Source organism: Leucoraja erinacea, chromosome 16 (assembly GCF_028641065.1).
Source record: "Leucoraja erinacea ecotype New England chromosome 16, Leri_hhj_1, whole genome shotgun sequence".
Lineage (NCBI taxonomy): Eukaryota > Metazoa > Chordata > Chondrichthyes > Rajiformes > Rajidae > Leucoraja > Leucoraja erinaceus.
In genome coordinates this window covers 36,579,935-36,652,023 of record NC_073392.1, presented here as the reverse complement: position 1 = coordinate 36,652,023, position 72,089 = coordinate 36,579,935, and the positions used below count along the sequence as shown (strand labels likewise).

General features: G+C 42.7%; 1 protein-coding gene across 3 annotated transcripts; it reads right to left on the bottom strand.

Moving 5' to 3' along the window:
- Positions 1–18,677: 18,677 nt before the first annotated feature.
- Positions 18,678–56,982, bottom strand: wnt7aa (wingless-type MMTV integration site family, member 7Aa). 3 transcript variants are annotated; one of them, XM_055648188.1, is made up of 4 exons: positions 56,491–56,981; positions 54,818–55,044; positions 51,933–52,204; positions 18,678–18,828 (listed from the first exon to the last, which is right to left on the bottom strand). In XM_055648188.1, exons 1-4 carry the CDS (start codon positions 56,559–56,561, stop codon positions 18,757–18,759), a joined length of 642 nt encoding a protein of 213 aa, XP_055504163.1. In that variant the 5' UTR covers positions 56,562–56,981; the 3' UTR covers positions 18,678–18,756. The 3 variants fall into 3 exon arrangements, with proteins under 3 accessions (XP_055504163.1, XP_055504161.1, XP_055504162.1); XM_055648186.1 differs by lacking the exon at positions 18,678–18,828 and adding an exon at positions 20,149–22,742 and having other exon boundaries at positions 56,491–56,957; XM_055648187.1 differs by lacking the exon at positions 18,678–18,828 and adding an exon at positions 30,847–31,506 and having other exon boundaries at positions 56,491–56,982.
- Between the last annotated feature and the right edge of the window lie 15,107 nt (positions 56,983–72,089).

Here is a 72,089-nt window from a genome sequence, read left to right as displayed (position 1 = left end):
CAGGGAGCAATCGTCCACTACATGAACATATTAACTTGTTGGTCTGCAGATTCTGAGGAGGCCATTTCAAGGCATAGGACTGTCCGAACAAATACAACACAGTTCGGATAACGGATGTCTTGGAGTTCCTATCAACTCTGTACTATAACTATAAACAAAGTTATAGTGCAATCTATAGTACCAGAGGCACACGCTCCTCCTATCTGGAAAATGCTGGAAGCAGGGCACGGGTCGATAGGAACGCACCCCTTTACAACAAAATTCATGAAGGAAATTTACAATTTAATACCTATAAGGCCAAGGTACACGGACACATGGGATGTGAGCGTGGTACTAACCCTACTTTGACAGTGGGGACCGCCTATAACTACCCTGAAGGTGGTATGCTGACAAAGAGTCCAGCCACTGCAAAGGCTACGGTTGGACTACATGACCACCAATATGAACAACATAACATTCGTAATCAGGAACCTGATAAAACAGAGCAGGCCAGGAATGCCAGGGATGAAGATCCAGTTCTTGGCATATCCAGAGGACCAACGATTGTGTGTGTGGTAACATACTAACACCACTATCTGAGAGTTACGGAGAACCTCAGAGGTTCAGAACAATCGGTCCTCATCAGCCATAAAAAACCACACCAGAAGGTGTCAACTCCAACCATCTCCAGATGATCAAAGGAGGTAATGGCGGTAGCAGGAGTGAACATTTATATCATTAAATCTCACTCCAGCAGGGCTGCATGTACGTCGGCAGCAAGAGCTATGGACGTGCCCCTTGACGACATCCTAGTGGTTGCAGGATGGATGAATGAAATAACGGTCCACCGGTTTTATAACAAACCCATAACCGGACTGGGGGTGTTTGCACATACCATTTTAAGTTCTGTCCCCTAGTTCCCCCCAAGGTTGGGAGGGGTAACTATTTAAAAAAAACTTTTCTTTCATTTAAAGCATCAGTGTCTTTACTTAACTACGTAATGTCTGAATGCTTTAATGATTACACTCATCCATGGTCAATCCATTCAGTGTGTGACGCCTGGATTCGTAACCGGCGTAAAATTACAGAGCTTTGAAATCTTCACGTAGTCACTCACGTGACTCCGAAGTAAAATAGTAAGATTAAATGAGAACTTACCAGTTTGAAGTTTGATCTTGATTTTATGAGGAGTTACGATGAGCGATTACGTGCCCACCGCTCCCACCCTCATACTATCAAGGTCATATGGAAGTTCTAGTTTCTTCACAATCTTACTATTCTCAGGTCTTCTTTTTATCTGTAATTTAACACCGCTGCTTTGAAGATTGACGTGCACGCAGACGGACGGCCCTTCTTCACGTAATCGCTCATCGTAACTCCTCATAAAATCAAGATCAAACTTCAAACTGGTAAGTTCTCGTTGAATCTTACTATATCAGTTGGCGGGGATCCCATAGTATTTGGCTTCTCAATTACAATGTGAAGATTCCCCAATGTTACTTATTTACTGACATTGAATGTACAAGGATGTAAATTTAAACTTAACCAGATTTAATTCATAAAATAATAATAATAATAATAATAATAATAATAATAATAATAATAATAATAATAATAATAATAATAATAATAATATCACCTCCCGACTTATCAAAGCCTTCATTCTGGGGAATTTAAATTTGTCAGCTGCCTTGAATAAATTCAAACTCACGTCTCTGATCAGTCATCAGAAATGTAGTCAAGTAATTTAATCACTAAACCACAGATTATGTCTAATGCACGTTATAACTTGTTCAGTGTACCACAGTTCGTAAAGATTACAACTTCTTTTATTTTCCTTGTAAAAGACATGGCAATTCCCCTTCATTCTAAGACACATGGAACTGCAAATGCTGGAATCTGGTAGCAAAAATCACAAAGTGCTGGAGTAACTCATCGGGTCAGGCAGCATCTCTCGAGAACATGGATAGGTGGCGTTTTGGGACAGGTACTCATTCAGACCGATTGTGGTCGTGGGGGGCGGTGGGGAGAAAGGTTCCAGCAAGGGTCACCTCCCGAAACATCACCGATCCATGTTTTCCTGAGGTGCTGCCTGACCTGCTGAGTTACGTCAGCATTTTGTGTCTTTTTTTGTAAACCAGCATCTGCAGTTCCTTGTGTCTACATCTCTGGAGAACATGGATGGATGACGTTTCGGGTTCTGACCCAACCTAAGTGTTGGTATCAATGTGCTCCAGAGATGCTGCCTGACCGGCTGAGTTACTCCAGCACTTTGTCTTTTTTGCTTTCTTCACACTCTGGCTCGTATTCCTTCAGCTGCTGTTATTTCTAGGACTTGCTTCAAGTCATTGCTAATGAGGCAAGAGCCTCATTTTGTAGCTGGGTAAAATGGATACATTTCTGGTGCGGTCAGGGTGATACATATTGGCTCCTGCAGTTAATCAAAAAGGACCAGAGTCTCAATGTCAGATCGCTTTGAGATAAAGTCATTATGATTATGCCACCTAAAATTGGACATTGGCAATTAAATGAGTGAATTAAATAAAAAAGAGTTCAAGCCTTATTCACGGAAGGATTGGGATTTTGGTATAAAGAGATGGATCTTTTTTGAAGAGCTAGTAAGAGATTAATTGCCATGCTAACTTTTCTGGAGATGAAGAGGAACTCATTTCTTATGCATTTGTAGGATATTGGTGTTTCAATCAAGACCAAGGTTTATTACTCGTAGAAACAGAAACTAGGTGCAGGAGTAAGACATTAGGCCCCTCGTGCCAGCACCGTGATTCAATATGACAAGGCTGATGTTCCAAAATCAATACCCCGCTCCTGCTTTTTCCCCATATCCCTTGATTCTATTAGCCCTAAGAGCTATAACTAATTATCTCTTGAAAACATCCACTGCCTTCTGTGGAAGAGAATCCCTGAGATTCACTGCTCACTGGGTGAAAAAGTTTTCCCTCATCTCAGACCTAGATGGCCTACCCCTTATTCTTACACTGTGACCACTGGTTCTGAACTCCCTCAACATCGGAAACATTTTTCCTGCATCTAGCCTGTCCAATCCATTAAGAATTGTATATGTTTCTATAAGATATCCCCACTGACTATTGAGAAGTGTTGGTGAGATGGCTTTCTGAATCATTTGCAATCCTTTGTTGGGTGTGGAGTTCAAATACATTGGCCCAGAGACACCAAAGTGTTGATGATGTACTTCCAAGTCAGAATGCTCTGCACTTTGATAGATGCCTTGGGAATGCTGGTATGACCATATGGCTGGTGGATTTGCTCCTGTGAACAGCAGAGGTTCTGGTCTTGGAGATGCTGTCAAAATATATGCTGAACAATGTGAATCGACCAATATTTGAGGACATCAGTAGGACAAAGCATGCAATGTCCAAGTGATGACGTAAGGTATGAATGCTTGGGCACATCGCATTTTTGAATTGAATGTGCTTGGACGAGTAAAAGTAAAACATTTTGAATAGATAATCGAGGGCATGGGTTTGATCAGTTCAATTTAAAGCAAACTAATAATTGCAAATGAAATGTGTAGGAAGAAATTGCAGATGCTGGTTTAAACTGAAGATAGACACAAAATGCTGGAGTAACTCAGCGGGACAGGCAGCATCTCTGGATAGACGGATTGGGTGAAGTTTTGGGTCAAGAAGGTCTGAAGGAGGGTGTTGACCCGAAACGTCACCCATTCCTTCTCTTCAGAGATGCTGTCTTTCTGAGTTACTCCAGCATTTGTGTCTATCTAAAAATTTAAGATGTTCTACTTCAGATGAATAATCAGTTATATTTGTGCATTTGCAATGTAAATGGATTTTTGCATTAAAATATTGGAAAGTTTAATGATTGCACATAGTATCCCATTAGGGACTGTAAAGATAAATTAGAAAATCAGTTGAGAATTGCAGACCGGTTCTGTTATAAGCAGAATTGATTGAACTGTGCAGTAACAGACACTGAGTTATGGCAATTCTCCAGCAACTCAGTTCATGAGTGTTCATCGTAAATCACATGTGCTGTCTCATTCCAGGTGTGCGCAGGTGTTATTAGAAATATGCAATAAAATTTATGTTTGTAAATACAACTCCATCAAGAAATTCACTGCTTCAGGCTATCCAACAGGAGAGCAGAAACCAGGTTTGGTTCAGTCAAATCTACAAAACCCTCAGGGTAAAAATTCCACCTGCACTTTGCCAGCCCACAGTTTTCCACCTTTTATCCTTAAAACCAAAATAAAAACATTCAAAAACATTCTCTTTTCTGTTTAGAAATCATTGAAGTAAAATTTGTCCGTGACACTCGTTGAGTAGCTCAGTGGGTCAATACACTTGCTTCCAGACCAGAATGTTGTGGGTTCAAGTCCCTATGGGTTTCTTTGTGGGTGGCGCGGTGGCGTAGTGTTAGAGTTGCTGCCTTACAGCGCCAGAAACCCGGGTTCAATCCTGACTACGGGTGCCGTCTGTACGGAGTTTGTACGTTCTCTCCGTGGCCTGCGTGGGTTTTTTTCAGGAGCTCTGATTTCCTCCCACACTTCAAAGACGTGCAGGTTTGTAGGTTAATTGGCTTGGTAAAATTATAAATTGTCCCTAGTGTGTGTAGGATAGGGTTAATGTGCGGGGATCGCTGGCAGCGTGGACTTAGTGGGCCGAAGGGCCTGTTTCCACGTTGTATCTCTAAGCGAAACAAAACTAAATATAACAAATATTGTACTTATTATTGCCTGCTTTGAGTCTGAGTGGTGTATGTTGTTTCTCTGTTCAGAGACTTGAACACCTACTCCAGTCAGATATTTTAATGCAGTGGTTTTGTTTAGTTTGGAGATACAGCGCGGGAACAGGCCCTTCGACCCACCGGTTCCGAGCTGACCAGCAATCCCCGCACATTAACACCATCCTACACACACTAGGGACAATTTTTCCATTTACCAAGAAAAAATGTACCACCATACCTGTACGCCTTTGGAGCGTGGGAGGAAACCCAAGGTCTCTGAGAAAACCCACGTGGTCTCGGGGAGAACTCCATACAGACAGCACTCGTAGTCGGGATTGAACCCGGGTCTCCGGTGCTACAAGCACTGTAAGGCAGCTACTCTACCGCTGTGCCACCCTGCCGCCCTTGTGATACCAAGGCTGTCCACCCTCTGATGTCAAGATACTGTCGAACATTCCATGGCAATTTTGTAAAGAACAGGATTCTCCTCGTTACTGGTGCTAATACTGAGAATAGTTATCTGGTCATCACCATGTTGATGTTTGTAGGACATTCAAGTACACACATTGGCAGTCATTTCTCCTGCATTACACTAACGATTATATTTCACAAGAACCTGGTTGGTTGCGAAGTGCTTTCTGAGATGATGAAGTTATGAAAGGCTCCTCATATACATCCAGTTCTTCCTGGGCAAGAGAATGGGGCTAGGAGGGAGAGATGGGCCCAATTGCCTCATTCTGCTCCTATCACTTATGACCTTATGAACTCTCTTTACTAGTCAACCATGTTCATTGTGCTGTCTTTACATGAAGCAGTTTGATCAGATTCATATAATACTGCCTATTGTCTGTCATTGTAAATGTATCCTCTGTTCTAATTTGCATAAGAACAGAAGAAAATATGAGACAGAGGCTGGAATGCATCAATTGGACTTCCAGGCCGACTCTTCTCGTCATCAAGATCATTGTTAGTCTATCATCTTAACACCATTTGTCCCATGCTAAGCCCCCACCCCTTGATCGCCTTTATCTCTGGAAATCCGATCAATCTCAAGTGGAATGATATAGTGACTGAGCTTCAATGGCCTAAGTTGGGCCACCAGGAAGAAACCTGTACCATTAGCACCTCCTCTCAAGGCAAGGGTGAACTGCAGGAAGCATAAGAATGCCACGCCTCCTCCTTCAAAGACCAAGACCATGCTGCCGGGATACGCCCGAGATCTTCAACTTCATCGTACATGTGCTCTGATTGCGTGGGTCAGCACCCCCTTTGCAGTCCTGGACTTTTTTACCACTGTTAAGTAGAATAAATCATGTGAGTTCACCCTAGTGTGAATATCTAGGAAGGAACTAGTTTAAACCGAAGATAGACACAATTAATATTGATTTCTCTAACTTCAAGTAACCCCAGTCATCCCTCTCTCTCCATCCCGCCTCCACCCAAGTCGTGCCAGCTTCTCATTTTCACCCAACAAACAGCTAACAATGGCCTCTTTCCTTTATCATCGTTACTTTTTTGCATATCTTTTATTTATTGTGCTATATCTCTCTAAATTACCGTCTATATCTCTTGTTTCCCTTTCCTCTGACTAGTCTGGAGAAGGGTCTCAACCCAAAACATCACCTATTTCTTATCCCCAGAGATGCTGCCTGTCCCGCTGAGTTACTCCAGCTTTTTGTGCCTTTCTTGTGTGAATGTTGATGTGGTCACTGTTGAATTGCAGCAGCCTCCACAACACCATTGTCCTCAGTTCTGGTCCAGCAGACTTCTCCAAGAGAAATCCCAAAAGCATTTCTGGTGGAAATCAAGGCCATATGATGCACCATTTCCCTAGAGACAGACTATGGTAATTTTCCAGGACAGTCCCTCCCACATTGAGAAGCACTGATCCAATTGTTTGGATTGTCCATTGTAATGTCAAAGACTGAAAACTGAAAGCAGAGACATTTTGAAGCAAGACTTTTACTTTAATACTTTTACAGTTCCTACAGAAAACCCAAAACACACCAAATAATATCATGCTCCACCATCACTATTCAAAAATCTAACCTCAAGGATGTATCTCAGAACATAACAACTTGATTTTTCTCTGGCAGTTTTGGACCAATTGAAGGAAAATCCCTTTGAGACATGCTGCTATTGATTGGTACGGGTGTCAGGGGTTGTGGGGAGAAGCAGGAGAATGGGGTTGAGGGGGAGAGTAAGATCAGCCATGATTGAATGGCGGAGGAGACATGATGAGCCAATGGCCCAATTCTGCTCCTATCAGAACTTAGAGTGATACAGTGTGGAAACAGTGTTGCACTTTGGCCCAACTTGCCCACACTGGCCAACATGCCCCAGTTACACTAATCCCACCTGCCTGTGTTTGGTCCATATCCCTCCAAACTTGTCTTATCCAAGTAACTGTTATCACTTATGAACTTATAGTGAAATTGTGTTAGACTCTATTGCCTTTTGACTTCAAGCAAGGAGTCAATTGATGGTGGGGGAAATAATTAAGTGAAATATTGTCACTAAGGCATCGTGTAATTGAATACCTTCTTACATCTATAAGTACAGTTCCTGCATGAAGCACAATATCCTGGACAAGGCAAACCTAATGACTGGCACACCATTCAGGTCCTTAACCAAACATTCCCGCCTCACTAATGATTCAATAATGGAGCATGGACTTTCTGCAATATGAACTGCAGCAGCTTGTCAATGCTTCTGTCGAATTACATGGAGGACAAGATCAGCAGGATTACAGCATCACCTGTACCAAGTTGCTGCCTTACAGCGCTCGCAGCGCAGGAGACCCGGGTGTTGTCTGTACGGAGTTTATACCTTCTCCCTGTGTCCTGCGTGGGTTTTCTCCGAGAACTTTGGTTTCCTCCCACACTCCAAACACGTACAGGTTTGTAGGTTAATTGGCTTGGAATAAATGTAAAACATTTCCCAGTGTCGGGTAGTGTTAATGCACGGGGATCGCTGGTCGCCTGGACTTGGTGGGCCAAAGCGCCTGGTTCCACGCTGTACCTATCCATTTTCTCCAAAGATGCTGCCTGACCTACTGAGTTACTCCAGCATTTTCAGTCTATCTTTAGTATAAACCAGCCCCTGCAGTTCCTCTTTATTTAAAATTTAAAAATAGTATCCATTCGCTTCAAATCAGATTTAGTTGATAAGTTTCTTTGAGGATTTACAGAAATCACTTACTGCTACTTTCACTTTTCTACAGGTATTTTGTTGAATTACAGCTGATGATTGGGAGAGTCACTGTGGAAGTTCAACCCAAAGGACTTTCAGTTCCTAAAGTGTAAAAAGGTGTGAATTTGTGGCTGTGCAGTCTCCAGTGAAATTGCTTGTCGGACGGATCGATGTAAAGACAAGTGGAGCCACACAACACAGTCAACCGTTTTACATCACTTGGTCTCGGGCATCTATGGATTGGTGATTCAAGGCCTTATCAAATGCTTTTAAATATTATGAAAGTCTTATCCTCCACCACCTCATTAGGCAGCGTGTTCTAGATTCCAAACTCCCTCTGGGGAAAAGAAAATCTTCCTCAGATCCTTTCTAAATGTCCTACCCTTTAGCTTAAACCTATGCCCCAAGCTTTAGATACCTCTGCTATGGGAAGAAAAGTTACTCTGTTCCTCAATACTGTCTACAGCACTACTAGTCATTTTATATGTCCCAGTCTGATTGATCTTCCAAAAATGCATCACTTCACGCATTTCAGGATTAAATGTAATTTGTCATTGCTGTTTCCATATTTTCAATTCAGAAATATTACCCATCCTCGTCACATCCAATCACTCCACAATTCTCTGTGGCGTCTGTGAATTTATTAATCACACTTCCTACATTTAGATCCAAATCATTCATGTATATAAAAAACCAGAGGGGGTCCCACTTGGGCAACCTAATCTGTGCGTTTAGAAGAATGTCTTCGAACTTCAAGCTCACAGCATTGGCGACACGTGGTCCTAGGAGGTCCTACGAGGTAGCTGGAACTCTCCTTCATGCTCGAGGGAAGTTCCCGAATACTCGCGGCCTCAGTTAGGTCGCGGAAGATTTTTCAGCATGTTGAAAAAGTTTCCGCAAGTAAAATCTTGTCAGCACGGTTCTTTTTGACTCGTAGCGCAGTGGAATGGGGTCGCTATTTAGTTACAGGCAGTCGAGGGCAGACGTAGGCAATCTCCTTCGCTGACCGGGCATTTTAATTGGCTCATTGGAGTTTTCAGGACCAGGGAAAACCGACCGGTAGGTAAAATGCCCGCTAAACTGTATTATACTTCTTAAAAGTGTCTCCACTCCTTCTCCTCCCCCCCCCCTCTCTCTCTCCCCCCTCCTCCTCCCCCCCCTTCTCTCTCCCCCCCCCTTCTCTCTCCCCCCCTTCTCCCCCCCCCCCCCCTTCTCCCCCCCCCTTCTCCCCCCCCCTTCTCCCCCCCTTTTCCCCCCCCTTTCTCTCTCCCCCCCTTTTCTAATGGACTTACCGTACACTGTGGCAGCCTTTTACCTTCCTCTTCATCGCGGGTGTGAATTTCAGACAGCGCTCCCCCACGTACCCTGGTCCCCGCCTTCGCTGTGTGTGTGTGTGTGGGTTGGTGGGTGTGTGTGTGTGTGTGTGTGTGGGCGTGTGGGCGTGTGTGTGTGGGTGTGTGTGTGTGTGTGTGTGTGTGTGTGTGTGTGTGTGTGTGTGTGTGTGTGTGTGTGTGTGTGTGTGTGTGTGTGTGTGTGTGTGTGTGTGTGTGTGTCGGTCGATCCCAGCTCACGGTTTCAATGCGGACGTTCGAACCAGCTCGAGGCTTTCCAGGCGAATGCCCTCGAGCTTGAAGGTCGAAGACACTCTTCTTAACTCGCGGATTAGGTTGCCCAAGTGGGACAGCCCCTATTCTGAAATCTATGTGGACTGCATCATGAGCTCTTTCTTCATTCATATATTTTATCCTTTTAAAATAATTCATTCTGCATCGCTGTGCATTAATTTTGTCACTCAGAATTTTTTCAGAATTTTTTCCAACAATTTCTGTGGGATTGATGTTGGATTCACTGAGCTGTAATTACCTGGCTTATTCATGCTGCCTTTGTTGAATAAAGATTCCACCTTTGTTGGCATCTCACCGGTGGCAAAGATCTATATTCTTCTGTTAGAGTCCCAACTTCCTGTATCAACTTGGGTGTTAGTACTTCAAGTCTGGGGATTTATCCATCCTCATGCCCGCTGTGATATCTCCTCCCTCCTCTTTTTTAATGGTAATATATTCTAAAATTTTACTTAGCCCTTTTATGAATTCTCCTCCGTGAATACAGATGAGAAGTATTCATTTAAGTTCTCGCCTCCACCCCCTGGCTGCAAGCACAGATTACCCTCTGGCCCCTAATGGCCCTTTCTTTTGCTGGTTATCCTCTTGCACTTAATGTACTTATACATCGCATTGTGTCTGTCCGTGACATCATCAGACTTCATCACCGCGAAGAAGGGTCCTGAACAGAAAAGTCACCTACCGATGTCCTCCAGAGATGCTGCTTGATCCACTGAGTTACTCCAGCACTTTGTGTCCTTTTTGTTTCCCAGCATTTGCAATTCCACGTGACTATATGTTGTGCCCCACTCTTTATGCTTTTAATTTCATTTATAAATATCATTCCCCTCACCCGACATTCTATACTCCTGTTATGCCTAGTAGGGAACTGCAGGTTTAAACCGAAGATAGACACAAAATGCTGGATTAACTCAGCGGGGCAGGCAGCGTCTCTGGAGAGAAGGAATAGATGATGTTTCGGGTTGAGACCCTTCTTCTGACAGTGTTGGTGATAATGACCAGAAGATGTATATTTGAGCGGTGGTAGATGAGGGATAGATATTGACGTGAATACAGGACAATCACTGGTATTCTTCAGAACAGTCTAACAGATATTTTGAGTGCGTTTGAGAGGATTGAAGGAGCATTGCTTTAGTACCTCATCATAGCGTTGCCGCAGAGAAAACTGCCGTACCCTATCAGTACTACACTGGATAATTTGTACAGATTCATTTGCTCAAATCTGCTGAGTGGGACTAAGCCAACAAACTGCTGACTCTGCACCAATAACAGAAGCACATTTGAAATATATTCCTTAGCCACGAATAACCTAACTGATGTCAGGTCATTCTTGTAGATGGGATAATCGTACAGAGTTTCTGCGAATACATCAATGATAGTATTCTCGGGACAGGCAGCAACACAAACATACACAAGTGAGCATAATGTAACGTAAATGGTAAATATCTGGAGATAGTACTTTGTACTTGTTTACTTATTAGAGAATGAACATATGCATATTGGTCTTTCTTTCAAGAAGTGCACCTGTTAAATAACACTAGATTCTTTGGCAGCACTAAGGATAAGCAAGCAATGCCAATACGTTATATGCTGGGGATACGGTCCTTTCTTGCTATCTACATATCTCCTTCTTAACATTATTTTGAATCTAGCAAGAAAGCTAATGACAATTAGTAAAACATTATAATAATAATTAGAATGTCGTGGAATTTGAAAGTTGCTTATACCTTCAGGAACTCAAATTCAAGTTGACTTTTTATGGATAGCAAGCCATTGTTTAAAAACTGTTTGTAAATATATTCAGGCCATGTTAAGGAGTAAAACAATGGAATGAGAAGCTGACTTTTAGAACAAATTATAGTTAAACATTAGTTATTTTTCTCAAAATTATACATCGAACTATGTGGTTGCAACAATACATATTCAAATTACCGTTTAAAATTTGTAATTAATTTTCATAGGTTTAATTTCAAGTACTTAAAACATCTTTACAATCCATTTTCATCGATCCAATTTATGATTAGATTAGTTTTTGATATTAATTGGAGCATTAGATTTGAATTATGAATATTTGATTTGGTAAAATGTGACACTACAGGACTTGCCTACTATTTTCTTTTCAAATGCAGTCACAGTTTTAGTTTAGTTTAGAGTTTACAGATACAGCGTGGAAATGGACCCTTCAGCCCACCAAGTCCAAGCCTACCAGTGATCACCATACACTAATTTTACTTCGGAGTCACGTGAGTGATTCCGTGAAGAACCCGCTCAGCACGCATGCGCGGCATTAATGCCAGCAGTGCAACAGCGGCAGGCGGGAGTCAGGCGCTCCCGCTACGAGCCTGAAGGAAAGGAACGTTAGGTAAGTACTTACCTTCAGAGTAAAGTCGGTCTTTGCGTTTGTTTTTGCTCCATGGGGAGCAAAGCAGCAGAGGGAAGCGGCCCCCGTTCGACTCCAGGGAGGAGCCGACAGTGGAGGGGGGAGAGGCGGCAACGGGACCGCACACGCTGCGGTCCACAGACACGGGTGCTGCGCTGATGCCCAGTCCGCTAAACAGCTGTCTGACCAACAGCAGCGGACTGGAGGGAAATTTAAAAACCGGCCGGCACCCCTGCAGACTCCCGACAAGGAGACTCGCCGCCCGAGAACCGCTGAAATGCCGCCCGAAAACGGCAGACAGCCTCTAACAGCAAGGTCAGGACCAACCTCAGGCTGGAGACAGACACGGAAGATGGGATCAGCACTTCAAACAAGAAACAAGAGTGTCTGTTTCTCCAAGCCAGGGGAAGGTCATGGAGCTAAAAACTCCAGCGAGACATGCCTCAGGAGCAGGGGCAAGTCCGCCAAGGGAGCTAACACTCCCACTCCAGTGCCTACAGCACTGGCCATCTCCCTTGTCGAGGGATTGATGGGAACCAGGGCTGGGCTGGTCAAGAAGAGGGGTCACTGGCTGAACAACATCGGGAGTGTGCTTGAGGTACAGGATCAGGAAGAGCTGCTGGGTGTGGCCGTTATGTGGCTCCACCACTAGCGAGATGGCTTTTCAGTCTCAACTGACGGCCAGCTTACTACCTGTTCTTTTCAAAAAAACCTCTGCAAGACAGGTAGTCATGAGGTGTTGGATATCATCACGCCTCCCCTAAATTGCATTTACTCAAAGTGCCCACCGTTATTGGGGGATACATTGAGCATCGCTTTTAAAAACCCAAATATCTTAAAATGAATTTGATATCCCTGACGTCGGTTATCATTTTCGCATGCTCTGTCCAGAGGGTCAGGGTAGTATGGCAAAACACCTGACCCTACTGTTCACAGTGCTCCGCAACTTCTCAGGAAGTTATAAAACCTGCCCTCAACTCAAAAAATTTTACAGGACTGTGAGAACGCCGACCTCACAACCACAGATCCTGCTGTCTGGCTAAGTTACCAAACCAAGCCTAAAAACTGGACGAAGTGTCCAAAATATCGGCCCAAGATGGCAGGGTCTGGAATGAGCACCACACGTAAACCAGTCAGCAGTACCTCTAACGCATCCACCAGGAGGGTCTACGTCATGGTACTGGTGAAAGCTCGGGGCCTGCATGCCCATAAGCCTTTCAGGCCAGGGCCCAGAGCAGGCCCCTTGGAAAATGCACCATCCCCCAACATCACCGCCACGTCAGACAACGTGCAAGACTCGTTGGACCGGCAGGAAACAGAAGAATACCCATAACCATGGAGGTAGGTGGGACTGGTTCCTACCAACGTATAGAAAATAGGGGCTTAATACTAACAGGGGGAAGATTACACCCGTTTTAAGAAGCACGGGAGTCTATCACGAGTGATCAGTATATATACTCAATGGCTTTAGTGGATACAAAATACAATTCATACTAGAAAAATTGCCACCAGTTCAACATTTACCCCAGAGGGTATTTTCCCTCTCCGTTAAAGAAACGAGAGGGACAAGCTGAACTGGTGAGACTAATTACAAAGGGTATCATGGGAAACATGAACCCTTGGAATTCGTATCAAATATTCGTCACTAAACCCAAAAAGATGGTGGATGTCGCATCATCATTGACTTAAGTTCACTAAACATGTTTAAGTATATACATTTCAAAATGGAAACGGTTGTTACTGCCAAACAACTAATTTCCAAAGGATACTTCATGGCAAGCATTGATCTTAAAGATGTTTACTATTTAGTACCATTCACGAGGATCATCGCAGATACCTGAAATGTACCTGGATGGGGCAGCTATGGCAATTTAAAGCGTTACCCAATGGGTCACATCAGCCCAAGAATATTCGCCAAGATACTAAAACCAGCTCTGGCAATATTCACAAGACAAAAACATATTGTCATGGCATATCTTGATGATATCTTAAAAAAAATAGGCAAGACCATGGAATTGACTATGTTAGCTGTATCAGCTACCAAACAGTTATTCGAAACCCTGGGATTGTCTTACATCCAGATAAATCTAAGTTGAAGCCATCCACAATCATGGACTACTTGGGCTTCACAATTAATTCAGTCTACGTGACTGTAACATTGCCAAGAGACAAAACAGTTGAATTGGCACAATCATGCAACAATTTAATGGTCCACGTACTCCCAACTATTCGACAAGTAACAGAGTAATTGGGAAAATGGTAGCAGCATTTCCGGCTACACAATTCGGACCTTTGCACTGTCAAAACTTACAAAGAGCAAAGGTACAGGCACCAAAACGACATACAGGTCATTATGATCGTGTCATGAAGTTACCCACTGAAGCAATATCATAACTACAGTGGTGGGCAAAAAACGTTTGGCATAATTTCAACCTATTATCATCACTAACAAGTAGTAGATGGACTAACCCAGAGTCATCGTTACCACTTACACTGGGCATTAATTATCTACAGATGTTGGGTGACTTTTATGGTTTAAAAGGATATGCACAAATATGCATCACTTGCATGTACGGTTACAAATAGATAATACTACGGTGGTGGCCTACATTAACCATATGGGCGGCATAAAATCGGTATCATGCGACAAGTTGGTCAACACAATTTGGCAATGGTGTGTCGAAAGACATATTTGGCTATCAGTAACTTACCTGCCAGGTAAGCTAAATACAGTGGCAGACACCAGGTCACGTAAATTTAATGACAACATCGAATGGATGTTAAACCCCAAAATATTTGCTAAAGTTATCAAGCAATATGGCATGCCAGATATCGATTTATTTGCATCAAGGCTAAATCACCAGGTACCTATGTATGTCGCTTGGGAACCAGACCCTGAGTTCGCGCTGGATTGGGGAAATTCTTCTTCTATGCATTTCCTCCCTTCTGCCTCATCAGTTGGGGGCTACGCACAATACAAATGGACTCTGCTTCATGTATTTTGATAGTACCCGACTGGCCTACACAGCCATGGTTCCCAAAACTCCATGACATGGTTGTTGAAACTCCGATGGTATTCCCCAATGACCCAGAGTTATTAACACCCAGTGTCGGGCACAAGCCACCCATGCCATGGGAAAAAAAACTCAAACTCCTGGGTTGCAGATTCTGCACAAACCACTTCTGGGACTGGGATTATAAGAACAAACCGTCGACACCATGTCAGCATCCCTCCGAACATCCGCTAAAAAACAGCACTTGTCCAGCATCAAGAAATGGGAGAAGTACTGCTTGGATACAGGGGCCACCTACTCAACCGCCACAGTTACCAACGTACTGGAATTCCTGGCGAACCTTCACCACGATGAAGGACTCAGCTACAGAGCCATCAACACAACTAGAAGTGCCCTGCCTGATCCCTCAACCTGGAACAATCTATGCTCAAAACACTCATGTTGATGGCACTTGTATCTGCACAGAGGGTCCAGTCACTACACCTATTGCGACTGGACAGCATGCTCACAGCTCCAGACCAGATCTCTGTCGTTATCCAAGGACTGATCAAACAGAGCAGACCAGGAACACCTAATCCAGTCGTGGAATTCCGGGCTTACCCACCAGAACCACGGTTATGTGCCAAGACCCACCTACTATCCTACATAGACACAACCAAAATATTCGAGGGAGATGAAAAGCCTTGTGGGTCAGTCATAAAAAACCTTATGGTCGGGTGACGAGCCAAACCATTGCGAGATGGCTCAAGCAGGTGCTAAAAACTGCTGGGATAAACACTAACATGTACAAATTTTATTCCACCAGGGCAGCATCCACGTCGACGGCTAAAAGAATGGACGTGCCTATAGACCACGTCCCGACTACAGCAGGATGGTCGAGGGAAAGACCGTTCAGAAATGTTATAATAAGCCGGTGGCAACACCTGTTTTATTGGCAGGAAAGATTTACGGACTGCAAATATTTAATTTAAGCCCAGGGGAGCAATTTAATTTCTTTGTTGTTATTGTTAAAAAAACACCATTGTATTTTTCTACAAACAGATTCAATGGTTGATTATGATAACACACTTCCTCCCTCAAAGACTTCGGCAGTGCGTGAAGTAATAACTGTTACACGGTTTGAAATCACAGAGCTTTGAAGTCTTCACGGAATCACTCACGTGATTCCGAAGTAAAATAGTAAGATTAAACGAGAACTTACCAGTTTGAAGTTTGATCTGTATTTTATGAGGAGTTACGATGAGGGATTACGTGCCCTCCGCTCCCACCCTCAATAATATGGGTCAAACTGATAAACTGATGTCTCCTTGTCTTTACTATGTTTACTTCAATAACTGTGTCTACCTGTGATTCCACACCGCTGCTTTGAAGTATGCCGCGCATGCGTGCTGAGTGGGTTCTTCACGTAATCCCTCATCGTAACTCCTCATAAAATACAGATCAAACTTCAAATTGGTAAGTTCTCGTTTAATCTTACAATTCTATCCTAAGCACTAAGGACAATTTACAGAAACCAATTAACCTACAAACCTGTTTAAGAAGGAACTGTAGGCTCCATAGATGCTGCCTCACCCGCTGAATTTCTCCAGCATTTTGTCAACCTACAAACTTGCTCGTCTTTGGAATGTGGGAGGAAACCGGAGCGCCCAGAGAAAACCACACGGTCACAGGGAGAACACACAAACTCCATGCAGGCAGCACCCATGGTCAGGATCGAACTCAGTTCTCCAGCATTGCAAGGTGTTGCAACTCTACTGCTGTGCCACTGTGTTGCCCCTAAATCCCTGTTTGCTCACGATTTCTGCCCAGAAAAGGTTTAATCCGATTGGAGCGTTATTAAATTAATTTTCTTCTATAAATGTCGATTCAAAGTTTAATATTTGGAGTATTGTAATTTTAATGCTGCTAGATGCTTAAACAGGGAACTAGATTTCTTGAAGGAATTTTTGTGTAGATTATCCCTGGAAAATATATTCCACAGTTCAGGATCATCTTCTCCACAGAAGAGGAGCACCGCACCGAGCCAGCACCGCCATTCATTCAGCCATGATCACAATGAATGGTGGTGCTGGCTCGAAGGGCCGAATGGCCTCCTCCTGCCACTATTTTCTATGTTTTCTATGAAATAGGATGGATACTACATAGTACAAAAAATAAATCGATCAGGGATATGGTTTGGAGTGATGGAGTAATGCAGTATGGAAACAGACCCTTTGGCTCAACTTGTCCGTACCAACCAAGATGCCCAAATACGATATTCCCATTTGGCATTTATCCCTTTCCTATTGCTGTATCTTTCCAACTGTATTTTCAATGTTGTTATGTAGGAAAGAACTGCAGATTCTGGTTTAACAATAATAAATGTTCTTGTTTCTGCCTGAACAACATTCCCTGGCAGCTCGTTCCATATCTGCACCATCCTATGAGTAAAGAATTTGTCCCTTGGGCACTTTTTAAACCTTTCAATTCTCACCTTAAATTAATGGCATCATTAAGAATTAAGAATCTCCTTTCTTGGGGATAAAAATCTCTGTGCATTCACCTTATCTGCGGTGAATATAATTAAGTCGAGATGTCTAAATTAAATGCGCTGTGCACCTTTTCTCTATTTAGTAATTAAATTAATAATATTTAATTATTAATAATTATTAATTCATATTTAAATGCGCTGCGCACCTTTTCTCCATTGAATAATTTCAAGGCGCTAATAATTGGCCTAAATCCCTCTTTGCACCGAGAGTTGCTTTTGGTTTGGGATATTGTTGTGATTTTAAAGTAACAAAATATGAAATGAGTTTTTAAAAAGTAAAACAGGTTGTTAATAAATATGGAAATAATGAATTTGCTTAATAATCATTATTGCTAATAACTAAGGGTGGCATAGTGGTGCAGCGGTAGAGTTGCTGCCTTACCAGTAGAGCCAGGTTCAATCCTTACTACGGGTGCTGTCTGTACAGAGTTTGTACGTTCTCCCCGTGACTGTGTGGGTTCTCCCAGATCTTCGATTTCCTCCCACACTCCAAAGACCTACGGATTTGTAGGCTAATTGGCTTGGTATAAATGTAAAATTTGTCCCTAGTGTTAATGTGTGGAGATCGCAGGTACAGCTTTGTAGGTAAATTAGCTTGGTATAAGTGTAAATTGTATCTAGTGTATGTCGGATACTGAAATTGTGTAGGGATCGCTGGTCGGTGCGGACTCGGTGGGCCAATGGGCCTATTTCCACGCTGTATCTTCTGCGCAGTAATCTATCATTTGCTTAAGCTATATTTTTTAATGGATGTTACTTTCCTGCATATTAACGTGTGATTTTTAAGGCCGTTGGCTTCAATTCAAAATTGGAATGTGAAAAATCGTTTTGGTTGTGTATTCAATCATTCTCAATAGTTGGTGTAATAAACGAGTAACACATTTTAATACCTAAACATTTTGAGAATATCCTTTGCAAAATGTCAATTCAAGTGCTGATGTCTCGCTCAGAAAATAGATGGAGTGACAAAATCGAGGACTAAAATCATGCTGAAATATATTTGATCACATTTATGACAGAACTATGCAAGTATTTGATGATCGTGGTAAGGCCTCAAAACACTGTAGCTCTGCTTTTTGTCAGTCGGTGATCCATATGGTTTGGTTTTCAGTATATGTATGATATTTGTGAATTGAATGGTTTCAGAATTCCTTTGGCCTTGTGCATTTCTTACAGAAATCACTAGCATCAGTGGTATACATTTACCTTCCTCTCCAACCCCTTTGCCATATTAATCACTACATTACTTTTGAGTTTCAGTCACAGGGTTACCAATGTTATTTAGTTTTGCATGGTTAGCATTTCAGTGATGGGTAGTCAAGGTTCTCTCGGCAACTGCACAGCATTCTCTAAAGCAATTTGCCGTTGTCGTAGCAACTTGTGGTAGAGCTGTGAATAAAACAGATGTCACTCTGGCAGTCTGATGCAAAAGCAATCTATCACTAAGTTGATACCACTCCTCCTGTCCAAGCAAGTCATCAGAATGGCAATTTCAGCTGCATAATTATCACCATAAATTGTTAGCAAAGCCTTCCTTCATCCTGTTATTGAATAGTCACACATTGCAATATTACTGTGGACAATTTATTAGGTCGGCATTATAGATACTTGTGATGAGTTTAAACTAATGAAACATAGGGCATTTGCCGGCTATCATTCCCATTTTGCCTTGTTAGAGGTAGTATTCCAATCATCTCTTTCTTAAGTAAATATGATGTATGCCATCAAGATTTTTAGAATTGTAGAATTGGAAGTATTTTATGATTCATCTAAAATGATATCTAGATTTAAAGCCATGATGTATTTATAGGTGTTATTTGGGAATACAAACTGATTCAGGGAATACGTTGAAATGTTTTGATTGATCTGGGATTTTTCAACTCGAGGATAACTTTTTTAAAAGCAATATTTAAAAATTATACATAAATAGATCACGGGCTAAAGAAGTAAAATTATTCTTCCTGCTTTCTCGCATCTATGTCTACGTCTGGAAATATTTTTGAAATTGCATAACTTTCAATGCCATGCAAAGGGGGGGTTACAAAACGTGAAATGCTAGAAAACGGTTAATAAAGCAGCATTTCAATGTCTCACAATCATTCAGAACAAAGTTCCACAGTAGGCTCTGACAAGGTTTAGAAATGCGTAATAAACATCACATGGGTTTGGGGTCCACAGGAAGGGCGATTCATGAACTTCTATGAGGCAGACGAGAATATTATGGTCAAATCTAGGATGAATTATATGTTATCAAACTGCAGTGTGTATTTCTTATCCTTGCCTGATCAACAGGTCTATATATTTGAGAATTTAGTTTAGTTTAGTTTAGAGATACAGCGTGGAAACAGGCCCTTTGGCCCACCGAGTCCGCGCCGACCAGCGATACCCGCACAGTAACACTATCCTACACACACCAAGGTCAATTTTACATTTATACCAAGCCAATTAACTTACAAACCTGTACGTCTTTGGAGTGCGGGAGGAAACCGAAGATCTCGGAGAAAATCCACGCGGTCACGGGGAGAACGTACAAACTCCGTACAGACAGCACCCGTCGTCGGGTTCAAATACTACAAGTGCTGTAAGGCAGTAACTCTGCCATTGCGCCACTGTGCCGCCCTTTTTAATTTTCTAATTATGAATTTTTGATCGACGTGCAATAGTACTGACTTTCCCTTTGCAGAAAGAGACAGCTATCAAAATTGAACATTAGGCTGCAGTAAGTTTATTACATATACCTAAAATCCCTAGGAAACAATATAAATATTGGACATTAAAAAACCTTGCAAATATTTGTGAAGCAGGCAGGTTATAAGTGGACACTGTGTTCTGGTTTGGAGAACGTGGACATTTTATAACATCTGATGTGCGTGTCCTCTGTTTTGAGCTGCGGAATGTGCAGTGACTTTTATGCCATTTTGTTTAAAATGATATAGCTTTAAAGTTTAATGACCATTTAGCAACAGTACGCATGCAAATAAATATACACGATTTACCTGTGCTGTAAAGTACTACAAACATTGAATGTATTCTTGTGAAACTTTCTTGAACTCTCAGCATTCTTTGTGAAAGAAATAGACCACTTTTCATTGTTGTTATAGATAACAGCTCTGTCTGTTATGTGTGTGCATCAGACAGTGTGCATAGTTCCAGTTTGTACAGTCACAGTCTGAAGCAATGCTAATGACAAAATCATTCTGACACATCCACAATATGGAGCTTAATCTCAGAGCACACACAGCACATTTACTAGTCATAACCCCACATTTTAATGACTGAAGCATGCGGGAAGCAATTTATTTTTTCCCCTCTGAAAGGGAGAAATGAGTATCCAGTTAATACCAATCATGAATTCAAGCCAACTAACAAAGTTGATGCTACATACCCTGTTCTTGTTTTGCATATGAAGCAGTTTGAAATGCAATAATGAGCCAGTTTGTACACACACACCCTGACAGAGCTAATCTAAGGAAGTTTGTTTGTGCATTTTGATGCATCTACTATTTGAATCTGAATTTCTCCGGGCGACTGCTGTTCTATCCAAAATCTAATCAGTCTTAATGCTGTTAAATTCTCTCATATCTATTACAAATAATCACAGCTTTTATGCATGGTTTAAGAAAAGTACTGGTTATAGAGTTATACAAGCAGAAACAGTATAAATAAAATATTCATATAAAAATAGTCTTTTACAAAATATATTCTCTTAACCTATGGTTCCTTTCCATATGATGGGGTTTGTCTGGAGTATCAAATTTGCTTGAGTTCAAATGGTTTATATTAATTGATAATTCAAAGTGGAAAATAACCAAATTTTTTTTTCTGTATGTTTAAAATGATCATCTTCACTTTGATGGTCCAGACAACCAGCAGGCAAACAGGAGAAGATTTACAAAAGATGCCTGCTTCTGTCAGTAAGAATCAATGGCGCAGAACACAGAACAGTCCTGCACTCACAACTATTAGAAATATCTGAGCAAAATCTAATATATACAGCCAAACAAATCCAATTCTTGCTGCATCTAACAAAATCATTTCACAAAATTTATTTGTAGAAGTGTCCCATGTTAAGTAGAGTTCTTTTAAAATAAATTAATATTAGGTTTTTTTTTTCTTTTCTCTAAATATATTGTTAAATATTGTCATTACTCTTTACTTAATGGTGTAGTCGGTAATTCTGTCCAAGTCACCCTACCCCCACCCCACCCTCAGTCCGCCATGGTGTTCTTAATGGCTGTGAAAAAATGTGCCAGGAAAGAAAAAGCTGATAAGTCAGGGTCAATGGGAAACTGAAAACAGTAATACTTGCTGTAGCCAACCCTGTGAGATCCAGACAGGCAAGACAAGCAGAAGCTTTTCACAAATGCAGAAGCCTAAATCTGCATAATCCACACTCTCAGCAGAGGTTCTCACAGGGGCATTGTCACTCGCTTCTATTTATTGTCAATATTTAAAGGTTTATGTTGAAGCCAAGCTACTACTGATTTCACTGTGGCCCTTCACTTTGTGCCATTTTCATTCCAGATCTGGATTTATTTCAATAGACTATTAGATTCGTTTCAATTGACTAATTGAAATAAGTTTTTTTTTTGTGTATTTAAATTCTGTCTGATATATTTATGGAGATAATGCTTTACAGCTTTGTAATCCAGATGGGCTTTTGGATGTGGCTTTGTTATTGGACTGGGATCCTCAAGCATTTTGCATTCTATAAGACAGCGTGACAATTTTTGCAAACTCACAGCCACCAGATTGAGATGATGTGCAAACGTAGGAATATTTCCTTTGGAGGTGTAGCTGTCCTCCCTATAAAAGATTCAATTTCATTTACACGTATAGACTTCTGTTCTTTCACTGCAGGTGTTGCACTTAACATAACAGCACCAGTGGAATTTGCAATTGCATTGCCAGACTCTGGAATACTGGTGGGTATTGTAACCCCGTCCACAGCACATCAAGTCACAACTGTTATTTTGTGAGGATGTCTTGTTGCACATTCTCCCCTGTGTGCCAACACTCCCGGTGATCGGATCTTCCTCGCAGTAGTTGGGAGACTTTTCAATATAGACTAAGTCTGTAACCATAGGTTTTCGATACGAAAGTGGCTTTTTAATCTTCAAGAAGACCGGCCGCTTGTTTCGATGCGTCCTTACTGGTTCAACCTGAACTGCTTCATTATACTTCTCCTTCAGGAGGTAGCCCAGTTCTCTGAACTTGGGAAGCATTGTCCAACATGTTTTAGTTGTACAGGATCCTGACACACCATGGCATTTGCATTCCAGTTTCATATTCTCTCCAAGGATCTGGAATGAAGGAAATGCAATACATATAATCAGACCCACGATAAAAATATCAGTCATTTTTATAATTGATCCAATTTTATAAGAACTCTACATGTACCCATTATGTGATGGGATTATATAAGCTTATTTTTAGTTTAGAGATACAGTGTGGAAAGAGGCCCTTCAGACCACAGAGTTCGTGCCGACCAGCGATTCCCATACACTAACACCATCCTACACACTCGGGACAATTTACAATTTTTGCAGAATCCAATTAGCCTATAAACCTGCACATCTTTGGAGTTTGGGAGGAAACCAGAGAACCTGGGGATATGGGGAGAATGTACAAACTCCGTACAGGCAGTACCCATGGTCCGGATCAAACCCGGGTCTATGGCGCTATTGAGGCAGCAACTCTACCGCTGCACCACCGTGCCGCTCAAGTGATAGAGAGCAAATAGTTGCAGGAAACCATACATTACAATCAATTGAACGTCAAGGACACAACTCAGCTGGATTATCACAAAATGCTGAGTTACCCACACCATTCAGGATGACAGCATGTGCATTCACAAAGAGACTTGTGATGAAAGGTTCCTGGGCAATGCTTAATTATCTGTTGACAACATTAGTACAGTTTCTAGTACTACGACAATGTTGATATTTGATTTGTTTGTTCTATCCAGGATGAAATGAATTCCTAATCAAACTACTGCCAGGCATATATTCCAAGATGAATGTAAATATATTTGAGTGATGAATTAGTAAACAGATTTTTTGTATGATGACTTTGATCAGCCTTTACCAGCTGCAACATCATAACCTCAATTTAGAAGCCAGCATGGATTATGCAAAGATCACCTCAACATAGGTCCAGTGTATGTCTGAGGAGCATTTAAAATATATTCATTCAATAATGTGCAGAAGACTGGAAATTCAAATTGCTGTTCAAATTGTTAGATGCTGTCCACTACAGCAAAAAACACTTTTGGAAATAGCACCAGAGTCCCTTAACCCCATCATATGCTTCTGTCTGGAGCTTGGTGTGCCTTACACATTGATGTTAATCAATGTACAATACATAATTCATGATGCTTATGTGATGTATGAATAGCATGTAATTTATAAATATTAAACACGTGGGTGTTGTATATATTATTAATGTTTTATTATTAATGTTTAATGTTGTATGTTTCATTCTTAATTGTCACTGTATATCATGTTGTCACTTGCGAGTGGAGCACCAAGGCAAATTCCTTGTATGTGAACATACTTGGAAAATTCATTCATTGATAGAGAGTGTATCTATACCTGAGATGCTGCAAAGTTACCAATCCCTTACTCTGTGCAATTCCCAGCCACAGAAGTCAGTGGAGGCCAATTCACTGGATGTTTTCAAGTGAGAGTTAGATTTAGCTCTTAGGGCTAAAGGAATCAAGGGATATGGGGAAACAGCAAGAACGGGGTACTGATTTCAGATGATCAGCCATGATCATATTGAATGGTGGTGCTGGCTCGAAGGGGCCAAATGGCCTACTCCTGCACCTATTTTTCTATGTTTCTACTCCAGGATTGTTTAGACATTGTTTACCTTTGTTAAATGTTTCTGCTTGCTACATGGTGAAAGTAACAATGGCAGTCACTTCTGTAAATTCCCAAGTTAATGGTTGATCTATTGTTGAAGCTTTTGAAATGCCAACCACATCATTCTCATAAGGTACTCATTTCCACTTCCAACACATATTCCATATTTATGATGTTACTTGACCAAGTCACTCTGCTTATATGTGTGATTCCCATTCGGGGATGTCTGATATAGAAACATAGAAACATAGAAAATAGGTGCACGAGTAGGCCATTCGGCCCTTCGAGCCTGCACCCCCATTCAATATGATCATGGCTGATCATCCAACTCAGTATCCTGTACCTGCCTTCTCTCCATACCCCCTGATCCCTTTAGCCACAAGGGCCACATCGAACTCCCTCTTAAATATAGCCAACAAACTGGCCTCAACTACCTTCTGTGGCAGAGAATTCCAGAGATTCACCACTCTCTGTGTGAAAAATGTTTTTCTCATCTCGGTCCAAAAAGATTTCACCCTTATCCTTAAACTGTGACCCGTATGCCGAATGGTTATCCTTAAACTGTATGGTTTAACTTATCCTTAAACTGTATGGCGAATGGTTCATTGATATTGGTCCTAGCTTTGATTTAAGTGGAGGGGAGTAGCTGCAAAGGGCTAACATAAATATTAGTTATTTTTAATATTTAATATTTTTCAGAGCCAAAATTGTTTTTTTATAATTGAATTATGCTTATGAGAGCTTTGCAGTCTCAAATGTTTTGTTCCAGGTTGTGGGTGGAACTGATTCCTACCAACACTTCACTGTTAAAACACAGGAGGAAATTCCTGCAACTGCAGCAAATTGCAGCAATGGATGGAACCTTGAATTTCCCACTTAGGAAACCACATATAATAACTATTTTGTCAGAAAACTTGTATCAGAGCCCATAAGTGAGTGTGGGCAACTCATCACACAGACTGTGAATTGTGGATCACGTTAAGGGAGCAGATCTTCATGGCCGTCACCGACAGATCGTGTTAGAATTATTGATGTTCAGCCGTTCCAATAGCGGGAAATTCCAGACTTCAACAAACCTGCCGTAAGCCTGAGACTTGATCGATGGAACAACCCACTCCGATTTGTCAGTGAAGCCCATACAGCTTTCATAAGGTCATAAATGATGGAGCAGATTTAGGCCATTCGGTCCATCAAGTCTACTACGCCATTCAATCATGGCTGATCTATCTCTCCCTCCAAACCCCATTCACCGGCCTTCTCCCCATAGCCCCTGGCACCCTTACCAATCAAAAATCTATCTATCTCTACCTTAAAAATATCTATTGACTTGGCCTCCACAGCCTTCTGTGGCAATGAAGTCAACAGATTCACCACCCTCTGACTAAACAAATTTCTTCTCATCTTCAGTTTCAAGCAAATGTCCTTTTATTCTGCGGCTACTAACCTCTGGTCTCAGACTCTCCCACTAATGGAAGCACCATCTCCATATCCACTCTATCCAAGTCTTTCACTATTTGGTGAGTTTCAATGAGGTTTCTCCTCATCCTTCTAAACTCCAGCGAGTACTGTCCCAGTGCCACCAAAGTACGTGATGAATACCTGTCTTCTTTGGATTTCCCAGCATTACACTAAAGGGCCTGTCCCACGTGCATGCGACTGCATGCGGCAAGTGCGACCTAATGTGGTCGCTTGAGCCGTACGGCCTCGCGGGGCCAGTCCCACTTCGATCACCGGAGAAGTACGCACCACCTCGACGCCGTACGCACCGCCTCGATGGGCATACGCAGCGTCTTGACGCTGTATGCAGCGTCTTGACGGCGTACGCAGCGTCTTGACTCCGTACGTCACGTGCGAACTTCCCGCGGACTTCGCTCGAACTTCATGTCACTCACTCGACCTCCACGTGGCCCCCGCTTCCGGTTTGGTCGTGCTCGCCGCATGCAGTCGCATGCTCGTGGGACCGGCCCTGTACGGGGATCACTCGACCTCCGCGCGACCCCCGCACGGCCGCCGCTTCCGGTTTGGTCGCGCTTGCCGCATACAGTCGCGTGCTCGTGGAACAGGCCCTTGAGGTATTGCCTCTACAATCCTACATCGGGTTGGACCTAATGTTAGAACAGATTTATTCAAGTGGCGAGGATTAGAATTATTTTACCGTAGTATAATGTTCTGAGTTGTTTTCAATGTTTGAAAGTGTTCTTGATGAATTTCAAAAATTTAATTTGTTTGATATTTTTTACTTATTTACTTCAATTTTAAAACTAAATGTCTTGGATTTTCACAGGCATTTAAAAACTGCTGAAAATCAAGTAAAGGCTTTGACATAAGGTGATGTTCCACCCTAATTCTGCAGACTGACAAAACTTGTCTGAGCCTGAACTTTAATCAGCACTTGCTTTAAGCTCTCTGCGGATTGAGGGGTTGAAAGGAACTGAGATTGCACCCTCATGCATATTAGAATGGCTAAATGCGAGTGGGTAAGGATAGTGGACAGATTCCGAACAACAGATTGGATCTAGCATGACATCTCCATACTATTTAATTCAGAGAAACAGTGCGGAAACAGGCCCTTCAGCCCATCGAGTCATAGAAACATAGAAACATAAAAATATAGGTGCAGAAGTAGGCCATTCGGCCTCTTCAAGCCAACACCGCCATTCAATATGATCATGGCTAATCATCCAAAATCAGTACCCTGTTCCTGCTTTCTCCCTATATCCCTTGATTCCATTAGCCCTAAGAGCTATGTCTAACTCTCTCTTGAATACATCCAGTGAATTGGCCTCCACTGCCTTCTGTGGCAGAGAATTCCACAGATTCACAACTCTCTGGGTGAATACGTTTTTTTTGTCATCTCAGTCCTAAATAGATTACCCCTTATTCTGAACAGAGTCTGCACCGACCAGTGATCCCGGCACATTAGCACTATCCTACATCCACTAAGGACAGTTTTACATTTATACCAAGCTAATTAACCTACAAATGCTGTACGTCTTTGGAGTGCGGGAGGAAACTGAAGATCTCAGAGAAAACCCACGCGGTCACGGGGAGAACGTACAAACTCCGTACAGACAGCACCCGTGGTCAGGATTGAACCCGGGTCTCTGGCGCTGTATTTCTATTTCTATTGCTCTGTCTTTGCCATGGATTTCATACTTCCTGTAACTTGTTTTCTGCGCTGTAAATAGTATGGACTAAATGAGATTATGATAAAGGCAACAGGAGCGATACATCTGGTAGAGTCGCTGCCTCACGGCACCAGCGATCCGGGTTTGGTTCTGACCTCAGGTGCTGTCTGTGTGGAGTTTGCACGTTCTCCCTGCAACTGTGTGGGTTCTCCAGTTTCCTCACACATCACAAAGACATGTGGGTTTGGTGATTAATTGACCTCAGTTAAAAATGTGCCTAGAATATAGGGAGCGGATGTGAAAGTGGGATTACATAGAGCCAGTTTGAATCGATGATCGGTGTGGACTTGTTGGGCCGAATGTCGTGTTTCCATACTGTATCATCAAAACTAAACTAAAAAACAAAGACTATTTTCTCTAATTGGACACTATACCCTCAATCACCATTCAGCCCCATCATCCTCCTTTCCCCTTACTCATCACCAGCTAGCTACTCAAACATTACCTCTTGGATATTGAAGGTGTTCTATTCCTCAGCATCATACACACCCACCAATGAATGGGTCATCCTCTTTACAGGCTTGGACAGAAGCTGGCAACTCTGACCATAATTCCATTTACATTCAAGATATCCTTAAAACCTAAGGAGTCATTGCCAGCTATTGAACCAGAGTAGGTTAGATTACCTCCAAAAGGTACGGAGGAATATGTGGCTGCAAAGATTCTAATTGCAATTTACAAATTAATTAATGGAAACGTGATTAAGTGATTTTTGGACCTTCAGCTCAATTTCTCTTTATGCTGTGTCCAAGTTAATCAAATGCACCCAAACTCACTCATCTCAGGTTAACCACAAGTTCACAAATTATTGGAATAGAATTAGGCCATTTGGCCCATCAAGTCCACTCCGCCATTCAGCCATGGTTGATCTCTGCCTCCTAATCCCATTTTCCTGTCTTCTCCCCATAACCCTTAACACCGGTTCTAATTAAGAATTTGTCTTTCTCTGCCTTATAAATATCCACTGACGATGGTGTCCCAGTGTTAGAGTTGCTGCCTTACAGCAAATGCAACGCCGGAGACCCGGATCCCGACTGCCGGTGCTGTCTGTACGGAGTTTGTACGTCCTCCCCGTGACCCCGTGACCTGCGTGGGTTTTCTCCGAGATCTTTGGTTTCCTCCCACACTCCAAAGACGTACAAGTTTGTAGGTTAATTGTATAAATTGTCACTTGCGTGTGTGGGAAAGTGTTAAAGTGAGGGGGTCGCTGGTCGGCACGGACCCGGTGGGCCGAAGGGCTTGTTTCCGTGCTGTATTTCGAAAATAAACTAAACAAACCTAGACTTGGCCTCCACAGCTATCTGTGACAATGCGTTCCAATTTAGTGAGATAAAACCGTTGCCATCTTTTTCTGCACCATTATCAAATTAATGAAATGCTTCCACACAAAGATTCACCGCCTCATGAGAGGAGAAATTGCTTTTTATCTCAACCTTAAGTAGTCCCAAGTACAATTTAAATTCAATTTGTAAATTTTCAGACGACACCACGTTCTGGTCCGGATGTCAAATAATGATGAGACGGAGTACAGGGAGAAGATCGAGAACCTCGTGTCCTGGTGTCGTGACAACAACCTTTCTCTTAGTGTCAGCATGACAAAGGAGATGGTGATCGACTTCAGGAAGTGAATCAGCACACATACCCCAGTTTGCATTGACGGTGCCGAAGTGGAGATCGACCAAGAAAGCACACTTCCTTACAGGCTTCCTTAGAAGGAAGTCTCTACTTCCTTAGAAGGCATAGGAAGTTTGGCATGTCCCCACCAACTCTCACCAACTTCTACAGATGCACCATAGACAGCAATTTATCAGAATATATCGACTTCGAAAAAAAAAAAAAAAAGAATATATCACAGCTTGGTTTGGGAACAGCTCCACCCAAGAAATTGCAGAGACTTGTGGACACAGCCCAGACCATCAACCTCCCTTCCATTGATTTCATTTACACCTCACGCTGCCTCGGCAAGGCCAGCAGCATAATCAAAGATGGATTGCACCCTGGCCACTCCCTCTTCTCCCCTCTCCCATCAGGCAAAAGGTATAGAAGTGTGAAAACACACAACTCCAGATTCAGGGACAGTTTCTTCCCAGCTGTTAATAGGCCACTGAACCATCCTACCAACTACTAGGGAGCTAGTCCTGAACTACTGTCTACATCATTGGAGACCCACAGTCTATCTGTAATTGGACTTTACTGGACTTTATGTTGCACTAAACATTATTCCCTTTATCATGTAAATGTACACAAGTACAGACAGACAAGTGCTTGATTAGAACGGGTGTCAAGAGGTATGGGGAGGAAGCATAAAAATGGGATTAGGTGGCAGAGATCAGCCATGATTGAATGGCGGAGTGGACTCAATGGGCCAAATGGTCTAATTCCACTCCAATAACTTGTGAACTTGTACACCGTGGACTGCTGCTCGATTGTAATCACATAGTGTCTTGCCACACAACAAAAGCTTTTCACTGCACCTCAGTCCACGTGACAGCTTAAACTACACTAAGCGAAACCATATGTCCCGCAGTTCCTGAATCCAAACAGGGGACATATCCTCTCATCAGCTACCTTGCCAGTTCCCCTCAGAAACTTCAATTTCCAAAGACATCATCTCAATGTCGTTCCTATAAACCAAGACGATATGGGCCTATTCTGTAAACTCACTTATTGCAGGAATCCATCTCGTGATCTTACACTGCAGGGGACCCTAAATGCTCTTGTCCCACTTAGGAAACCTGAACGGAAACCTCTGGAGACTTTGCGCCCCACCCAAGGTTTCCGTGCGGTTTCCGGAGGTTTTTGTCAATCTCCCTACCTGCTTCCACTACCTGCAACCTCCGGCAACCACCTGCAACCTCTGGTGCAGTCAAAGGGACCTAGACGTAATCAGAGGGTGGTGAATCTGTAGAATGCTTTGCCACAGAAGGCTATGGAGGCAAAGTCAATGGTTATATAAGTAAGTAAGTAAGTAAGTAAGTAAGTAAGTAAGTAAGTAAGTAAGTAAGTAAGTAAGTAAGTAAGTAAGTAAGTAAGTAAGTAAGTAAGTAAGTAAGTAAGTAAGTAAGTACGTTTATTGGCCAAGTATTCACATACAAGGAATTTGCCTTGGTGCTCCACCACAAGTAACAACATGACATACAGTGACAGTTACGAATGACTCAGAAAACACTAAACATTCATAATAATAAAACATTATAAAACACCATTGATCAAATATGTGAACCAACAAATTACCAGATCAAAGGGAGGCTACAGATGTTTTTATGTCTGGCTGTGGCAGCTTTGACAATCCGGAGACGCCTTCCAGAGGGAAGTGATTCAAAGATTCAAAGGGTGAGAGGGGTCAGAGATGATCTTGCCCGCTCGCTTCCTGGCCCTTGCAGTTTACAGTTCATCAATGGAGGGAAGGTTGCAGCCAATAACCTTCTCAGCTGATCGGACGATTCGCTGCAGCCTCCGGATGTCGTGCTTGGTGGCTGAGCCAAACCAGACCATGATGGAGAAGGTGAGAACAAACTCTATGATGGCCGTGTAGAATTGGACCATCAATGCCTGTGGCAGATTGTGCTTCCTCAGCTGCCGTAGGAAATACATCCTCTGTTGTGCCTTTTTGACTGTGGAGTCGATGGTAGCCCCCCACTTAAGGAGAAAAGATGGTTTCCAGGAACTTAAAAGACTCCACAGATGTGACTGTGGTGTTGTTGATGGTGAGTGGGGTGAGGGGAGGGGGAGCTCTCCTAAAGTCTTCAATCAATTCCACTGTCTTAAGAGCATTGAGCTATAGGTTGTTGCAATGGCACCAGGATGCCAGCTGTGACACTTCCTGTCTGTAGGCAGATTCCTCCCCATCCTGGATCAGTCCAATCAAGGTTGTGTCGTCCGCAAACTTGACAAGCTTGACAGAGGTGTCTGTGGAGGTGCAGTCATTGGTGCAGAGAGAGTAGAGGAGAGGAGAGAGTACGCAGCCTTGCGGTGCTCCTATGCTGAGCGTTTACGACAGCAATCATTGGATTCTTGATTAGTACAGGTGTCAGAGGTTATGGAGAGAAAGCAGGAGAATGGGGTTAGGAGGGAGAGATAGATTAGCCATGATTAAATGGTGTAGTAGACTTAATGGGCCGAATGGCCTAATTCTACTCCTATCACTTATGACCTTATGATCTTAAGCTTGGTATTGGAGGAGCAATGCCTGTAAAAGGTGGACAAAAATGCTGGAGAAACTCTGTGGGTGAGGCAGCATCTATGGAGCGAAGGAAATAGGCAACGTTTCGAGTCGAGACCCTTCTTCAGACTGAAGTGAGGGTGGGGGGGAAGAATAAAGGAAGAGGCGGAGACAGTGGGCTTAGGGAGAGCTGGGAAGGGGACGAGAAAGCTGGGACTACCTGTAAAAGGTGTGTTGTTTGTGTAAGGGAGACTGTCTAGGGATAGAGCCACACACTCCAGTCAACATTGCCAGAGAGCGCTAAGGATTACTCCGTGAGGGTTATCTCTGGATGCCTGCTGTTTGAGGACATCTGCAATGCTGGCAAATTCTTGTGCCCATGGTACTTGCTTCTGTCGTCTGCAGGAAAAGTAAATGAAGTCTTCCCTCCTTAAGCAGGGAGCTTGGATGACAACTGTAACACGGCAGTGCCCAGCAAATGTTGAGATGTGACAGAGATCAGCAGCAAACTGGACTGATACTGGAGCTGGGAATCTGATAGTGACCATGGCCTTGAACTCCACTGGCGACATCATCCAGGTTACTTTGTGACTACGTTCAAAACTGCAGAAGATCACCAATCTCGCTGGAGTCAAAGTTTGAATGTTCACTTTTTAAATTGCAAAGTTTCAGGGAAAATAATCAGGTTGGTAAAAGTTGTAACTATCAACATTCAGCCCTGTGAAATGTTAGATGTTGCACTGCTTTTGCTACCATGTGTTAAGTTTTTCATCAGAGAAAAGGTCTGGAGAGGCACATATCTCTACAAGGACAAATGTACCAGATATGGGTGCCATAGAACCCTGATCTGGAGTTAAACCATTTCCAAATGGTTGACTCCAATTTATGGGGCTTTGCAAAGTAATTTTCATCAACTGTACTCTGGTAGGTTTAAAGTTCCTGATTATCTTGATTATGTTGGATCCATTTGCTGAGTTCCTGACTTTGGTATTAAATAAACCATGGTGTATCTGAACACCAACACATTCATGTTCAAGAAGGAACTGCAGATGCTGGAAAATCGAAGGTCGACAAAAATGCTGGAGAAACTCAGCGGGTGAGGCTGCTGAGTCTGAAGAAGGGTCTCGACCCGAAACGTTGCCTATTTCCTTCGCTCCATAGATGCTGCCTCAACCGCTGAGTGTCTCCAGCATTTTTGTCTACCAACACATGAATAGTCTTGTATCATTTAAGTATCTACATCTCTAATCTTACTTCCAATATAAATAATATTGAATTTACTTTGACTATTGTGCATCAGTCATATTTTGCCCACACACCTAGGCTGTGTATATTCACCTTCAATCACTATGGCCTAGCAAGTTGTCTGCTCTGAATTACAAGCATTAAGAGTGTGCTAGACTAATGTTGTTTCAATATGTCGCAGTAGGGTGGTATTTTGGGTCAACGACACTGTTGCTTAATGACTGCAAGTGAATACTCGGTGTCACTTGTCCCATGTTCACAGAAAGCAAAGTAGTAGAAACAAGGAACTGCAGATGCCGGTTTACAAAAAATGACACAAAGTGATGGAGTAATTCAGCATGTCAGGAAGCTTCTCTGGAGAATATGGAAAGGTGACCTTCAGGTCGAGTCCCTTCTTCAAACTGAGGTGATGTTTCAGCTGTGGATCCTTCTTCACTCTGAAGAGGGGTCCCAACCCGAAACGACACCTTTCCATGTTCTTCAGTGATGCTGTCTGACATGCTGAAATACTCAAGCACTTTGTGTCCTTCAAAGAAACAGAGACTAGTTTGGTAGACAGCGACAGAGACTTTGGTAGACAAGATCATTGGAAGAAGAGAAGCCCTACGTATCAAGAGGATGCAAAGGCTATCCAGAGCAACAGGCAGTAATGACTGGCAGAAGGTTGAAAGAGAGATCTTCCCAGAGTGAGATAGCAAGAACAACATACATAGATATATAGACAATAGACAATAGGTGCAGGAGCAGGCCATTCGGCCTTTCGAGCCAGCACTGCCATTCAATGTGATCATGGCTGATCATCCACAATCAGTACCCCATCCCTGCCTTCTCCCCATGTCCCTTGATTCTGCTAGCCCTAAGAGCTCTATCTAATTCTCTTTTGAATGCATCCAGTGAATCGACCTCCACTGCCTCCTGAGGCAGAGAGTTCCACAAATTCACAACTGTGTGAAAAAGTTTTTCCTCATCTCAGTTCTAAAATGGCCTACCCCTTATTTTTTTTAACTGTGGCCCCTGGTTCTGGACTTCCCCCAACATTGGGAAAATGTTTCCTGCATCTAGCGTGTCCAATCAGTTAATAATTTTATGTTTCTATGATATATCCTCTCATCCTTCCAAACTCCAGTGGATACTAGTGTTAGTGCAACAACAGACTAGTGCTGCAAGAAGCACTACCACCTCCGAACTTATGCAAAAGTGAGACTTCAGAACTCAACTTTCCAAAACAACTTTTTTTCCAGTTCAAACCACACTGTGTTGGTAGTTCTCTCAAACAGACATGCACGCACATACAGCATATACTTTTTGACTTAAACGCACTGATACTCATTGAGCTGCTATGTAAGAATGTAATGCATGTACCTTTTATCCCATTTTTTAAAATCTTGCAATAAATTGCAGATTAGACCTAATCCTATGCAGGATCAATGATTTACAGAGGGTCCTCAAACTAATGGGTAGCAACAGGTGAACCAAAGGCACCAGAGCCAGTTTCTGCTCAGTCTTGCAAAACATTTGTAATTATATGAGTATTTAGTATATTACATGTCAGATAACAGCGATCAGTGCGTTGTGGTGTCATGATTAGTGTTACTAGAGAGAAAGTCCATGGCAAGGAATTAAAATAATTAAATTGCATGAACTTAGTAATGTGGTCCCTTGTGAATATAATGACCATCCATAAATAAAATCGTGATTGTTTATTCGTTATCATTTCCACTATCAGCATTATTGTGACATTTATATGAGAAGGTTTTCTTGTCTGTTGTCACCAGGGCCTCTTTGTTTGCCTCCCTTGCATTTAGACTGTTGGATCTTACAGAAATGCATAATCCTATCAACTGTCTCCAAGTGCAGTTTTGTCTTCTCTCATGAATGGTCACTGCTGCGGCCCACCTGCAGTCCGTCTGTTTTTTTTCTTTCTTTTTGTTCCTTGTCATGTTTTAGTTAATTTTGTTTTATTAAGTTGTGTATGTGTGTGGGTAGGATGGGAGAAACATGTTTTGGTCTCTTCCTTCAGGGGATGCAACTTTTTTTCTGTCGTATTCCCCGTCCCCGTCTGTGCCGAGGCCTAATGGCGGAGCTGGCAGCCTCGGAGCTGTGGCGGCGGCAGCAGCAGCGGCAGCGGAGATCCGACTAGGCCCCGGAACCGTGGCGGCAGCAGCGACCACTCGCGGAGTTTGAACCGTCGCCTCGGCGCAGAGGGAGAACAAAGAGGGAAGAGACAGAGACTTTAAGATTTTGCCTTCCACCACAGTGAGGAGGTGTTTGGTGAACTCACTGCGGTGGATGTTAAATTTGTGTTGATTGTGTGTTTTTGTCATTTTTTTAATTATATGTATGACTGCAGGGAAACGAAATTTCGTTCAGACCGAAAAGTCTGAATGACAATAAACGAATCTAATCTAATCTAATCTAATGCTGTTTGAAAAAAGCTGTCCTAACATTTTCTTATTATGAAGCCATGGGATAGCAATTTCTTTCAAAGATTGGAGACAAATCAAAATTCTGAGGAAGGATGTGCTGGCACTGGAGAGGTTCCAGAAGAGGTTTCCGTAAACGATCCCAGGAATGAGTGGGTTAACATATAATGAGCGTTTGCCGGCACTGGGTCTGTACTCGCTGGAGTTTAGGATGAGGAGGGATCTCATTGAAACTTACTAAATAGTGAAAAGCTTGGATAGAGTAGATGTGGAGAGGATGTTTCCATTAGTGGGAGAGTCTAGGACCAGAGGCCCCAGAATTAAATGACGTTGCTTCAGGAAGGAGATGAGGAAGAATTTCTTTAGTCAGAGGGTGGTGCATCTGTGGAATTCTTTGCCACAGAAGGCTGTGGAGGCCGTCAATGGAAATTTTTAAGGCAGAGGTAGAGAGATTCATGATTATTATGGGTGTCAGGGGTTATGGGGAGAAGGCAGGAGAGTGGGGTTGAGAGGGGAAAATAGATCATGCCATGATTGAATGGCGGAGTAGACTTGATGGGCTGAAGGGCCTAATTCTGCTCCTATCACGTGTGATCTTATGAACTTTCCCCAGCTTCTCCCTTTGGTGTAACGCTCGGTCAAGGGCTGTGCATATTAGGCTGTAATGTAGACTAGTAAGGCATAAGTACGAAGCAGGAAACCTAGTCTTGTGAAGTCATGTGTCCCACTTAGGAGACGTAAACAGCAATCCCTGGTGACCTTGCCCACCATCCAAGGTTTCCATGAGGTCACCAGAGGTTTTGGCCACTCTTCCTAACGATCGAAAGTGGTTTCCACGTGGTCGAGGCTTCATCTAGGTTGCTACTATTTTTTCATCGTGATTAAAACCGGCCTCGACTAAAAATAGGTCGCCGTTTTAAAAATCGATAATCTTTTAGTCGCAGGTCTAGTCGAAGCCCGTTACCTTCATAGTCGAGGAAGGTTTTCAACATGTACGTGGGAGGTGGTAGGAGGTTGCAGGTCACCTCAACCTTGATGTTTGTTTTGGGTGGAGGGCAAGGTCACCAGAGGTTGCTGTTTAGGTCTCCTAAGTGTGACAGGGGCGTCCTCAACATCTCTTTACCTCCTCACACTCAGATCATTCTACTGGTACTATAAGAGCCTTGTGACAATCTGCTACAAAGCTCAATGTTGTATCGGTCTATCTGCCCAGAATTTGTCCATCACCCTGTTCACATCTTCAACAATAGTCATATCGACATTATTCTTTAACAATTTACTGTCATTTGATGAACTTTGACTATTTTTTCTTGCAATTCACTATAATTTATTCCGCTTTTATTAATGGGTGTGCAGTTTTCATGACTCACTGCATATCATCTGCGTAATTATTTTCTGAATTTTATCAGACTTAAAGCCATTTAAAGTATTTAAAAAATCATTTATTGCACTCCCGATGTAATATACAGCACTATTATTCATTACAATATCAGTTAGTGTGCTTTTATTGTACCATAGGTATAATTTACAGCAAAGTTATCATAATTTGTAGTGATTTTAGTTTTGCTTTCTATTTGTTTCACCATCATTTACTGCAAGTTAAACTATCATTTACTTGAAACTGGAATAGCTTTCCATGGTTTTCCCAAACACCTTTACCATCCTTCACTCTGACCATGACCTCATTCTGCAGCTTTCCCATTATTTACTACTCAGCATTTAGTCAGTGTCATTGAGTGATACAATGTGGAAACAGGCCCTTCGGCCCAACTTGGCCACACTGGCCAACATGTCCCAGCTACACTAGCCCCATGTGTTTCGTCCATATCCCTCCAAACTTATCCTATCCATGTACCTGTCTAACTGTTTCTTAAACGTTGGGATAGTCCCAGCCTCAACTACCTCCTCTGCCAGCTTGTTCCACCACCCTTTGTGTGAAAAAGTTACCCCTCAGATTCCTATTAAATCATTTCCCCTTCACCTGGAACCTATGTCCTCTGGTCCTCGATTCCCCTACTCTGGGAAAGAGATTCTGTGCATTTACCCGATCTATTCCTCTCATTGATTGTATACACCTCTATAGGATCACCCCTCATCCTCCTGCACTGCAAGGAATAGTAACCCAGCCTGCTCAACCTCTCCCTATAGCTCAGACCCTCTAGTCCTGGCAACATCCTCATAAATCTTCTCTGAACCCTTTCAAGCTTGACAGTATCTTTCCACACCGGCCAATATGGTGCCCAGATTAGGACTTAATAGGACTTGAGTTCAGCATCCCCTTTAATGCTGTTTATTTAAAAGAGGAACAAAGTATTAATGAAGACTTTGATTATCTTTATGTTTTTGCTCATTCTGCTCCAGTCTTCTCAATGGTTATCTCCCAGCCCATCTTACTATTTACGGTGACCATTGGCTTCCCATACCCAGGCCTCTAACTGTATTTTATACTTACAGCTTCATTCTACAATCTCCCCCACTCAATGCTGCTAGAATTTACTCCATATTCATCAAACAATGAAAGCTTTTTTCACTAGTGTAGGAAGGAACTGCAGATGCTGGCTTAAACTGAAAATTGACACAAAAAGCTATTGTAACTCAGTGGGATAGGCAGCATCTCTGGAGAGAAGGAATGGGTGATGTCTCAGGTCGGAACCCTTCTTCAGACCCTTCTGAAGAAGGGTCTCGACCCGAAACATCAAGCATTCCTTCTCTCCAGAGATGTTACCTGTCCCACTGAGTTACTCCAGCTGTTTGTGTCCATCAAAAGCTTTTCACTGTACCTCGGTACACGTGACAATAAACTAAACTAAACTGAACTGAAACTGAACTGAAATCCCTCACCCCCCTTGTATCTTCCTTTACCTAATTTTTCCCCAAACTAGTGCACCTTCTCTCTTAACCAATCCCTTGTTTCATCTCTTGCCACTGTGTCTTCAGCAAAGTAGCAACGATACATTGAGCTTTTGAACAATGGCTTGATGGCGTGACTCAGTAAACCATAGAGTCATAGAGTGATACAACATGGAAACAAGCCCTTCAGCCCAACTTGCCCACACCGGCCAATAATGTCTCAGCTACACTAGTCCCACCAGTCCGTGCATGGTCCATATCCCTACAAACCTGTTCTATCCATATACCTGTCTAAGTATTTCTTAAACGATGGGATAGTCTCAGCCCCAACAACCTCCTCTGGCAGCTTGTTCCATACACCCAACACCCTTTGTGTGAAAAAGTTACCCCTCAGACTCCTATTAAATCTTTTCTCCCCTCACCTTGAATCTGTGTCCTCTGGTCCTCGATTCCCTTACTCTTTTTTTATTTTTCAGGACAATTCATTTATTTCCATTTCCAGATACAAAAATGTGATACACTTTGAATGGCTTGAGGAATCTGATATTACAACAAGAATACAACACGGTTATGCAGGGAAGAATGCAGATCACTCTCCATTTGCAGTCTCTTACAAAAAAAAAAAAAAAAAAAAAAAAAAAAAAATGCATCTACTCGTTCTATTCCTCTCATGGTTTTGTATCATCATTTTGTTCACCATCTGTGAATTCCTTCTCTACTTCTGACCCCATAAGCCACCAGGAGTTATTTTAGTGCATTGCCATTGATGAAGATATTTCTAATAAAAGGATAACAGAAAATCACAAAGCTTTTTTTACCTATATTTAAAAAATGAGATGATAACCAGGAAGAAGGTAAGACAGCTCAAGGAAAAAGGAGGGAAGTTGTGCTTGGTCTGGCGATGTATATGAGATATTAAACAAGTACGTTGCACCTGCTTACACCAGGGAGAAAGACATAGAGAGCAATGAGATCAATGTGGAGAATATTAATAAGCAAGGGGCAGTTGAAGATTAAGGAGTCACGGTGGCGCAGCGGTAGAGTTGCTGCCTTACAGCGAATGCAGCGCCGGAGACCCGGGTTAGATCCCGACTACGGGTGCTTGTCTGTACGGAGTTTGTACGTTCACCCGCCTGACCTGCGTGGGAGAGAAATGAGATCTTCGAGAAAAGACTTTGCCTTCCATCACACTGGGTTCACTGTGATGGATGTTTGTGTGGTTAATTGGCTTCAGTAGGACTGTCCCTAGTGTTTGTAGGCTAGTGGTTAAAAATGCGGGGAGTCTCACTGGGGCAAATGTAATAAATTTGTATTGTATTGGCCTGATCACTCCAAATCTTCTCTAGGCTGGCACTTTATTCGTTCATTCCTCTCATGGGAGTGCAGAGAAGGTTCACCAGTGATTCCTTCTGGGATGTCAGAACTGTCCCCATGAAGAAACCAGGACTGGCATTGCCACTGATGAAGATATTTCTAATCTAAAAGGATAGGAAATTGAGAGGGCTTTTTTTAACTATACAAAAAAAATGAAGGGGTTGGGAAGAAGGTAAGACAGCTCAAGGAAAAAGGAGGGAAGATTGTTGGTCCCGATGTTATGGAAGTCCAGGACAAGGCGTCACACCTGCTTAGGATAAGGGGGAAAGACCTTTAAAAATGAGATCAGAAGAGACTTTTTTAACACAGAGAGTGGAGATTAAGAATCTCACAGTGGCACTCTCTGTACAGTTAGCCTTACAGCGAATGCAGCGCCGGCCCCGGTTCATCCCGACTATGCTGTCTGTAGGGAGTTTGATACATTCTCCCCGTGACCTGCGGGGGTTTTCAAGGAGATCTTCGGTTTCCTCCCACAGGTCCACACTCCATACGTATAGTTTGTATGGTTAATTGGCTTCAGTATCATACTGAATGGTGGTGCAGGCTCGAAGGGCCGGATGGCCTACTCCTGCACCTAATTTCAATGTTTCTATGTTTCTATGTTTCCACGCTGTATCTCTAAACTGAACTAAACTAAACCAACGGAGGAGGTGATGGGGCTCTTGAAGAGCATTAAGGTGGATAAATCTCTAGAACTGGATGGAACTTAACCCAGGTTACTGAGGGAGGCAGATGTGGTGATTGCAGGAGCCTTGACGAAGATCTTTGCATCTTCTCCAGCCACAGGTGAGGGCCCTGATGACTGGCATGTAGCTAATTGGTGTTTCTTTCTTTAGAAGAGAAGTAGTGAGAATCCAGGGATTTATAGGCAGTGAGCTTCACGTCAGTGGTAGGGAAGCTATTGGAGATGATTCTTCATGATAGGATTTATTCCCATTTGGAAGAGAACAGGTTAATCAGGGACAGTCAGTGTGGCTTTGTACATGGGAGGTTGTATCTTACTAACAATTTTTTTGAGAAGGTGGCGAAGGTGATTGATGGTAAGGCAGTGGATGTTGGCTACATGGGTTTGAGTCAGACATTTGATAAAGTCCCCCATGGTCAGTTGAATAAGAAGATTTAGATGCATGAGATAAATAGTGACTGGATTGTAGTGACTGATTAATAATGACTGGTTCAGAACTGGCTTACTGGTAGAAGACATAGGGATGTGGTGGAAGGGCAATATACTTCTGGAAAAGTGTATGGTTATGCAGGGAATGGAAGGATATGGATCATGTGCAGGTAAATAAGTAACGGGCTTGGCTTGGCTTGGCACAGACATCATGGGCCGAAGGGCCTGTTCTTGTGCTGTCCTGTTTCTATGTTCTGAGATCTCCAGCTTTCTGCCTCTCTATATTTTCCTCTTCAGAACCCAACTCTTTGGAATCATTTTGATTATCTGCTTTAATATTTTCTTCAATGGCCCAATATCAGGTTTTATAACAGTAGCATTCCTGAAATCGGTGCCTTGGGAACTTTAAATGTTGTCATTTGAAATTGTCACTGTGGCACAAACCAGCTTGTGGATCATGGCCTCGAATACCTTGCGGATGTTTCTTCTGGACTGCATCTCTCCAACTAAACTCCCTTTCCAGTTCTCGGCCTGTATATTTTTGAAGACTGACTTTGGGCGTCCAAACCACCTCTCCCATTTATGTCACGTACCACTACAACCTCGCTACCCAGAGCCCCAATGGGAAAGTTCTGATATCTCACCAATATTCCCACAACTCTTGTGTAGGAAGGAACTGCAGATGCTGGTTTAAACTGAAGATAGACTCAAAAAGCTGGAGTAACTCAGCGGGTCAGACGTTGCCTATTCATTTTCTCCAGAGAGGCTGGCTGACCCGCTGAGTTACTCCAGCTTTTTGTGTCTATCTTTCCACAACTCCTCTTTCTTTCCACACCTTCTCCTTGACTCCTGACCCTCAAACTCTCAAGCGCTTCCCTTCATTATTGCAAAGAGTGCAGTAAAATTCTTTAGATGGTTGTCATCTAAGAAAATAATTTAATGCCAAACTTGCTCATATTTAGACAAAATGATGACTCATTAATTCTGTATATACAGCTGTAAATGAGATGAAACTTACCAACATCAACAGTGAGAAAAGGAAAATACGATAAAGGTTAATGCATCTCATTTGATTCTTCATGGTACAGTCCATTCATATTCAGACACAATAATTCAGGGGTGTCAATATTTTTTTAGATTCTTATGTATTGGTAATAATCCATGGATATAACTAAAGTAACAGCAATTTCTCAGCAACAACTTATGTTCATAGGTCATAGGAGCAGAAATAGGCCATTCGGCCCATCGAGATTACTCTGCCATTCAATCACAGATGATCTATCATGTTATCTCAACCCCATTCCCCTGCCTTCTCCCCATGACCTTTGACACTCTTACTAATCAAGAATCTGTCAATCTCCACTTTAAAAATACCCAATGACGGCCTCCACAGCCAACTGCGGCAATTCATTCCACAAATTCACCACCTTCTGACTAAAGAAATTCCTCTTCATCTCATTTCTAAAGGTACATCCTTTTATTCTACGTATGTGCACTCTGGTCCTAGACTCTCCCACTAGTGGAAACATCCTCTCCACATCCACTCTATCCAGGTCTTTCACTATTCGGTAAATTTCAATAAGGTACCCCTTCATCCTTCTAAACTCCAGTGAGTACAGACAAGTGCCGTCAAACGTTCATCATAAGTTATCCCAATTATCCCCGGAATCATTCTCGTAAACCTCCTCTGGACCCTCTCCAACGCCAGCACATCCCTCTTCAGATATGGGGCACAAAACTGCTCACAATACTCCAAATTCAGTCTGACCAGTGCCTTAGAAACACAAAAGCTGGAGTAACTTAGCGGGACAGGCAGCATTTCTGGAGAGAAGCTACCTGTCCCGCTGAGTTACTCCAGCTTTTTGTGTCTATCTTCCATTTAAATAAACACCTGCAGTTCCTTCCAACACAGTGTCTTATAAAGCATTACATCCTTATTTTATATTCTAGTACTCTCCAAATAAATGCTAACATTGCATTTACCTTCCACACTACCGATCCAACGTGCAAATTAACATTTTGGGAATCCTGCACCAGCACTCTCAATTCCCTTTGCTCCTTCGATTTCTGACTCCTGACCCTATTTAGGACATAGTCATGCCTTTATTCATGCTATCAAATTGCGTAACTGTACACTTTTCTGGAATGCATTCCATCTGCCACTTCTCAGCTCACTCGCCCACTTGCCCAACGTGTCCAAGCCCTTCTGCAGAGTCTACTACTTCCTCTACCTGCCCCTCCACCAATCTTCATATCATTCTGAAAATTTGGCTACAATGTCTTCAATCCCCTCAAACAAATCACTGATACACAACGTGAAGTGTAGCGGCTCCAACACAGATCCCTGCAGAACTCCGCTAGTCACTGGCAGATGACCAGGAAAAGCCCCCTTTATTCCCACTCTTTACCTTCTGCCATTCTGTCAACCTTCTATCCATGCTAGTATCTGCCCTCTAATACCATGGGCTCTGGTAAATTCTTCTGAATAGAAAAACAGTTCCCATGCAATTCATAATTTAAAAGGAATGTACGCAGAGTAGAAAAAGGAGATATTAGAAAGGACAACCAAAGTTCTGTCAAAGAGGCGTCATTAAGAACAGCAACAGCGAAATGAGATGGAAGCAAAGACATGGCTGTGGAAACAAAGAACTGCAGATGCTGGTTTCCAAACAAATTGGCTACCAGTCTTGGGACAAATGGAGAGGCAGGCTGTATACACCAGGCTGAAGTTGAATGAATGAGAAGTTCAGCAGGTTCTGGATGTAAGACTGTGCTCCAGATTTTGAGAGGAATAAGGTGACATCTCGACCCGAAACGTCACCACCTATTCCTTTGCTCCATTGATGCTGCCTCACCGGGTGAGTTTCTCCAGCATTTATGTCTACCTTCGATTTTTCCAGCATCAGCAGTTCTTTCTGAAACACTGTAATCAGTCATTTAACATCAAAGCACTCGAGGAAAACAGAATGTTAGATCAGCAAGGATGAGGTGATAGAATGTTGGTACTGAACATGATGGCAAGTTAAACCGAGCTCCTGTGCCTGTAAATAATCCACATCCCTCTATTCCCTGCATTCCAATGTGCCTATCTAAAAGCCTCTTACATGCCACTGTCGTATCTGCCTCCACCACCACCCCAGGCAATGCATTCCAGGCCCCCACCACTCTCTGTGTAAAGGAAACTTGCCCAGTACATCTCCATTCAACTTTTCCCCTCTCACCTTATGGCTGTCCGCACATTTCCACCCTGGGAAAAAGGTTCTGCCTACCATGGTTATGCCTCTCATTAAGGTATATAGTTCCATCAAATCTCCCCTCAACCTCTGTTAGGTGAACAAAATGAGTGGGCAAAGAACTATCTTGAAGAGGGAGGCATCCAATGAAATTGAAAATAATCAGTCGTTGGGACAGAGACGGCATTGGGGTCAGACATTTATTCAGGCATAAATGAGACAAGAAGGAAATGAAAGATTTGATACTTATGAGCAAGGTTGCAAGCTGAGGCAAGAGGGAGATTCATAGCTGGAGATTGGTCCAGATAGAAATAAAACTGATTGATTGATTGATTGATTGATTGATTGATTGATTGAAAGGTAACAGAGGGGCAAATTGATCATGTAGAACATTGAAGAGCATGTCAAAAGTCAGAGTTAAGAAGGTACAATGTCGTCTGGCCAGGATCACTGAAAATCTCTTTTTATTTAGTTTAGTTTAGAGATACAGCGTGGAAGCAAGCCCTTCGGCCCTTCGGCCCAGAGAGTTCGTACCGACCAGCGATCCCCGCACGTTAACGCTGCCCTACACACACTAGAGACAATTTTACATATATACCAAGTCAATTAACCTACACACCTGTGTGTCTTTGGAGGAAACCATAGATCTCGGAGAAATCCCATGCAGGTCACGGGGAGAACGTACACATTTCAAAAGGACAAGCACCTGTAGTCAGGATTGAACCCGGGTCTCTGGCGCTGTGAGGCAACAACTCTACCACCGTGCCACCTGTTTAAACCTTTAAGGAAGACTGTTTTAGTGCTGTGGATGGTTGAAAACCTGATTAAAGAAATTCAGAAGAAGTGGTCGAAGAGGTTCATCCCAGTCCATCATCGGCTCTGACCTCCCCACCATCCAGGGGATCTATCGCAGTCGCTGCCTCAAAATGGCTGCCAGTATCATCAAGGACCCACACCATCCTGGCCACTCACTCATCTCCCCACTACCTTCAGGTAGAAGGTACAGGAGCCTGAAATCTGCAACATCCAGGTTCAGGAACAGCTTCTTCACCACAGCCAGCAGACTATTAAACTCGACTCAAACAAAACTCTGAACATTAATAGCCCATTGCACTTTATCTGCTTATTTATGTGTGTATATATACATATTCAATGGTATATGGTCACACTGATCTGTTCTGTATTTATTTATGCCTACTATATTCTGTTGCGCTGAAGCAAAGCATTGTCATTGTCCTATCTGGGACACATGACAATAAACTCTCTTGAATCTCTTGACTCTCTTCTTGAATGAATCTGAGCAGCATCATCGTTGAACACATTAGCGACAAAGTGGTGCTGGTTTCCAATGGGAACGATGATGGACGCACCACACGTCTCTGTCCTCCAGTTCCTGCGGACTTCCGCCGCTGGAAGTACAGGATTTTGGTGTGTGTGCTTTATCATCGTTCCTTACAATGCTGTGTACCACAGTGATCGCAACTTCTAGTGAAGTGTGGATGGCCAGTGGCTCGCTAGAAGCTCATCCGCCCTTTGACAGGTCTTGTTCTTGGTCCTGCTGGGGGTCCACAGCCCCCTCCTCACCTGTCAAACCAGGTGGGGGAGACGGTTTAGCCGCCGACTATCCAACTATAGAGCAGGTAGCACGGGATTACATGGTACCTGTGGCGAGGGGTACTCACCCCCGACCTGATCTGAGCGCAGTGTATTTAAAAATTATACAGGAAAATAAAATTTTGGATGGATACGCGGTATTTGTGTATTTTAAGGAGAAAGGGATTTTAATAATGCTAGTATCATGAAAGTTAGATTGGGAAGTAAGATGGTTAAAAGGTCAGTGGAAATGGCTGTCCTAAAACCTCCCATGTTTATATATTATCATTAGGCGGTGAGCGGCACGGTGGCGCAGCGGTAGAGTTGCTGCCTTACAGCGCCAGAGACCTGGGTCCCGGGTTCAATCCTGACTATGGGTGTTGTCTGTACAGAATTTGTACATTGTTCCCATGACCTGCGTGGATTTTCTCCGAGATCTACAGTTTCCTCCCACACTCCAAAGATCTACAGGTTTTTAGGTTAATTGGCTTGGTATAAATGTCAATAGACAATAGACAATAGACAATAGGCAATAGGTGCAGGAGTAGGCCATTTGGACCTTCGTGCCAGCACTGCCGCTGATCATCCCCAATCAGTACCACGTTCCTGCCTTCTCCCCATATCCCCTGACTCCGCTATTTTTAAGAGCCCTATCTAGCTCTCTCTTGAAAGCATCCAGAGAACCTGCCTCCACGGCCCTCTGAAGCAGAGAATTCCACAGACTCACCACTCTCTGTGAGAAAAAGTGTTTCCTCGTCTCCGTTCTAAATGGCTTAATGTCAATTGTCATTTGTGTGTGTAGGGTAGTGTTAGTGTGTGCGGGGATCGCTGGTCAGTGCGGACTCGCTGGGCCGAAGAGCCTGTTTTCGCGCTGTATCTCTAAACTAAACTAAACTAAACTAAATTAATATATTGCCTTTTGGCCAGAATCAGTGAAATCTGAACACACTATTTCCATTCCATTCTTCATTTGACATTCTGAAAGGTCATCCCTTCTGACAAAGTTATCTGACTATAAACATATCTCATAGTTCATAAACCACACCAAAGTTGTTTCTCATCTGTACTAGCTTTCCCTTCTGGTTAAAGAATTTCAGCTCAAGGTAGCTCTAGGGTAGCGGCAACAAGAAAACCATCAATAAAAAAATCTTGATTTCCCAAAAAGCTTTAGGTCAGCATAGTTTTGCAGCTGTTAGATAAATTCCACATCATTCAAATAATATTCAATTGCATTCAAATCGATTGCTACCTCTAAGGCATGAAAGTATGTCCTAAAATCCTCACAATTATTACCTCCAAAGCCTGAAGATCTCTGACTGACTGATCTCCTCCCTCTGCTCAATATCCATCTTCACATCAGCAAGGAACACAGAAAACCTGGCAGAGACCTGCATGCCCAGAGGCCACTGTATAATGATGGAGGGTTGGATAAGATAAAGAAGCTGCTCGCTAATGATCAAATGCAGCAAAATCCAAGAATGGTAGCCAACGTCATATGTATCAATGCATCATCAAATACTGCCATTCTTGGCAAAATAACTTCAGAAAGTGTAGTTGCTGTGGGCACACATACAATCCCGCTCTGGACCACTGAATAATGTTGAGCACAAGACCAAGGGCTTGTGTCCGTTATATGTCCAAACACCCACAGTACTCTGTCAATAGCAAAATACAATCCCAGTTCAATATATCTCATTCCAAACAACTAATACAGTATTGTGGCTACTGTTTAAGAAGGTCTAAGCACTCATCTTTAATCTTGTCTTAAGGTCCTGATTTTCGGAATGCATTTGGATGAATAGGAGCTTTAGGGGATCACAATAATTTAGTGGTATTGTGTTTCATAACTCATACTAGAACTAATAATAGCTGCAGGGGACTGGTTTAAAATGTATCAGGAATGCAGAAAACACAGAGGAATGAAGTTGCCCCTCAAAGCAGCGGTAGAGATGCTGCCTCACAGCGCCAGACTGGGGCTCGGTCCTAATTATGGGTCCAGCCTGGGTTTGTACATTCTCCCTGTGGAATAATGCATGGGTTTCCTCAGGGTTCTCTGGTTTCTTCCCACATTTCAAAGACGTGCAAGTCTTCAGGTTAATTGGCTCCTGTAAATAGTCCCTAGAGTGTAGCCGTGTAGGGATGGTTCCCCTTCGACTTGGTGGACCGTAGGTCCCCTTTCCACACTGTATCTCTCAACTCTAAATCATTATTTTCCACTTGGTCATCCTTGTAGTCTTTGTGGAATTTTTAAAAAATATTCGAATCAAAATATTTAACTTTAATTAAGGTTATAGTTTAGTTTAGTTTAGAGGTACATCGCGGAAACAGGACCTTCGGCCCACCAGATCCGTGCTGACCAGTGATCCCTGCACATTAACATTATCTTACACACACTAGGGACAATTTTTACATTTACCAAGCCAATTTACCTACAAACATGTACATCTTTGGAGTGTGGGTGGAAACCGAAGATCTCGGAGAAAACCCACGGAGGTCACGGGGAGAACGTGCAAACTCCGTGCAGACAGCACTCTAAAGCCCCTGTCCCACTTAGGCGATTTTTCCGGGGACTACGGGCAACCAGGCTGTCACCATATGGTCGCGGGGTGATGCCTGTATGGGTCGTGAGTCGTCTCCATAAGTCGCCTAAAGAGTCGTAACGTTTCTCTGGTCGCCACTGGATTTTGAAATGTTCAAAACTTTTCGGCGACTGTGGGCATGACGTAGCTTGTCTTATCCTCTCCTAGGTTCTGTCATAGGTTGTCGCCAGGAGACGTTGGTTGTCACTGGGTGCCGACTTCGGTGAATTCCATTGGGGATTACCTACGTCAACCGGCGACAGATACCGGCGACTGACTTCAGTTGTCTTCAGTTGTCGCCGACAGGGTCGCTGCTTGTCGTAGATTGTCACGGGTGGACGGAGTTTGACTTTGGTTGTCGGCTGTGTGGATGTAGGTTGTCATAGGTGCGTTCATAGGTGGCCGTCCCAATGGGTCGTTGGTTGTCGGTGGCATGATGCCTGCTAGGTGGTAGGTTGGTGTAGCTTGTCGTGGACATTGTCGTGGCGGGGGATTCAGTTCCCGCTTTTTCGGCGACCCGCTACAACTGTGACAGTCACCGGCAGTCGCCAAAAAAATCGCCCACGTGGGACAGGCCCTTTAGTTGGGATCGAACCCGGGTCTCCAAGTGCTGTAAGGCAGCAACTCTACGCCACCGTGCCGCCCATAGTTATACAATGATAAACAAGATTATCGTGGATGCAACATTGGGTTATTCCTCACAATAACATTAAACTTCGGAACAAATGAGGGAGGTGATTTATTTAATTGATTTAACTTTCCTTTGGTATGCTATTCTGTCAAAATCACAATATATTTAAAGAAAGTTTTGAGTGCTTTCAAGTATTTATTCTTCCATTATCCATTCCTCTTGATGGCTGCTTTCAGTTTGACATAATGCTGTGAACTAATCACTGTGGTGGCACTAAGCACATTTTAGAAAGCACAATGTCCTGTGCGTTCTTTCAAGGCCAGACCTGATATCGTCTTTCTCATCTTTTCTCCCTCTGTAACAGGGCCGCAGGTCGCCCTTCACCATTGCTTTCCCAAGTATTAGTGATAGCCAGTGATACTGGCCATGCCAGCGTCCTCCAAATCAATCTTTGCTGACAGAAGTCAGCGACATGGCCCTCCTCTCTGTCTTCCCTTCAGGCCATGAATGATTCCCTTGCATCCAAATGATTCAATCTGAATGCAGGATTCAAAGTGCAGCTTGACCAGAGCCCTCAACCTCACAATTAATCTCTGCATGGTTGCAACCAGGGCGCAACATTCCAATTGCCTTGTTTGTTACTGCAATGACTAGGTGCTAAATTTATCGCCAGTCCAGGAAATGTACCCCCTTTTAGCTAGTTCAACGCCATTGATTTGAATATGAATACACTTTAATTATTCGTAGGCCATGGAAGGCTTTGACACTTGTATCTGTTTGATTTCTTTTGCCATTGTTTGACTGAATCTTTAATTTCTTCAGTTTCTTCTGCTCCATCAGTCTCACCAAGTAACCCTGAACTTTCCATTTTAGATTCATCTGTGAAATAGACCAATTGGTGTTGTGTTTTTAGGTAAATTTACAAAGTAGGGGCTAACTTCATGATCCATGTCTACAGCCAAAATCATTTCACTAACTAGACTTGATGTTTCAGTCCTTTCCAGAACAAGGTTTTGCCTCAAGTTTAGCAGTTATCATACAAAGCTGTGTCTAAGGCTTTCTGGGTTAATTTTGGTTTGGCAGTATACACTTGAAATCTCACTTCCTCAAAAACAAGAATGTTTGGCATGTAAAAATTGTGCAGTTGTGTTATGTCACTGTGGAACATGATATTGTAATATTGCCATGAAGTAGATGTGGAAGCAAATTACACGATCAGAGAAAAGTGATACCATAGCACCCACCCCATGGCATTGGTAACTTATTTTTAATTATTTTAAGAGAAAAATATTGAAATGATATGTATGCTATAATTAACTACAGGACATTATTGTTTGGCTTAGAATACAGAATGATGGATAAATATTTTTTCCTCTGACACCACATGAGATAAATTTTGTTACTAATTGACAGTAATTAATTTTAAGTTTGCTCTTAAACATAACATTTGGAATTTTTTTTTACTGACGTACATTCAACATGTTCGCATTCCAATTCATCATTATTCCACGTGCATTAAATATCATTGTGGTAAAATAAAAGGCATTGTTAATTCCTCTCACTCCCACTATCTCAAAAGATTGTTATTTTCTTTGTGTATTCTTGATAATATATAAGGTACACAAAAATGCTGGAGAAACTCAGCGGGTGCAGCTGCATCTATGGAGCGAAGGAAATAGGCAACATTTCGGGCCGAAACCCTTCTTCAGACTTGATAATATATACATCTGCCATGGATTTTATCTCTGATGGATATTTGTTACATAACAACTGAGGAATTAGAAGATACAGTTGCCCCACGTTGGGCATTAGTTTAGGGCAGCACAGTAGCACAGCGGTAGAGTTGCTGCCTTATAGCGCCAGAGACCCAGGTTCGATCCTGACCACGGGTGCTATGTGTACGGAGTTATTATGTTCTCCCTGTGATGCATGGGTTTCCTCCAGGCGCTCTGGTTTCCTCCCACATTCCAAAGACGTGCATGTTTGTAGATTAATTGGCTTCTGTGAATTATCCCTAGCGTGTCGGACAGAACTAGTGTATGCGTGATCGCTGGTGGGCATGGTCTAGGAGGCCACAAGAGCCTGTTTCCACACTGCACCTCAAACTAAATTAATCTGGTTGGTCTCAAATATGCTTTGATTCAAAATGTTCTTTATACTCTATGAATCAGTCAACATTTCATTTAAAGGGGTGGGCATTTATAATGACTTGAATATGAAAGATCACAGACCTAGATCAAAATAATATTTGTGCCATTAGCTTGAGAATCTCTGTGTATTTGTACATTTCCCAGACTGATGGAGCACTATGAATAAAAGGTTGTAAAATCAACTGATGCCAGTGAAAATCAATCAAAGTAACCACATTACATAATATCACTGTACATTCTCAGCCTGGTTGCTATAACCTAATACCATCTTGAGAAAAGATGCTAACTTGGAAACAATGTCTGAAGCAACAACAGACATTCCGTATCTAATCAGCCCACCCAAATATAATTATGGAGAGAAAATTGCAGGGTTTCAAAGATCAGAAACGATCTTTGTTCACCTTTTAAAATACAAAGATTTACGAAAATGCTATTAACTCATCATCCTTAAGTACCTTTTTGGTAAATTGAAATGAAACCATTAAAATACCTCAAATTGTGATGATATACTACCTTCAGCTTAAAACTATGTTTTACTCCGTGCCGTCTATGTTACATCAAAAAATAAAATCATGTGAATACTTGAAAATATCCTGGGCAACTTCAGCGTTATAGGTAATGCATTCTCAACACTTTTAACATTTCTTCTGCCCTGTATGTTTGTACTTAGTTAAGCAATGCAACTCCTTGAAACCTAGGGAACAGATGTGCTTCAGAATTCCTGACCAAAGTGGGAGAGTCTAGGACTAGAGGTCTTTTAGGAAGGAGATGAGGCGCAAGGTCTTTAGTCAGTGGGTGGTGAATATGTGGAATTCTTGTTTACAGAAGGCTGTGGACGCCATCAGTGGATATATTTAAGGCAGAGATAGAGAGATTCTAGATTAGTACGGGAGTCAGAGGTTATGGGGTGAAGGCAGGAGAATGGGGCTAGGAGGGAGAGATACATCAGCCATGATTGAATGGCGGCGTAGACTTGATGGGCCGAAGGGCCTAATTCTACTCCTATCATTTACGATCTTGTGATCTTATGATATGTTATGATTCATTTAAGATATTCATTGAAGATGAGCAGGTATAATTCTTACCTTTCGACCTGCTTCGTTGTTGTGCAGGTTCATCAGCGTCCTGGCATTTTGTTTGATTTCTCTTGCGTCTATAAAGACCTTGGAGAATCCTATTCCATATCTGATGTCTGCAGAACAGCCTCCCCATTTCCAGCCTTCTTCCTGGTTGTAGTGGCCCTGCTTTTCTTGATCGCAGCCACAGTCACTCAGGTTTCCCTGGGTGCATGCAGCAGTGATAGCATGCGCAACTCCGGCGGCAATAATAGCATAAGTGAAGGCTGCTTCTCTGCTTCCTGCAATCAAGACATTGGAGCACAATTATTAAAAGTGCCGAGAGACTCGGATTAATAACAGCATTTTTATGTTTTACATTCTGATCACACATTAATGCTTTGTGCCAAGTTTTACCCTATAAAATAATGCTTGGCAGAGCCATAACCATTAAAACTCAATAAATACATCAAATTAAAATCATAGTTTGCTTGATGTCTGACAAATTCAAACTGATGTGATGAATTATGTGATAATGTGCGATACGCATAACGTGCATGTATCAAATAAAGGAATTAAACTATGTTAATAATGTCTGCAGCAAATGAATTCAAGCAGCTGACTTTAACTTTATGTTTTAACAAGTGGATTCAGGATTAACTTTTGCCTATGTTTTATGGTTATTGCATGTTCTAACACATCATCACCTACAGGGTTCACAGTTTAAATTGATAGCCTAACCCTGACAGATATTTCTATGTCAAAGATGGTTACCACCATTTATTGAGATTTCCTTTTGTAAACATACCTCCCGATTGTCTAAAGGTTATTGTAGAATGTAGAGCTTTGTACATTAAATGTGTTATACATTTTCCAACGCAGTAGTGATGGCTAGGTTTGGCCATGATCAAAAGCATTAGATTGTTGTCATCCAACATCCCATTAACTAAATATTGCTTCTTTGCCACACTGTAAAATAACTTTGTTTGTGTATTAAAAGTATTTTAACTGTTTATGTGATTGATTGATTGAAAGATAGAGCATAGAAACAACTCCTTCAGACCACCGAGTCCATGCTCACCATCGTTCGCTCATTCACACTGTTTCTATGTTCTCCCCTTTATCACGACTCTAGACAGATGAGGAGCAATTTTTTTTATAGAGACCAATTAACCTACAGACCTGCCATCTTTGGGATGTGGAAGGAAGCCAGAGCGCCCGGAGGAAACCCACAATGGACAATGTGAAAACTCCATACACACACAGCACCCGAGTTCAGGATTGAACCCAGGTCTCTGGCACTGTGAGGCAGCAGTTCGACCAGCAGCACCATTTGACCACCTTTATTTAACATATATTTATACGCACATGTATTTAACAAGTGAATGAAATAAAAATAAGTGTGAATTTGAGGAGTGTCAGAGATGACATGAAGGAAGGAGAGGGAGGAAGAAATCTCAGTTTCCCTTCTGTAAGAACCATTGCATTATGTACTGCATTACCCCCTTGATTGGAATTATTGAGAAAATGTTTCTGTCATATTATTGGTTATGCCACACCCTTTTCTACATTCTGAATGAATTCCATCTTTAGTAGGAACTAATTGTGTGAGAAATGGTACAGTTTGCTTCTGTGCCAATGAGATTAAAAACATTTGCCCAAAAGATTGTGGGGGATAAAATAGATATATAGAAATGGGACATGTGATTTACAATTGCACCCTTTCTTTGGCAGACTGAAACAATGGTTGCATGATTCATAGTGCACGATAGTTTGCTCAGTTAACTAGGGCAAGGACAGCAGCAAACATAACACCTTAATTTATTTGAAGTCAGAATAAGTTCAATGCATCGTCTTTAAGCCAAAAATCACCAGGTGCTTCGAAGAACAACTTTTCTGTTACTGTTGAGGACTCTGAAGTCTGACAATGATTTTTAATAAACTAAACTAACTGAAATGACTGATAACGTGTGTGTGCTGTAACCAAGGAACGAGCCAGTTCCCCTGAATCGCAGCCAAGAGTGGGAGAGTCTGATGCATGAATGAACCTGGTTAAAGTGACTGGAGAAAAGAAACGTTGTTTGTGGACAACCAAAGCAACTTAACTACAAAAGCAAAGATTTGTGGAAATAACCATTGTGTAGGAGAAGGAAGGTAGAAAAAAAGTGCTGGAGAAACTCCGCGGGTGCAGCAGCATCTAAGGAGCGAAGGGAATAGGCAACGTTTCGGGCCGAAACCCTTCTTCAGACTGAACTTCAGAAAGAACTGCAGATGCTGGTTTAAATCGAAGACAGACACAAAAAGCTGGAGTAACTCTGCGGGACAGGCAGCATCTCTAGAGAGAATGAATGGGTGACGTTTCGGGCACATTTGGAAATAAACATTTGATTGTTTTGGTTTAGAGAAATCTCAGAATATGGGAATCGCGGATTCCCAGGCTGTACAAATTCACACGTGATTTCCTATCAGAAACACGGCCAAGGCAAGGCAAGTTTTTGCCAGTTTCTTTGATTGTTTTAGTAAGAATCTGTGAGATGTGTGGGTCCCCGCTTGTTTCTGAAGAAGGGGCTCGACAGAGATGCTGCCTGTCCCGCTGAGTTACTCCAGCATTTTGTGTCTATCTTCGGTTTAAAACCAGCATCTGCAGTTCCTTCCTACACTTGTTTCAAATAATAACGGGAATTTGGTTTTGCTTGAAAATTCTAAACGTGTTCAACTTTCTCTGCTTCTACGTGGTTTTAGATTGGGGATCTTTCACCTGACCGATGTCAGGGATTAAAATTGGTCAAATATTGGAACGTGTGATGTCTTTTATCAAGGAGTATATTTCGCACAATGTTATCTTTAACACGGCGATGATCCATCAGATGATGACAGATTGAAAGCGAGAGCAGATTGCACATGGTTTAACGTACCCACTCTGAGCTCCTTGCCAAACACAGTTCTCTCGCCGAGCGCAGAGCAGTTCCACCGACCGTATCGGAACTGGAATTGGCATTCGTTAATTCCCATCTGAGCCCCTTCTCCGATGACGATAATGGCATCGGGGCGACTCTGACAGATTGCCCGCTGACGGGGCGCCAGTCCCGGGATCTTGCTGCAGATAATGTTCGCTCCAAGTGCCACCACTGAAGAGAATCCGCTGTGGCAAATATAGGGGCACATTGAATGAGAAAGCAACAGGGCAAATATTTATTCACCTCAAACACCCACTCCACACCACAAATACTGCGAGATCCTTAAAGCTCCCTCGAACTTTTCCAGGTAAGTTTGCACATGTCATTTTCAAAGAATTCTCCCTTTTCATGGACTCAGTTCGATCTGGATGATCACTTAAATAACTTTACCCAATGGTCAAAAGCCAACATCATTTTGAACGGCGTAAGTCGAGAAGTCGAGACTATTGACTTTCAAAACTTCCCTTCTCAACTTGACCATCCTTTACGCCCAGAGTTGATTTTTTTTGTTAGGGTTTAGCCGCCCATGTTCTGAGAATTGGAACTTGAAGGACCATGACCTGAACTAGAGTAGTTTAGATCGTCCAATCGTTTAAGGAATGGTACCAATGGTAGTAGTGTGAACTCAGAAGGCGAACCAACTCAAGTACAGAGATTATGGAATGTATTCACGAAAAATGTAAATATCCTTGAACAGCACATTACATTATAGTGGAAGTTGTGGAGCTGCATGTTGACCAAGGAGTGAAACATGCAACGTGGTGGAAGTTAGTTAATTGTACATGAAGAATAACACGATACAAATACAACGCTAAAATACAACACAAATCTTGCTGGTGGGTTGATGGGAATGATATTGCACTTCACTGGGGGCAGTTGTGACACTATTTTTCATTCTTCGCTCCCCCAATGCCCCAGCGAACTCCACGAACAAAGGCGGTAAATTCTGGGTGGCAAAGGTTCGCATCTGAGATTACTGAACGAACTGTGGCAGAGGCGGCTGTGTCCTGTGTAAACCCCCCACACCATTATGTTATCGGTGAAGCCGCGTCTCCATTATCACGTTATGTACATCTGAAGCAACAGCAGAGGAGAAAGCCAGAACAGTGGCTAAATCGGTAGCATTTCCATATCGGCTTACAACCATAAACTCATTGTATGTTCTTCATAAAAGATGAAGTGGCCCGGGGACCCCCAACAACCGCTCCCGCTTTATTGCGTTTTGAAACTGATCCATTCTAAAATGTTTTAGAAATCACAACATCTTAAAAAGTTTGTCTGGTAGGATTCCGTGCTCACAGTATCCTGCAATATTCTCTCGCCTACCACAGCGACACAGGTGTCCAGTCACTTTCCTATATTTAAGCGCTTAATATATAGTTAGATTTGCTCAAAAATTGTCCCGTTCATTTACGGCAACCCCCCCCCCCCCCCAACCACCACCACTCCCCACTCCCTACAGCCGGTGGGTTTTCGGTCAGCGAAGCGCTCCTCGTCTATTCAAGAGTTAAGCTAATCACACAGCAGACATAGTTATTATACACACAAAAACACAACCACACCGCCAAAGCTTGCAGTGTAAAACGCTGGCACGGCCGGGCAAAGGCAGGCTTCCCCTGAAAGTCACTTACCCTATTTTAAGGTAAACGATTCCCACGCACAGGAAGATATGAAAGAGCCAGCGCCTGGTTTTTCGGTTCATGCTGAGAAGTATTTTTGTGCGGAGCGCTGCGATTCTTTTACTCGCGCTGATTGGAGTCCCGGTCAAAGACAGTCCAAGGTATTCGCAGACAAGGCAACCCTTGTGAACACAGTCGGTGTACTCAGGGGTAAATACCGTCGTAAATTATAAATCCCAGTGGAGACTTGATATCCCGCACTCGTTCCTACTGTCACAGATTATCCATCATCTGTATGCATGTCACACGTTTCCACATTGAAGCGGAAGGCTGGGTTACACCGGACTGGATCGGAGCAGTCGCTCGCCACAATGAGACCCAGATCTTCCCCCCAGCTTCTATATATCTAACTAATCTATTTGGGCGTGTTCGCTGGGAAAGCGCAGCAGACCCACAAAATACCTTTCCAATGCACACACACACACACTCACCTTTTACCTCGCGGGGGGGGGGGGGGGGGGGGGGGGGCGAGGGGTTTGCCAACAGAGGTCGTGCAGAAATCTCTAGCAAGTTTCCATTTTTAAAAGAGGAACTCGGTGCAACCAAGACACCAGTGCATGTTCCCCGGTGTGTTCCGCGCCCACAAGTTACATTTGATTAGCAACTTCAGTGCGAACTTTTTTTCTTTTAATTTCTTCTCGGTACGATCTGATCTAAGTAGTAATAAAAGACTTCCAGCTCGGATTTTACCGGTCTAAATCTTAACCTTGTTCAACGGCTGCAATATATTGTCAGCTTTATCGATCTGTTAAGAGGGGGATTTTTCCCGAGATAAACTTTCACTGAGTGCTTATCGCAAGGATTTTACAATTGCTTGCCGCAAAGAACGGATAGAGCTACCTATGGGGATTTTATGGAGCAGAGGTTTCCTCATGCTGTGTGTGTGTGGTTAAAAAATACAGGGACATGGTGACTGATCCGCCGGCGTGCCGGCCGGCCTCTTCTCAATGCCACTTCGCTCGTTCCGACTTGTTAGATTTTTATAGACTTCTAAATCCCCTCCCCCCCCACCCCCACCCTCGCTGCATTCGGAGTATGGATTAATAAATTACCCCTCTATATTTCTGTCACCAGCCGATCCTACTCTTTCAAATATTGTTCGACTGAATGGGCTGATCGCTCATTCAACACTGCGGGTAGACTGTACGCGGAGCTGTCATTACTGGACACTCTGGAAGATGGTAGTCACTGCAAAGGTTTCAATTGCTCCACCTCTGCCTGAATAGGCTCGGATTGCTGGGCCGCGATTCAACTCAGTTCAAACACTCAAAGAATTCGGTTGTTTTGAGCCAATTATCCCATTCAAGTTCATCAGACAATAAAACCCATATACTTAGTCTGTTTCGCTGTCGAGACATTTGGCAATGGAACGGGCCCAATTTAAAGGGCGGTCCTTACAGAAATTACAAATGCTTATTTTGTTTAGATGGCCTCAATTCAATAAAGTGGAAATAAAAGGTGGCTAAATAAAATGTGGAGTATACAGAGCGCAGTGTTTAACCCTGCATTGTCAATCGCCTTCTTTAGGCAATGTTATTCAGACTATCCTATACATTGACACAATTTGTAAAAATCAATGTGTTTCTCACAATGGATGTGGAGTGAACAAACCCGGTGATATCCGAGCATTTTCGAGTGATCAACACGTGGTTTGGAGTGAGTTTAGTGGATATTTATACTCCTGTGAATGTTGTTAATTCCAATTTACTGTGAAAGCAACATTGGAGTTAAAAATATCACCTCTATGTGCTGAATAACAACTTTATTTGAAACGGATCTTCCTTAAACATAACAATCCTAATTTACATTAAAGCGTATTATATTACACGTACTGAATACATCATATATTAAACATATTTACCAGTTAGGAAGACATGAATTCTAACAATTTATAATTTATCACGAACGAGTAGTCTAGTTTTGCTTCTCCAATGAGGATTATTCGCTTTCGTACTGCCCAGTCCAAACCTATTTATATTTGATAAGAATATGAATATTATAAGAATATAAGGGTGGTGGGTGTATGGGAAGAGCTGCCAGAGGAGGCAGTTGAGGCAAGGACTATCGCACCGTTTAGGAAACAATTGGACAGGTGCGTGGATAGGACAGGTTTAGAGGGATATGGGCCGAACGCGGGCAGGTGGGCCGACTATGGCTGGGACGTGTTGGCCGGTGTGGGCAAGTTGGGCCGAAGGGCCTGTTTTCACGCTGTATCACCAGAGGCTAAGAGATTCACCCATTTCAATGTGGTGAATACCGCCAGTGACGGAGTATGTTGATGGCCCCAGTTTGTTTCTTTATCGCCGGTTGCCCAGTGCGGGCTGCCCTTTGTTGAACAATGTTGCTGGAACGTGGTTTTACGCACAGAGTTCATCCCCACCCTCCCCTCTCCTCTCTGAGACTTCACTGAGACTTGTGACTTGGCCATTCTGCCGCATCGTTCACGGTTTTGTGAATTGATTTAACTCCTTATGCACAGCCCAGGAAACATTGCGTTTGAAACTTGTATAGAAATAAACGTGTATTTATTACACCCTGTAATGCTACATCCCGATTCTAGCATCTAACACACCTCAACAAAACAGTGCGACTGGTTGATGGAGAATACAATTAAGTCAAATAAACCACGCGGTTACTGGATGTAGAGTGTAATCCGACGAAGGTTATTGAACTGCGGGTCGGAGAGGTAGCTGCACTTTTAAGCTTGTATAAGATACATCAAAGACTGTATAGTTAGTTACACTGCAGAGCTGTTCTACGTCAGGTATCTCAAACGCAACGGATCTAAACTCTAGTGTAGGAAGGAAATACAGTTGCTGGTTTACACCGAAGATAGACACAAAATGCTGGAATAACTCAGCGGGCAGGCAGCATCTGTACCGAAGAAGGGTCTCGACCAGAAACGTCACCCATTCCTTCTCCCCAGATATGCTGCCTGTCCCGCTGAGTTACTCCAGCACTTTGTGTCCATCTTCTGCATTTAAACCCTTGTTTTACTGGTCGCCCACTTGTCTGTGGCAGCTGGCAGGCCAACAACTCTTGGTCCTAGCCATTTCGGCGTTCCGGTGTCGTTACAAATAGCCACTTGCAAAAGCAAAACCAACAAATCATGAATGGCATAATGGTTTGAAATAACACAGATTTAGTAGTCCAATGACCCCCAGGTGGGTGCACTGGTGTAGTGGGGATAGGGGGTTGAGGAGATAACTCTGGACACAAAATGCTGCAGTAACTCAGCGGAACAGGCAGCATATCTGGAGAGAAGGAAATGGGTGGCGTTGTGGGTCGAGACCCTTCCTCAGACTGATCAGGATAACTCTGGACTACAGCCTGAGAATCTTTCTCTCAAAACTTGTAAGTGTTAACTCTTTAAGTATCTGTGGTTTAGAGGTTTTTTTTTAAAATTCCAGTGATATCTATTCGGTGCCATCCCAAACAAAGCATCTGGACAGGAGGACCACAGGACAACGGTTCAAGGTGAAGGGGGAAAGATTTAATAGGAATCTGAGGGGTAACGTTTTCACACAAAGGGTGGTGGGTGTATGGAACAAGCTGCCAGAGAAGGTAGTTGAGGCAGGAACTATCCCAACATTTAAGAAACAGTTGGACGGGTACATGGATAGGACGGGTTTGGAAGGGATATGGACCAAGCGCAGGCAGGTGGGACTAGTGTAGCATGTTGGCCGGTGTGGGCAGGTTGGGCCGAAGGGCCTGTTTCCACGCTGTATCACTCGATGACTCTATGACTCTAAACAAAGCATTTGGACATCTCAATACCTGTTGAAGTTGGCCGCCTGCTACAATTAAATGTAACCTTGTGCCCAGTTCAAATGGCACGAGTCGAGCCTCAGGCCACCTGGTTTTAAAGATATGCTGCCACATTTACAGAGCAACCCCCCCCCCCCCCCCCCCCCCCCCCCCAGATCAGTCTTCATTTATTATACTAGTCAAGTCAAGTCAAGTTTATTTGTCATATACACATACGAGATGTGCAGTGAAATGAAAGTGGCAATGCTCGCGGACTTTTGTGCAAAAGACAAACAACCAAACAACCAACAAACTATAAACACAATCATAACACAAATATTATTTTACATAATAAATAATGGAAGGAAAAACGTTCAGTAGAGTTAGTCCCTGGTGAGATAGGCGTTTACAGTCCGAATGGCCTCTGGGAAGAAACTCCTTCTCAACCTCTTCGGTTCTCACCGTATGGCAACGGAGGCGTTTGCCTGACCGTAGCAGCTGGAACAGTCCGTTGCAGGGGTGGAAGGGGTCTCTCATGATATTGTTGGCTCTTGAGTTGCACCTCCTGATGTATAGTTCCTGCAGGGGGGCAAGTGAAGTTCCCATAGTGCGTTCGCGTTCGGCCGAACGCACTACTCTCTGCAGAGCCTTCTTGTCCTTGGCAGAGAAATTCCCAAACCAGATGGTAATGTTCCCGGACCAGATGCTTTCCACCGCCGCTGCGTAGAAGCACTGGAGGATCCTCGGAGACACTCTTTAAGTGAATTTCCTTAATTGCCTGAGGTGGCAATGGCGCTGCCTTTATTGTACTAGTTGGTACAATTCCGAATTGGTCCTTCGGAGTAAGTGTGGTCAGATGACGAAGTTTCAGGTTAGTGAGTGTAGATCTTTATTCTTGGATTGTGGGGATAATCAGATAGGAATGTGAAGGCACCTTAGTGTAGTATTGAATTAGCACAGTGGGAGCAGCGTAGCGTTAAGTTAACGTGAAAGTGAACACTGCAATGAAGGCAAGTTAAGTTAACAGCAACCACAGTCACAGTCAGTATAAGATTAGTGTAAAGTTCCCGTCTAAGGACTTTTTAGAAGATCCACAAAAATAGGAGGAAGTGCTTTGTGAAATGGATTTAAATGTTTATTAAACGTCACGTGGCAAGTGTTTCAGAATATTATTTATGTATTCCGTCAGACAGAGTAAAATATCAAAACCTATCGCGAAAGCAGATAATAATTGATAAACATATGGATCAGTTTTATTTTACTTCACATCTGAATATACTACTCGATGGCACACGGAAATACTAGGAGTTTGTTTACTAGATCCACAGGAGGGAAACCAACATTTAAACGAGCAATGGGCGGAGACTTAAAAGATTGGCACTTGATAGAAGGTAGATAAAAAAAGGCCGGAGAAACTCAGCGGGCGAGACAGCATCGATGGAGCGAAGGAATAGATCTGGGTCAGGTTTCCGTCGCTCCATAGATGCTGCCTCACCCGCTGAGTTTCTCCAGCATTTTTGTCTACCTTCGATTTTCCAGCATCTGCAGTTCCTTTTTAACTAAACTGGCACTTAATAGAATGTAGGTGGGGATAAATTGTTCTTAAACCAGCTACATTTCTCACCGATCTCTGCCACTGTACAGTAACGTGGTTAAACACAGGCAGAAATCCCTGGCCACTCGCCATCCCAACCCCCGGGTATTTTCATTCACGACTAGCTTATGGAACTCTTTTTTTAAGCTCAAAAATATCATTAATCATTTGGAAAAAACTAAGTAAATCTCATCCAATGTATGCATCGGGTTCCCTAATTTCTTGAAATTTGAACTGAGAGAGTTGTGCACGGTTTTACTGTTGATAGCACAATACGCGACTGTAAAACTGAATAAACGACTGTATCTATTGCATTTAGATCTACACGGACACTGTGAATTCTATATCATTTAAACGAATATTACTATGAGTTGAGTATTTGGATAGTTTCAAATCCCTCGACTAAACCTCATTTGTTTGTTTTTTTCACGAGTATTAAAACTAGACGTGACAACTAGTCTTAATGTATAAAATAGTCTTCAAAATAAATTGGATAGGTATATGGATGGGAAAAGAATGGAGGGTTATGGTCTGAGTGTAGGTAGATGGGACTAGGGGAAAATAAGTGTTCGACACGGACTTGTAGGGCCGAGATGGCCTGTTTCCGTGTTGTAATTGTTATATGTTATATGTTATATCTTAGTATTGAGCAGGTGGACACAACATGCTGGAGTCACGCAGCTGGATAGGCAGCATCTCTGGAGAGAAGGAATGGTCTTCGAGCATATATGTATATTCGTGTATAGTCTTTTCTTTGATTGGATAGCACACAAACAAGGGCTTTTCATTGCACCTCAGTACACTTGTCAATAATAAGCTAAACTAAATTATACTAAGATACAATCTCAACAAATAAACAATAATAAACAGCAGACCGCTGCACCATCGAGAGCATCCTTACCAACTGCATCACAGTATGGTATGGCAACTGCTCTGTCTCCGACCGGAAGGCATTGCAGAGGGTGGTGAAAATTGCCCAACGCATCACCGGTTCCACGCTCCCCTCCATTGAGTCTGTCCAAAGCAAGCGCTGTCTGCGGAGGGCGCTCAGCATCGCCAAGGACTGCTCTCACCCCAACCATGGACTGTTTACCCTCCTACCATCCGGGCGGCGCTACAGGTCTCTCCGAACCAGCAGGTCGAGGAACAGCTTCTTTTCGGCGGCTGTCACTCTACTCAACAACGTACCTCGGTGACTGCCAATCACCCCCCCCCCCCCGGACACTTATTATTTTTTTTATTCAAATCGTTTGCTATGTCGCTCTTCAAGGGAGATGCTAAATGCATTTCGTTGTCTCTGTACTGTACACTGACAATGACAATTAAAATTGAATCTGAATCTGAATCTGATCTGAATCTGAATCTGATAATATATATATACACACACACACACGTACACATACACACACACACATGCACACACACACACACACACACACACACACACACACACACACACACATATATATACATATATATATATCTAATCTTCTCCGTGGATTGTCACCTTGTCGTGGTGGAGAAGCTTGTGAGATCCTGAGAGTGATGCCGTCTGGAGCTATGCTCCTGGTAGGGTCACCCATGGCGGTAAGGTCGAGGGGGAGGACTCTGACAATGAGCAATCCAACCAAGACCTCAACGGTGGAAAAGGCGGAAGGTGGCTGACCTCAGTGGAGCGTCACAACGTCTGGGAAGGCGGATGAAGGCTGCAGCAGAAAAGGGTCTCCTGTCGTCTTGGACTCCATGCCACTGGATCCTGACCAGTCTCCCCACGTTAAACAAAGTCACACACAGGCGTCCTCCATATAGGGAATAGCACCCTGGAACCACCCAAGGTCAGCCACCAAGAAGGGGGCCTAAGATATGTATATAATTTAATATATAATGCTCAAATCTAATAACTGAAAAAAATATTACTCTCTACATGGGCCTTCTCAAGGAGTTTAAAGGAAACATCTTAATGGTTTCATAAAAAATAGAACATGTAAAAAAAGTTGCCTACAAAAAAAAGAACATGTAAAAAAAATTGAACCTGTTGGCGTTCATTTTCACACAACCGTTTACGTCTCCATATCATTATCTATATCTCTCGTTTCCCTTATCCTTAACCAGTCGGAAGGAGGCTCTCGACCCGAAACGTCACCCATTCCATCTCTCCAGAGATGCTGCCTGTCCCGCGGAGTTACTCCACCTTTTTGTGTCTACATTTTAGATATCCTTTAGATCAACGTTTTAGATGTCCTCCCTTCCTGTTCCTTTACAGAACCAAATGGAAAGCTATAGGTAGGTGCCTGACCTAGTTACAGCCCCACTTTGTCTTCAACCTTAGCATTGTTTTCATCTCGAAATTAATTCTAATTAAATATAAAATACAACTATGAACAAGCAATTGGTCAGAAATTGTGCACCAAAATAGAAAATGATTTCTAATAGACAAATACAAATTATGTTTTTTTATAATTTTAAATAAGTAATTGCACTGTATCTTCCAAAGAATATATATCATTGTTTATTTGTTGAGATGGTATCTTAATATAATTTAGTTTAGTTTAGTTTATTATTGTCACATGCACTGAGGTACAATGAAAAGCTTTTGTTTGTGTGCTATCCAATCAAAGAAGAGACTATGCATGAATATAATTTTCCATTTGATGCATTCTTTGCTGCATATATACCACACAAGGGGGGGGGGGGGGGGGGGGGGGGGGGGGGGGGGGGGTAATCATAAGGAGAGGGAGAGTAAATTATTGGATGTATTGATACATTTAAAAAAAAAAGTTAAACCCATATTTACAGCATAAATTAAGATATTCTATTCCTGAATGTGATTTTCCATAAACAGACACAGACGGTTGGAGTAACACAACGGTCAGACATCATCCCTGAAGAACATGGATAACTAACATTTTGAGTCAGAATAAAGATCAAAATGTTTTTTTTAATTATGGGTTAATAATTGGAAAGAAATTGGAAATTGGAAAGAAATTGATACTTAAATTTTGGAAAAATACAACCACACCAACTGTTAAAATGTGGATTAGGAATATGATGGACATAGCACGCCTTGAAGAAATGAGACTCCGACTAATAGATAAATATGACCAATTCTTAAGGAGTTGGTCTCCTTTCATCGACTTTTTGGAATCATGTGATGCAGCGGAACCGTAAAGATTGCTGATTTCAGTTCATGACGCGGATAGATCTACATCTCCGAATACAGATTTGAAAAATTCTCTTTTAAGGGGCCTTCTCTTCTATTTCTACTTTCCACTTTCTCTCTTCCTTTTTTATTTTTTATATACACACTTCACGTTTTTCTACTCGCTACCATCTATTTTTCCACTTTTTCCTCTTTCTATTGTTTTCTTTTTCTTGTCTTGCTTACTTCCTTCTCATAACATAAAACTAGAGGTTGTACATAGAATGGATTACGGTATTACATAGTTGGCACCTAAAATTAGGTTCCACTGTGCTGTTTTGTGCTGTATTAACTTCTAATAAAATAAACAAAAAAAACAAAACAAAAAAAGAACCTTTCTTCAGACTGATTGTGGGGAAGAAAGCTGAGGTGGGGCAGGAATAGCATGGCAGATTAGAGGTGAATGTAGTCATAGAGTCACAGTGTGCAAACAGGCCCTTTGGCCCAACTTGTCCAAACCAGCCAGCATGTCCCAGCTACACTAGTCCCACCTGCCGCGTCTGGTCCATATCCCTCCAAACTTGTCCTATCCATGTACAGTACCTATTCTTAAATGTTGGGATAGTCCTAGCCTCAACTACCTCCTCTGGCAGCTTGTTCTATATATTCCATACAAAGGCCAGAGATGAGAAAACAGAAAGTATGAGACAAAAGGATTGAAGAATTGTGTATTGTGAAGCCAGAAGAAGGAATTTAGGTGGAGGGGGAGGGGAGACATATCTGCGAGTGACAGGTGGGGCACAGGGGAGGGGGAAGGGTGAGCAAGGGGAGTGTGAGTTAGAAAGGTTAGGGGAAGGGGGATTGTTGGAGGTTACCTGAAATTGGCAAATTCAATGAATTTCCACGTTGGTTAATGTTGTGGGAATGAAATGTGAAGAGAGGTTGTTAATTGTCTTGCCACTTCCAATTCCATAGTTTACCTGAAACCTCACCTACAGTATTCATTTTCTCCAGAGATGCTGTCTGACCCACTGAGTTACCCCAGATGTTTGTGTCCATCCATAGTTCACATGATTGGGATTAAGGAGAATCTCTAAAATAAAAATCAGAAACTGAAGTTTTAACCTTAATACATAAAATCATAGTCATACAGCATGGAAACAGGCCCTTCAGACCAACTTGCCCATACCAACCAATATGCCCATCTACACTAGTCCTACCTGCCCACATTTGCCCTATATCACTACATTGTACCTACCTTAACTATCTCCTCTGACAGCTCATTCCATATACCCACCACCCTCTGTGTGGAAAAGTTGCCCCTCAGATTCAATTAACCATTCCTCAGACTACTTGCCCAACTGATCAAGATTCTCCTGTTCCTTTTTCGATCATTCCCATCATACCTTAAACCTATGTCCGCTGGTTCTTAATTCCCCATACTTTGGATAAAATACTCTGTGCATCGACCCAACCTATTCTCCTCATGATCTTATACACCTTTACAAGACCACCCATCAGCCTTCTGCACGCCAACAAGTAAAGTCCTAGCCTGCCCAACTCTCCCCATAGCTCAGGCCCTCAAGTCCTGGCAACAACCTCATAAATCTTCTCTGCACTCTTTCAATTTAACAACACCCTTTCTATGGCATGGTGACCAAAGCTGAACACAGTACTTCAAATGAGGCTTCACCAATGTCTTGTACAACTATAACATAACATCCCAACTTCCATACTCAATACCCTGATGGATAGAGATCAATGTACAGAATGCCTTCTTTACCACCCTTCCTACCTGTGAAGACACTTTCAAGGAATTACGTATGTACCCACACACCTAGATCCCTCTGCTCAAAAATTATGCCCAGGGACCTGTCATTCACTGTGACTGTCCTGCCCTGGTTTGCATTCCCAACATCTAACACTTTTTGCTTGCAGTGTCTGCATTAAATTCCAATAACTATTCATCAGCTCATGCCAAACTGATCAAGACCCTGTTGTAATATTAGATAACCATCTTCACTCTCTACAATACCATCCATTATCTGGTATCTGTTATCTACAAAAATAAACCATAACACCAAACATTAATCATAAACCACAAACAGCAATGGGCGCAGCTCCAATCCTGAATGCACACCACTAGTCACAGGCATCTAGACTGAAAAACAACCCTCCACTATCACCCTCTGCTTCCTGCCAAGAAACCAATTCTCTGTCCAATCAGCCAGCTCTCCCTGGAACCCATTCAATATAACCAACCAGAGCAGCCTATCATGCAGAATCTTATCAAATACTGAAGTCCACATAGACAACGTCTAAGGATTTGCCCATATCAAGTCTTTTGGTTACTTCTTCAAAAACCAAGAGCAGAATCATAAAACACTATCTCCCACGTACAAAACCATGCTGACATTCCCTAATCAGCTTCAGTCTATCCAAATGCATATATATCTTATCCCGGAGAATCCTCTATAGTAATGTGCCTAGCACATATATTAGTCTAATTGTCTGTAGTTCCCCAGCTTTTCCGTGCTGCCCTTCTTAAATAGAGGCACAACATTATGATTGAATCTATCATGAGAAAACCCACGTCAATAATTAATTGATATTAGGCCAATACAACTTCTAGACTTAGGCCCACTACAGAAGCCATATATTTACCTGCATACGCACCTGCCTCAACTATTTCTTCCGGCAGCACATTCCATACCCCCAACATCCTTTATGTGAAAGGTTCCTATTAAATCTTTCCCCCCTCAACTTCAACCTATGTCTTCTGTTTTTTGATTCACCTACTCTGGGCAACAGACTCTGCCTCAACCCGATCTATTCCTCTCATGATTTTATACACCTCTATAAGATCACCCCTCATCCTCTTGTGCTCCATGGAATAGAGTCCCACCCTGCTCAACCACTCTCTCTCTGAAATGGAATCCTTCCATTCTCATAAGATGATGTAGAGTTGGATGCATTGCAGGTGGTCTCAAGGAGGATGCTCCTCAAACTATGGAGCATCTTGGACAATACATCTCACCCCTCCATGATACACTGGTCAACCTGTGAAGCACCTTCAGCAACCGACTAGTCCCAAGAAGTTGCAGCACAGAATGCCACAGGAGATCCTTTTCCCCTGTGGCTATCAAACTGTACAACTCCTCCAACCTCTGTTGCGGGGTAGACTGACACCCCCCTCCCCCCTCCCCCCTCCCCCCTCCCACCCCACCCCCCACCCAACCCACCATCTTTGCACATCCCTCATCCTTGACTTTTCCACTCGATAATTTAATTTCACGCTTGTCCCACATTACATGTCCTGGGCAATAATTGGTCACTTAAATTTCATAATTATTACAATGCCCATGCCATTTTCATGAGGTCATAAGGAATAGTAGAATTAGGCCATTTGGCCCATCAAGTCTACACAGCCATTCAATCATGGCTGATCTATCTCTCCCTCCTAAACCTATTCTCCTTCCTTCTACCTATAACCCCTGACACCTGTACTAATAAAGAATCTATCTATCTCTGCCTTAAATATATCCACTGACTTGGCCTCTACAGCCTTCTGTGGCAAAGAACTCCACTTGTACCTATCTTTTGCCTGGTGGCAGACCACTTTCCCACTAGGATAAATAAAGTGGTATCATATCATGGAAGAAGCTATATTTGAGGCACTCCAAGCGATATTTGTTTTCTGCATGTGAGCTTGACTCACAGCTTCAAAAACTTCACATGCAATAGAATTATTCGTATACCAGAACATTTGTAAAAGTGTGTGGTCAAGTCATTGTCTGCAGCTTGATTTGCTGTTGCATGGTAGGCTGCTCTGGAAGGCTAGATCGCATGGGATCCAGGGAAATTGTTGTAATCACATAAACTTCAGAGGCTGTTGCTCTCACCGTGGTCTTGCGAATTGGTGAAGCACATCCAGCAATGAGGCGTAGAGTCAAACACTCTTGCTTAATAGCCCAAGTGATGGCAGCCTTTTGCAAAACACAAATCGTATGGTTCGTAGGCCCGCCTCGGTCATGACTGACCATGGGTGATGCATCCTCGTTGTTGGCTGCTTGTTCCAAACCTAGGCTAGCGCAGCGTCGCTTGTGGCTGAAGAGGCCAATGCAGGAGTGACAGTCTCTGTCGCAAAGGTCACACTTGTGTGTGGCCTCTGGTTTGTTGAAGTTGCTGCGCTCCTTTCTGCGCGCCCGCTCGTCTGCCGCTGCGATCAACAGTTTCTCTTCGCCCGTTTTGAGATGTTGGTTCAGGGTGCCTCTCCGCCTGGTGCGGGTCAGCACCAATCATAAGGATGATGCATAAATCTTGCAATATTACCTCGTCCATTTCCTCCTGGTCATTATGCAGTATTTCCTTAAACGGCCATAAAACTGTAATTGCTCAAGTGCTAGATTACTGTCCTGCCCAGCGATAGTGAAGTTATGAACTGGATTTTCATTCCATGCGACTAACATTGCTAAAAAGGCGTGGGAAATGAAATCATCAGGTTAGCTGCAGTTACAGTGAGTAGATGGTAGTCTGATTTCTGCCAACTAACCAATCAGAAGAAAAAATAACTAAATAACCTGTGTACTTATAAAGACCTTGTTTATTTCTCTGCACAGTATGTCCCCCTGACCTTTGAAAATAAACTTTGCACATTAGTAGTACTAAAGCAGTTTAATAAACTGATTTACTTTTACACATAATTCTTGCTGGTAGATTGCAGTACATTTCCAGTTGACATTGCATATTATGTCTTTTTCAGGGTCACAATTAAGACAAAGAAGTCATTGACGTTAAAATTCCCCTCTCCATTCAAACGTGACACCATGTATTTTTTATTTAACCTTTGACACCATTTTACTTTCAAGTATTTATTGAACTCTTAGCTCCTATTGATGTATTCCTGCTTTCTTCAGGTGTCTCCTCCACTGCTACTGAGTTTGGCTTAAGTTTTGAATGGCTGCATCTTACTTGGCAAAATTCCTTGGCTGTAACACCACCATAACACGCCCTTAAAAGATATGCCAAAGGCAAATCGTAATTCTGTTTCTCTGCTCTTTGGTTGCTATCCGACTGATTTGTACATAACATCAGAACATTATACACTGTCATTATTAATTGCAAAATATAATAAATAATTACAGGTTACAAATGTTTAAATATAATTGCAATATATAATCTTATCACTTGTGATGTAGAACCCAAAGATTTTGTACGTTATAACAAATACTCAACTTAGTTCAGTTATAGATTTGATACTTCTGAACTGCAAAGTTAGAAGGTCATAAGGGATAGGAGTATAATTAGGCTATTCAGCCCATCAAGTCTTCTCCGCCATTCAATCATGGCTGATCTATCTCTCCCTCCTAACCCCATTCTCCTGCCTTCTCCCCATAACCTCTGACACCCGTACTAATCAAGAATCTATCTACCTCTGCCTTAAAATTATCCATTGCCTCCACAGCCTTTTGTGGCAAAGAGTTCCACAGGTTCACCACCCTCTGACTAAATACATTTATCCTCATCTCCTTCCTAAAAGAACGTCCTTTAATTCCGAGGCTATGACCTCTAGTCCAAGATTCTCCCACTAGGGATGGGTCCAAATTCTTTACCAAGTGCATACCTCAGTCCAATGTATAGAGTCAAAGAGTCAATGTTGGCTACAACATAATCATGCAAATACTGTTGTCAGTTATGCCCCTGTCGCACTTAGGAAACCTGAACGGAAACCTCTGGAGACTTTGCGCCCCACCCAAGGTTTCCGTGTGGTTCCCGGAGGTTTTTGTCAGTCTCCCTAATGGTCGAAAGTGGTTTCCGCTTCTTCTATGTTCCGGCGATTATTTAAAAAAATTCAAAACCGGCCGCGACTAAAAATAGGTTGCCGTTTTAAAAATCGGTAATTTTTTAAAGACCTTTTTTTCACCCAGTTTTATTCCACCAGGGAGGTCTTACCTTCCACTACCTACAACCTCCGGCAACCACCTTCAACTAGCATCACAACCGGCTTCAACTAAAAAATTACCGATTTTTAAAACGGCAACCTATTTTTAGTCGAGGCTGATTTTGAATTTTTTGAAAAAATCGCCGGAACGTAGAAGAAGCGGAAACCACTTTCGACCATTAGGGAGACTGACAAAAACCTCCGGGAACCTCCGGGAACCGCGCGGAAACCTTGGGTGGGGCGCAAAGTCTCCAGAGGTTTCCGTTCAGGTTTCCTAAGTGGGACGGGGCATTACAGTCTTTTGGATGACATGTCCAATTGTGCAATTGTGATATGCTCACGTCATCAATAAAGAATCTTTAATGATGACGAATCACATATGTCTTTCTACAGACTTTTTTCATGAAGCCAAGAGTCCCAGGGTGCAGGCAGTTAATGGTGGCAACCTTTTTCTACCCTGGAATATCCAAGGTCAAAAAGGTTCTGAAAAGGTGAAGAGCTGCGAGGTTACTTTTAGAATTGATCCATTAAGGTAAATAGAAAATTAATAGATGATCTTTCTGCATTATTCAATAAACCAATGCAAAGGTTTAGCAAATGGTTTAGTTTAGTTTAGTTTACAGATACAGCGCGGAAAAGAGGTCCTTTAGTCCACCGAGTCTGCAATGACCAGCGATCCCCGCACATTAACAGAAGGGACAATTTTTACACGTATACCAAACCAATCAACCTACAAACCTGTAGGTCTTTGGAGTGTGGGTGGAAACCAAAGTTCTCAGAGAAAACTGATGCAAGTCACAGGGAGAACGTACAAACTGCGTATAGACAAGCACACGTAGCCAGGATTGAACCTGTGTATCTGGCACTATAAGCGCTGTTGACAACAACTCTACCACTGTGCCACCGTGCTGCCCTGGGCTGAATGGTTCTCTGCTTTACCTTTCTAGGATACATTGATGTAGGTGGCACCATGAAGAAAGGAACAAACCCATTTCAAAACTGTTCACTCTGATGTAAAATGTTAGTTGTTAATGAGGAATACACTTTAATTTAGAATTAGTTCTTCAAAATGACTGACATACCAAGAATGATATTATATTTTTAGCAGTATTATGGGGTGGGAGATTTCA

Bases quoted from the DNA above. Each gene is read 5' to 3' on its own strand.
- wnt7aa (XM_055648186.1), bottom strand. From the start codon at position 56,561: ATGAACCGAAAAACCAGGCGCTGGCTCTTTCATATCTTCCTGTGCGTG. The intron at 55,045-56,490 runs GTAAGTGACTTT...TATTTGCCACAG, and splicing joins ATCGTTTACCTTAAAATAGG to CGGATTCTCTTCAGTGGTGG. The intron at 52,205-54,817 runs GTACGTTAAACC...TCTTGATTGCAG, and splicing joins TGGCAAGGAGCTCAGAGTGG to GAAGCAGAGAAGCAGCCTTC.